This window comes from Delphinus delphis, chromosome 8 (genome assembly GCF_949987515.2).
Source record: "Delphinus delphis chromosome 8, mDelDel1.2, whole genome shotgun sequence".
NCBI lineage: Eukaryota > Metazoa > Chordata > Mammalia > Artiodactyla > Delphinidae > Delphinus > Delphinus delphis.
Window position 1 is genome coordinate 100,053,603 of NC_082690.1, and position 65,527 is coordinate 100,119,129.

At 49.9% G+C, this 65,527-nt stretch overlaps 4 protein-coding genes across 4 annotated transcripts in view; 3 read left to right on the forward strand and 1 right to left on the reverse strand.

Annotated features, from left to right (window-relative positions):
• MS4A13 (membrane spanning 4-domains A13) overlaps nt 1-2,810 on the forward strand; it is a 10,408-nt gene extending 7,598 nt beyond the window's left edge. Inside the window, exons 2-3 of the mRNA XM_060019713.1 lie at nt 523-618; nt 2,697-2,810. Coding sequence (XP_059875696.1) covers nt 523-618; nt 2,697-2,810 — 210 coding nt within the window. The remainder of the gene's footprint in view (nt 1-522; nt 619-2,696) is intronic.
• A 23,868-nt stretch (nt 2,811-26,678) lies between these two features.
• On the forward strand, nt 26,679-34,643 carry CCDC86 (coiled-coil domain containing 86). The gene is made up of 4 exons (XM_060018974.1): nt 26,679-27,475; nt 31,647-31,776; nt 33,533-33,607; nt 33,796-34,643. Exons 1-4 carry the CDS (start codon nt 26,718-26,720, stop codon nt 33,913-33,915), a joined length of 1,083 nt encoding a protein of 360 aa, XP_059874957.1. The 5' UTR covers nt 26,679-26,717; the 3' UTR covers nt 33,916-34,643.
• Nucleotides 34,644-36,075: 1,432 nt separating this feature from the next.
• Nucleotides 36,076-37,297, reverse strand: PTGDR2 (prostaglandin D2 receptor 2). The gene has a single exon (XM_060017439.1). It carries the CDS (start codon nt 37,294-37,296, stop codon nt 36,076-36,078), a length of 1,221 nt encoding a protein of 406 aa, XP_059873422.1. The 5' UTR covers nt 37,297.
• A 1,624-nt stretch (nt 37,298-38,921) lies between these two features.
• ZP1 (zona pellucida glycoprotein 1) lies at nt 38,922-57,565 on the forward strand. The gene is given in 20 exon segments (XM_060019714.1): nt 38,922-39,055; nt 40,410-40,593; nt 50,091-50,109; nt 50,891-51,012; nt 51,218-51,276; nt 51,278-51,361; nt 51,678-51,754; nt 51,757-51,816; nt 52,296-52,483; nt 52,973-53,071; nt 54,218-54,351; nt 54,353-54,420; nt 54,500-54,689; nt 54,749-54,765; nt 54,768-54,796; nt 54,799-54,895; nt 56,776-56,948; nt 57,037-57,073; nt 57,076-57,147; nt 57,411-57,565. Coding segments are annotated over 20 exon segments (1,998 nt in total).
• The last annotated feature ends 7,962 nt before the right edge of the window (nt 57,566-65,527 follow it).

A 65,527-nucleotide genomic window follows, 5' to 3' on the forward strand; every position in this document is an offset into this window, starting at 1 on the left:
TATCCCAGGGATACAGGATTTTTCAATATCCACAAATCAATCAGTGTGATACATTATATTAACAAAGAGTAAAAACTATACGATCATCTCAATAGATACAAATGAACTTATTTACAAAACAGAAATAAACTCACAGACAGAGAAAACAAACTTATGGTACCAAAGGGGAAAGGGAGGGGGTGAAGGATAAATTAGGAGTTTGGGATTGATGTGTACACACTACTAAATATAAAGTAGATAACCAACAGGGACCTACTGTGTAGCATGGGTAACTGTACTCAATATTCTGTAGTAACCTATAAGGGAAAAGAATCTGCAAAAGAATATATATATATATATATATATATATACACACACACACACATACATATACATATATGCACATATGTGCATATATAACTGAAGCACTGTGCTGTACACGTGAAACTAACACAACATTGTAAGTTATACTTCAATAAAAAAATTGTTCTAATTTTTACGAAAGATGATAATGCAAGATGTCTCCCTATTTTCTGGTTTCAGAAACTTGGGAGAGAAATTTCACGTGTTCTACTGGGCCTCTACCCCTTGGAATTGTGTATCGCTTTCACATACACGATCTTCGGCTGTGTTGGTTTGGTAAGTGTTGATGTAACCCTCTGGCAAATCTAGACATGTAGATTTCTAGTAAGCACACTCTAGGAGGAGATGAAGTGTTCTGATGCAATATGTTTGGAACTAATAAAAATAGAATTTGTGATACTATCTACTTTTTAAATTTTTTCTTTTTTGTTTATAAAATTACAAAAGTAATATGTGAAACTGAATATTAAAATGTAAAAAAATTGTAGAGTAAAATGTTATTCGCCTCTTAATACAGTCCCCATCATGCTCACATATCAAAATCTATACAAAAAGGCATGCACACACATACACACACTTTTCTTTCTTACTAATTGTGTGATCATCTTATTTTGTTACATGCTTTTTTTCCTCAGCTATCATAAACATCTTTCCATTGTAAGCATATGTAAACAGTGCCTTTTAATAGCATCATAGTTTTCCTTAGTATTTATTTTAACATTTCCTTTATTGCTGCTGCATATTTAACCTCTTTCCAGTTTAAGTTATAAACAATGATGCAGTGAACATCCCACTACATATATCTTTGCATACAAGGCTAGTATGTCTGTAGGTGGTTGCTTCCTAGAAGTGTAATTGCAAGTTTAATAACATCCCAAAATGCTGTATTAATTCACAATCCCACAAGAGTTGATGAGACGTTTCCTCTCAACCTTAAAAAAACGAGATATCTAACACTCATTCATTCTTTCACAAATACTTATGGAGGGCCTGTTATTTACTAGGCAGTGTAATAGGCACTCAGGTTGCAGTGATTAGCAAAACAACATCCCAGCCATCAAGCAGCCTGCACTGCAATGGGAGAGAAAGACAATAAACAAACAAATATATAATAATTTCAGGAAGTGGAAAAGTGTTATAGAGTAAAACAAAACACAGTAAGGAGGTAAGGCAAAGATTATTTTACATAGGATGGTAAGGGAAGACCCTCTGAGCAGAGACTAACTGAAGTGCATAAGTAACTATGAGACTACATGAAAAAGGATTTTCTAAGAAAAGGGAATGGTGGGGCTTCCAGAATGGCTGGGTGAGGACATGGCAGATTTCCCTAAAAAGAAATTATAAAACTGGACAGGGCTTCCCTGGTGGCGCAGTGGTTGAGAGTCCGCCTGCCGATGCAGGGGACACGGGTTCGTGCCCCGGTCCGGGAAGATCCCATATGCCGCGGAGCGGCTGGGCCCGTGAGCCATGGCCGCTGAGCCTGTGCGTCCGGAGCCTGTGCACCGCAACGGCAGAGGCCACGACAGTGAGAGGCCCGCGTACAGCAAAAAAAAAAAAAAAAAAAACCACTCCAGAGGGAAGCTGAGGCAATCAGAATCCAGTCACTAAAATATGTTATCTAAAATATTCATTTTTCAACAACAACATTTGACATGCAAAGGACAGGCAATAGTATCCCGTACACTTGAAAAAACGTCATCAATAGATACAGTTTTTTTGAGGGGACAGGAGAACAAATGTTGGACTTCACAAAGAAAGACTTCAAAGAATTAAAGGAAAACATGTTTAAAGAATTAATGGATGACGCAATGACTCATCAAATAAGAGAATCAATGTCTATTACCTTGATTGTGGCAATGGTATCACTATGTTTGTATATATCAAATAGTACACATGAAATATAGGCAGTTCTTTGTATATCAATTATGCCTCAACGAAGCTGTTAATCTTTTAATAAATAAGAATATCAATAAAAGAGAGTGAAATTATTTAGAAGCACCAAATGGAAATTCTGGAATTTAAAAATACAGTTACTGAAACGAAACACCCACTAGAGGAGCTCAAGAGCAAACCTGAGATGACAGAAAGCAAAATCAGCAAACATGATAGACCAATATAGATCATCCAGTCTGAAGAACAGAAAACAAAAATGGGCAGAGCCTCTGAGATTTGGGGGACACCGTCTAGTGCACCAACACATGCATAATGAGAATACCAGAAGGTGGGGGGACAAGAAAAAAACTTGAAGAAGTAATGGCCCAAAATTTCCCAAATTTGAAGAAAAATTCTGTTCTATCCATCTAAGAAGCTCAGTGAGCTCCAGTTAGAATAAACACAAAACGATTCACTCCTAGATGCCTCAGAGCCAAATGGATAAAAGAAAATCTCGAAAGCAGCAGGAGAAAAATGACTTCATGTGCAGTGTCACCACAATAACAGCTGACTCATCAGAAACAATGGAGGCCTAAAGGTAGGAGGATGGCATGTTCAAGTGCTAGAGGAAAAAAACAGTCAAGCATGAATTCTATATCCTTTAAAACTATCCTTCAAAAGTGAAGGTGAAATAAAGACATACACAAAGATTACAAAGGCACAGAGGAAGGGGAAGGAATGCAGCTACATGTGAACAAAGTGTCTGTGTTTTACTGGAATTAAATTAGCATTCCTCTGAAGCAGATTGTGGTAAGTTAAAATGCATATTGTAATCCCTGACCAGTGACTAAGAAAATTCCCAAAATTATAGCAAAATAAAATTAACAAAGAAGTTAAGATAATACACAGAAAGTATTTAATTTTAAAAAAAACAAGGAAGAACATAAAACACAGACGTACAGAAAATAGCAAAGCATCAGACGTAAATCCAGCCATTTCAAAAATAACACTAAAATAAAACTACAATGAGATGTTAAGTACCTAACAGAATGACTAAATTTCAAAGTACAGTTCTGAGTGATGGTAATGACTATGGATAAAAGAAATTTCTCACACACTCCTAATTGGCATATACATTACTGCAACAACTTTGAAAATCTTTGGGGCATTATTTACTGAAGGTTAAGCTGTGCATACCCGATCAGTAATTTCAGTCCTTGTTATATACCCAACAGAAATGTGTGTACACATGTAGCAAGATATACTTCCAGGGAAAAAAATAAACATATATATCAGTATTATTCATAATGGTCCCAAAGTGGAAATGCATTCAGTGAGAGGTGAATATATTGAGAAAAAAATTCTACATAGAAATTAAAATGAGCAATAACTACACTTAACAGCATAGATCAATCTCATATATATAATGTTGAATATTGAAAGGCAAATTCAAAAGAATGCATACTTTTTTATTCCATTCATAGGAAGTGTGAAATCAGGCAAAACTAAAGCTAAACTATAATGTTTAGGGAGGGATGGAAGGTGTTGGTAAAATTAGAAAGAAAAGACAGGATTGATTACCTAAAAGTCAAAACGGCATTACTTTCAAGGGAAGGAATGGGTAATAATTGGGAATGTCACGACAAGGTGACTTTTGGGGTGCCGGCATCTGTTCATGTTGCAGAAGACCATAAATATTTTATTATAAAAGTCTGGGAGGGGGCTTCCCTGGTGGTGCAGTGGTTGAGAGTCCACCTGCCGATGCAGGGGACACGGGTTCGTGCCCCGGTCCGGGAAGATCCCACATGCCACGGAGCGGCTGGGCCCGTGAGCCATGGCCGCTGAGCCTGCGCGTCCGGAGCCTGTGCTCCACAACGGGAGAGGCCACAGCAGTGACAGGCCCACGTACCGCCAAAAAAAAAAAAAATTAAGAGCCAGCCTCTGAAATTGAATGAAAAAGGAAAATAGATTAATGCTACACACACACACACACACACACACACACACGCGCACACACACACACACACACACACACACACACACACAAGTTCTAATGTCTGATAATGGTATCTCCCTACTTACCAGACAATGAGACTCATTCAAAAATAGAGATTTAGGCAAAATGACTTCATATTGCAATGGCAACTTGACCTGTGCTAACCAAAGGAAGAAAGCATGGCATATTTGTAGGACAGCAAATAGTTTGATGAAGATGAACCATGGTGTCTGTTGGAGAGAAGGTGGGAAGCAAGGCTACACAGTAGACAAGGGGAGAATATGATACAATTTGAATGACACGCTAAGGCATTGGAATTTCAGCCTGTCCGTGGTGGCCCACTGTGGAAACACAGTAAGAAGCATCATCAGGCTTTTGGTTAGTTCCTTGTAGCTGGAATGTGGAGGATCTGAGGTGGCTGTTACTCTAAACATGGGTTATCTAGGTTAGACAATAACTGCAGTTTTCTAGAGGAGAGATGATGCATATTACAACTCGAACAGTGGGAGATGAAGACAAGGAGGAAACGCTGGACATGTACGTGGAAGAGAAAATCAACAGGATTTGGAGATTGGTTATATTTGCAAGTGACACCAGTGCTGGGGTTTGGGAGTTAGCTGGAATAGAGGGAAAAGAAAAGCTTTACAGGAAAATGATGAATTTACATTGGATTGTTCTTTATCTGAGGTGCTTTTGGACAATCTACGTAGAAACATTTATTAGGAAGTTGGAAGTATGAGACTAGGAATTTAGTAGAGAATTCTAACCTGGTAATTCAGCTTTTATTTTTATTTTTATTTTTCTATTTTTTTAACATCTTTATTGGGGTATAATTGCTTTACAATGGTGTGTTAGTTTCTGCTTTATAACAAAGTGAATCAGTTATACATATACATATGATCCCATATCTCTTCCCTCTTGCAGTAATTCAGCTTTGAAGGTAGTGCACTCCATATATACAAATGGCATTTCCAGTCCAAAAAGCTCAGATCCAGCAATCAAATGTCCACCAGAAACCAGGTATAAAATATTACAAAGGAATGGCCAGATGGTGTCTTAGAGAACCCAGGCCCCATCTAATGGCCTTAAAATCAGAGTTAAAAAAAAACAAATCACAATACTAGTCAAATAACAAAACCTCTTAAAGTTTGTAAACTAAATTGTTTAGTCCAAGGGTCTTTCTAATTGTGATTTCTTACAAGAGGGAAAATAGAAGGGACCCTAGGGAAGAATATCATTTAAGACCAAAATATAAGGCCATGGAAAGGAGTCCACAAGGAGTCCACAGAGAACTAGGAGAGAGTCAAATGTTGGAAACTAAAGGAAAAGACAGACATGGTGAAAAAGCAAGTTGTTTTAGCCATAATTACTTAAATGAGCTTTAATCGTTTATTTTTAATTTCTATAATTTACAGTAACACTTAAGCATAGATTCTAATACTACCCAGCCACATATGTTCTAAATTTGACTAAAAAAGTAAATATTCCTCTATTATCATATATATAATCAATCTTTATTGCTTGCGCTCATTTAGCACCTATGTAGGCATCCACCCTTGTTTTAGACCCTGGGTGTAAACAAAGACAGACAAGACCCCGACTCTAACGGAGCTGAAGGAGAGGATAAATGATACATACGTTTGTTTGTTCTTTAATGAGTTGGCAAGAGAATTTTGGAAGGGTGGCATTAGAAAATGCATCTTGGGAAATGAACAGGATGATGGGAAGAGAGGTGGGGTGGGCAGTTGGCACTATTTTAGATAGGAAACAAATGCTTTTCTAAGAAGGTGATTCTTCAAGCCATTTTCCGAGTCAGAAGACAAGTGCTCCGAGCAGAGGAAATAGAACAAAATCCTGAGAAGGGAAAAGGATTGGCTGGTTTGAGAGGATGGTGTGTCTAGAAATCATTGATTAAAAAGGAAGGTGATTAAGGATGAAGCTGGAAAGATAGGCAGAACCAGCTCACATAGTGCCTTTGTGGCCTTGTTGTTAAGATTTTATGTAAGTGTAGAGAAAAGGCATCAAGAAAATGAGCTGAAAGAGGGAAGAGGTTTACAGGAGAGTGAAAAGACCTAGAATAGCTCTAGCCAAAAGAAATATAATATGAGCTATGTGTGTAATTTAAAATTTTCTAGTAGCCACACAAGAAAGCAAACAAACAGGTGAAATTAATTTTAATAATATATTTCCTTAACCAAATATCTCAAAACTATTTAGATATTTTACATTCTTTTTATATCAAGTCTTGAAAATCTGGTGTGCATTTTACACTTAAATGCACGCCATTTCACACTTAAAATACATGTCAGTTCAGACGAACTACATTTCAGAGGCTTAACTGCCACATGTGGCTAGTGGCTGCTGGTTTGGGCAGTATGGGTCTTGAAGTTTCAGCAGAATTCAAAGAAAATGCATTCAGCATTCACCCTACCCGAGGACTCTTGGTTCCAGAGGGTGAGCAAGTGCTTAGAAAAGTATTGCCCTCAAAACAAAGCAAGGTTTTTCAGGCCAAGGAGGCACAGAATGTTTCTTGTGAAGAGGTTAAAGACGTAAAGGCGACTGTGCCCAATAAAAGGCAGATTCCAGGGGACACAGTCCCACTGTATCCTCACTTCCGTTGATGACTTCAGTTTTTCCCTCTCTTCTGGATCACTCCCACAAGTGTGTAAAGCATGTTAATATTTCTCCTGTTTAAAACAAAACAAAAACCTCTTGACTACTTCTCCCTCTACCTATGACTCCATTTCTTTCCTTTCCTTAAAAACAAAACTCAAAAATAACTTTCCATATTGACTATTCGCAGATTATCTCCTCTCATTCTCTCTGAAATGCATTCCAAGTTAGGGTTTGGCCTCTACCTTGCCCCTAAAACTATTCTTGTCAGTGACAGCAGTGACCTCCGTATTGCAAAATCTAATGAGCAATGCTCAGTCCTCATCTTTTTTTTTTTTTTTTTTGCGGTATGCGGGCCTCTCACTGCTGTGGCCTCTCCCGTTACGGAGCACAGGCTCCGGACACGCAGGCTCAGCGGCCATGGCTCACGGGCCCAGCTGCTCCGCGGCATGTGGGATCCTCCCGGACCAGGGCACGAACCCGTGTCCCCTGCATTGGCAGGCGGACTCTCAACCACTGCGCCACCAGGGGAGCCCAGTCCTCATCTTAATTGACCATCCAGGAGGCTTTTAGCATAATTTTAGCATAATTTTCTTAGATTCCAGGGCTCTTCAGGTACCTTTCTGGCCACTCTTTACCTCCTACGCTGGATCCTGTTCATCTCCCTGACCTCCTAACACTAATACTCATCACTTCCCTTCACCCTGAACCTTCCCACAAGGTACGCTCCATGAGGTACAGAAATATATATTTTTTCTTCACTGCTTTTATCCCCAATATGTCAGACCAGTACCTGACACACATTGATGCTTAACAGATAATTTGTTCAATAAATTATACAATATGTAAAAGACCAAGCACCTAAAGCCTCAACAAACGCTAATTACATTCCCTTACCATAATGTTGTCTTTAGTTAGCCATCAAAGCAAATCATTTACACTCTTAAGCTGGGACTCAGTATAAACGAGGGAGTTTGAATAGAAAACATTTTGTTCATTTATTCACTTCTACTATGTGTCAGACACAGACACAGTGCCTTTACAGGCTATTGAGTTGTTTTTTAAAAAAAAAAGTTCTCCACGGGACCTGGTATCATGGAATCATGGACATGGCTCTCAAGTTAGGATTCTAATATATTCGGTTTGGGGACCTGATTACAGCATATTTTAAACTTGTATAACCCGATTTCAGTTCTCAGAGTGTGAACTTAGTGTGAACTTAGTTCACACTAACTTAACTTAGTGTGAACATGGGAGATACACAGAAAATATATTATCTCATCGTACAGAAAAACAACCTAAGGAACAGGGAAGATAAATATTTTGCCCAAGCAGTTATGCACCTAATAAAAAGGAGAGTTAAGGACTAGAGCCCAGGTTTGCTGAGCAGTACTCTTCCCTCTACACCTTGTGAAGATTAAAGGTAGAAAGACTTTCGCTGATACAAACCTAGCAGAAAAGTGGAGAGGAGGGGGCTTCCCTGGTGGCGCAGTGGTTGAGAGTCCGCCTGCCGATGCAGGGAACATGGGTTCGTGCCCCGGTCCGGGAAGATCTCACATGCCGCGGAGCGGCTGGGCCCGTGAGCCATGGCCGCTGAGCCTGCGCGTCCGGAGCCTGTGCTCCGCAACGGGAGAGGCCACAACAGTGAGAGGCCCTCGTACCGCAAAAAAAAAAAAAAAAAAAAAAAAGTGGAGAGGAGGGCATGTGTTTGATGGACGTCCCTGCAGAGGCAGCCAGGGAAATCAGGCATGGCCCAGATGGTGATGCTAATACAGGCAGCAAAGGGTTTTGTCTATGTTAACTCCCTCCCCCAACATCTCATTCCCTATCCGTGTCCTGGGAACCTGCAGATCCATCAGAGCTCCAAGGCCCCCACCGCGCAGGTGTCCCCGCGGGGCTCCTCGCGCAACCACGCCCGGAAGCCGAGCTCTTGGTCACAACTGCGGCGTTGGAACCGCGCGGGGGGCGATGAGGGGCACAACCGAGGAAGCAGGACCCACTCGGCAAGTGCTACCGCCAGGACTTACGGAGCCGAAAAGTGCGGAACTGAGGGCATCACCTGCAAGATCACGCCCCTCTAGCTAGCCCTGTGATGAAGTGAATGCAGGGATCCGTGGTCGGTGTAGACCGCCCTGAGGGCAGGCATTCCCAACGCAAGTTCTTCTTGAGCTTCAGTTTTGCACCAGTTTCTCTTATTTGCTCCCGAACACAATCCTACAGGGTTTTTTGGCCGCTGAGGAAACACCCTTTGAAAGAATAAATGATATGGGTAAGGACAAGATTTGAACTCAGATTTGACCCTTTCCACTATACCTTTCTACCTCTTCTCAGTTTCAAGCGTCGACAGGCCTGCTTAGAGAACTCAAACCTTAAGAGTTCCAGTAAATGGAAGGAAAAGTTTATTCGTGAAGAATTTAAAGACAAAGTCTTAAATTTCAGATATGGCTATAAAGAAGAGGCTGGGAAAACATAAAAAGAGGCAGACATTGGAGATTCAGGAGAGGAGATTGTGAGAGTGGACTCCATGCGAGAAAAGTTAGAAGACAAAGCGAATTTTTTGAAGACGTTTTGGTTGCGAGAAACAGAAGCTATCTCTTACTAGTTTTAGCAAAATGAAGGTATATTTGTTGTAATATATGAACAGATATGATCATATAATGTAAGGGCAAGAAGTTAGCCAGGTTTCCAAAAGAAATTGGAACTAGAACATTGAAAGCCATCCGAAACTCAGCAAGGTCTGCTACTTCTCATCTCTTCTTTTCTCTGGGTGTCCTCTCTATTTCTCTCACTGTCCAAACTCACTGTCTCTACAACTCTGTCCGTTAGGGTAGAGCACGGCAGCACCACTGCTCCCAGGGTTTTACGTCTTTCCACCAAGAAATCGGCCTAAACAACCTGAGAAAGAGTATATTATGATCCCACTTTGAGTCAGATGTTCACCTTTGGCCCAGCTAGCTAGGACCAAGGAAAAATTCTCATGGATATTAAATATGGAGTCTAAGGATAACTGAAATGAGTTATACAGAAATCCCAGAGGTTGTCCACAGCTTTAATGATAGCTGTCTGTGAGCTTCAAGTGTCTTATCTATTGAATACCTTTCCTACATTTTCATAGGTTCCCCAGCTTGGGAAGCCCACCTTTACAAAGTAGAATATATAGCACTTTACTTTTTAGCCTCCTGTGCAGCTGATGTAGACATACGTGTTCTGCCAGTCAGGCGTCCCTGCACCAGACTTTAGTTGGAAGGAGACAATCTGGTGTAAGAGAATAAACCATAGCAAGAAAAAGTCCAAGTTTTCTGCATGTGGGTAATTTCTAGAGGGACTGACGGATGGGAGCAGCCACCATATGCTACAGTCCAATGTAAGGTTGTCACATGAACAAAACTACATGAGAACTAATTGTTGGATTTTTCAAGATAGTAATATTGATGGTTTGATGAAAAACATCTCTCAGTGAAGCTGTGAAAAATTAGCAGCTCTAGGATTAGATTTCCCTCAATTTTAAGTATCTTACCCAAGAACATAATTAATATTTATTTGTTTCCATATTTTCCTATAGAAAAGAAACATTTATCTTTTCATTTCTCTATTGTATCTTAGTGAAAAATGCCATGAAATCGTGTGTGGATAAGAGAGGAAACAAGAATGTTGGGGGTAAGAACTAAAGGCTACTTGAGTGAATAAATGACTATAGTGTTGCAATTTCTAAATATAAAAAGGAGAAGACTTTAACCACCTCTATTATGAACTCCCCAAATTAAAGAGATGTAATTAAAGTGTCCTGAAATGGTTACGTAATAATATCTGCATTCTCTACATGCTGCCTGAAAGTATCAACTATATATTAGGGTAAAGTTAAATAAAGCAAAAATTATCAATCTATCAGCTACATTTAAATACCCCCAAACCACTACAACCTAGTAGTACTCCCAGCAAATATACTGAGTCTGGAAATGGGTATAAAATCCCTTTTTGGCATCTATAAATTATCGTAAGCTGAGCTGATGATGACATGGTCCCAAAGGAGGTGGTCAAGATTGTGGGAACTATATTCAGGACAAGCTGCAGGCCACAGAGCTTTGTGGACGATAATCATAATGGCACTATGTTCTTGACATCATCCCCCAGACATGGCACTGTTTTCCCAGTCAACTCCCATCACATCTAGCAGGTTATATCCTTTTGCATTAGCCACCCATATTGTTGGATGATGGAGCCAGACTAGGAATTAAACCAGCAGGAGTAAAGCTTGGTCCAGGAATATTCCCAGCATCTCAAGTCTATTATTGCCTTCCCTGATTTAAGATCTACCTGATCCTCTACAAGAATTGTACTAAGAGCCTTATGTAAAGCAAGCAGTGAACCCAAAGTTTCCTCTCCTCACTCCCAGTTTTATGGTGTTAAAGACTTGGATTCCTAACCCGCTTCTCCACTAATCTGATCTGGGTATTGAGAAGGAATAAAGTGTTTCTGAGAATATGTCTGTTACTGGCCACATTACTGTCCTTCTAATGATACCGACCATTATCCAAGGGTTTAGGTCTCATTTCAGCCAAGAAAACATTCTACTTTGCAATTTTGGACAAGATAAGGTAGATACATTTCTCCCTATTCCTACCACTAATTACAGCTAAAACTTTGGATAAATATAAGGAAACTGCAAGGTACAGAGGAGGCAGAAGAGCTAGGGACCTTGGCATCCAAAGAATGACCTGGTGGTGAGTTTCCTGAGGTTTTTGTTTGTTTGTTTGTTTGTTTGTTTTTCTTCAAATATCCTGAACTGGGTGCTTAAGAAGCCTATAACCCAAAAATACTATTAAGCACAGACAAAAAAATAAAAACAAAACCAAGAAAACCCTATTTTCTCAGCCATAGATCGAGGAAGACTTTCAGACAATAACTGACCCACTCTACCCAAACACCACAGGAAAATCTATGGCCCCCACCTCCATAAACAAAGGCCATGTAGGAACCTAGACTTCCACCATTACCTGGCTATAAACAAGACACCCCTCCCCTTCCCCAGGATGGTGCCAGAGACAGCCAAGTGGGAGGCTGAGACTTTCATCATCTCTCAGCAGAAATGAGCACCCTTCCCAGCCTCCCCAGTGTCAGTATAGGCTACATGGGGGAGCAGTAATGTGGTGATCCTATCCCAAAGAGCCATGGGGGTGTCACCTAGTGGTGAACCCTAAGTAAGGTGCCCCTCTTCCTACCCCCACCCACCAGTGTCAATGGAGGCTGAGTGAGGAATCTACCCCACCCAGCAGTATCAAGGCAGCCCCCGTGCCCTTGCCAGCAGAGTATCAGAGAAGATTTGCTGAAAAAGAAGATTTAAGTAATACATATTTTTAATTGTACTAAAATACACATAACATAAAATTTACCATCAAAAATGATTTTTAAGTGTACAGTCCAGGGGCATTAAGTACATCCACATTGTTACGCTATCATCACCACCATCCATCCGCAGAATTCTTTCCATCTTAGAAGCTAAAACTCTATACCTAGTAAACAATAACTCCCCCATTCCCCCGTCCCCGCAGCCCCTAGCAACCACCATTCTCTCTGTTTCTATAAATTTGACTAGTGCCTAGATAAGTGGAATCGTGCAACACTTGCCCTTTTGTGATTAGCTCAGGGAACACAATGTCTTCAAGGTTCCACCATGTTGTAGTAGATGTCAGAATGTCCTTCCTTTTCCAGGTTGAGAAATACTCCATTGTGTATATAACCACATTTTATTTATCCATTCATCCGTCAGTGGACGCTTGGGTTGCTTCCACATTTGGCTATGGTAGATAATGCTGCTGTGGACAGAGGGATACAAGTACCTCTTCAGGTCCCTGCTTTCAGTTCTTTCATACATATACCGAGGAATGGAACCGTTTGGTCGATTGGTAGTTCTATGTTTAACCTTGGAGAAACTGCTAAACTGTTTCCATAGCAGCAGTACCATCTTACAATCCCCCCAACAGTGCATGAATGGTCCAATTTCTTCACATCTTCTCTAACACTTGTTGTATTCTGCTTTTTTGATGGTAGTCATCCTAATAAGTGTAAAGTAATATCTCATTGTGGTTTTGACAAACATTTCCCTAATGATTAGTTATGTTGAGCATCACTTCATGTACTTATTGGCCGTTTGTATATCTTCATTAGACAAATGTCAAGTCCTTTGCCCATTTCTTAATTGGGTTGTATGTTTTTGTTGTCGTTGAATGCTAGAAGTTCTTTATGTTTTCCGGATAGTTACTCCTTATCAGATACATGATTTGAAAATTTTTATACAGTTCTGTGGGTTGCCTTTTACTCTATGTCCTCTGATGCACAGAAGTTTTACATTTTGATGTAGTTCAATTTATCGTCTTTTCTTTTGTTGCCTGTGTGTTTAATCTCATACGCAAAAAAGTCATTGCCAAATCTAGTATCATGAAACTTTTCTCCGGTATCTTCTACTAAGAATGTTGTGTTGTCCCAGCCTATCGATAGTTATATTCTTAGCTGGGAATATCTGAGACAATTTCTGGGCCCAGATGTACTCATAGTGAGCCCCACAAACATTCCCCACCCCACCCCCACTGGGGCCCATGTTGTAGCTGGACCACCCCTTGCGGTTCTTACGATCACAGGGCACACTTCAGCAAGAAACCATCAGGGAACTTTTAAGAACAAGATTTATTACTCACAGGTCCTGGAGGTTACAGAGCAAGCCTTGGAGCACACAGTGAAGTTGTGGGCGGAGACAGAGGAAGGGAGCCTGGACCTGGGGCTCTGCCTCATTAGAGCCCTGGGGTGGAATGTCTAGTGTTTCATGAGTTCACTACTACTGGTGAATTTAAAGCATAACAGCAGGAATTAGGGCATGAGAAGGGAGAAGAGGTGTCTCTCACGCAGTCAGTTTTCTAGGTTACCCAAGGCTTTCTAAAAGGAGAATTTCATAGGTGGAGGTGGCCTGGTTCCTAATCTGGTTGTTTTGTTAGATGCTATGTCAATACAGTTGCAATATGTTTATTTGAGAGGCATGTCTTTGAAATGGATACCTGAGCAATCAAAAGCTTAATGTCAAACATTTATATCATAATCAAAAAGCTTAATGTCAGGCATTTACACTACAGAGTTTTATAGTATTAGGTCCTACATTTAGGTCTTAGATCCATTTTGAGTTAATTTTAGCATATGATGTAAGATAAAGGTCTAACTTCATTGTTTGGTATGTGGATACTCAGTTTTCCCAGCATTATTTCTTGAAACGATTGTTTTTCCCCATTGAAGGGTCTTGGCACCCTTGACAAAAACCATTTAGCCATATATGTGAGGGTTTATCTCTGACGTCTCCTTCTATTCCATTGGCATATATGATCATCTTTATACCAGTACCACATTGGGCTTTTTGCTTGTTTCACTCTGTTTGGTTTTTTTTATTAAGACTTTAATTTCTTAAAAGTACTTTCAGGTGCACAGCAAAGTTGAAGGAAAGGTACAGATACTTCCCATATACACCCTGCCCCCAAAATGAATAGCCTTACTCATTATCAACATTCCTCACCAGGATGGTACATTTTTTATGATTGATGAACCTTACATTGGCACATTATAATCACCCAAAGTCCATAGTTTATATTGCGATTTACTCTTGGTGTTGTACATTCTATAGGTTTTGACAAATGTATAAGGACACGTATCCATCTCTATGATATCACACGTGGTATTTTTCACTCTCCTAAAAGTCCTCTGAGCATCACCTAGTCATCCTCCACCACCACCACCACCACCCAACCCCTGTCAATCACTGAAGTTTTTATTGTCTCGATAATTTTGCCATTTCTAGAATGTCATATACTTGTAATCAAACAGTATGTAGATTTTTCACACTGGCTTCTTTCACTTAATAATTTACATTTAAGTTTCCTCCATGTCTTTTCATGCCCTGATAGTTCATTTCTTTTTAGTGCTGAATAATATCCCATGGTCTGGATGTACCTCAGTTTATTTATCCATTCACCTACTGAAGGACACCGTGGTTGCTTCCAAGTTTGGGCAGTTATGAATAAAGCTGCTAAAAACATCTGTGTTTTTGTGTGGACATAAGGTTTCAACTCATTTGGATACATACCGAAAAATGCAATTGCTAGATCATATGGTAAGAGTGTGTTTCGTTTTATAAGAAACCACCAAACTGTCTTCCAGAGTGCCTGTACCATTCTGCATTCCCTCCAGCGATGAATGAGCGTTCCTGTTGCTCCACATCCTCATCAGCATTTGGTATTGTCAATGTTCTGGATTTTGGCCATTCTAACAGGTGTGTAGTTGTATCTCACTGTTGTGTTAATTTTTGTTTCCTTAAGACATACGATGTGGAGCATCTTTTCATATGCTTATTGACCATCCGTTTATCTTCTTTGGTGAGATGTCTCTTCAGATCTTCTGTTCATTTTTTCATTGGGTTGTTTGTTTTCTTACTGTTGAGCTCTAAGAATTCTTTGTGTATTTTGGATAACGGTCCTTTATCAGATGTGTCTTTTGCAAATGTTTACTCCTAGTCTGTGGCTTGTCTCTTCATCCTCTTGACATTGTCTTCTACAGAGCAGAAGTTTTAACTTTTAATGAAGTCCCACTTGTCAGTTATTTCTTTCATGTGTCATACCTTTGGTGTTGTATCTAAAAAGTCATCACCATGCCTAATTCATCTAGGTTTTTGCCTGTGTTATCTTCTAGGAGTTTTATAATTTGATGTTTTACACGTAGGTCTGTGATCCATTTTGAGTTAATTTTTGTGAAGGGTGTAAGTTCTGTGACTAGATTAATTTTTTTGCATGTGCATGTCCAGTTGTTCCAGCACCATTTGCTGAAAAGACTAACTTTGCTCTATTGAGTTGTCTTTGCTCCTTTGTGAAAGATCTGTTGACCATATTTGTGTGGGTCTATTTCTGGTTTCTCTGTTCTGTTCCATTGATTTATTTTCTATGCTTTGGCCAAAACCACACTGTCTTTATTACTATAGTTTTATACTAAGTCTTAAAGTCAAGTGCTGCCAGTCCTCTGAATATTCTACTCCTTCAATATTGTGTTACGGACTCTGGGGTATTAGCCTCTCCATGTAAACTTTAGAATCGGTTTGTTGATATTCACAAAATAACTTGCTGGGATTTTTATTGGAATTGCCTTGAATCTATAGATCAAGTTGTGAAGAACTGACATCTTGACAATATTGAATCTTCCTACCCATGAACATAGAATATCTCTCAGTTTATTTAGTTCTCATTTGATTTCATTTATCAGAGTTCCGTAGTTTTCCTCATATAGCTCTTGTTCATATTTTGTTAGATTTATACCTAAGTATTACATTTGTTTGAGTGCTAATGGAAGTAATATTGTGTTTTTAATTTCAAATTCCACTTGTTCATTGCCAGTGGAAAGAAATTGCCTTTCTCTTTTAACCTTGTGTCCTGCAATCTTGCTATAATCACTTATTAGCGTCCGTAGTTTTTCCGTCAATTCTTCTGGATTCTCTTGTCTTATTGCATTAGCTAAAGCTTCCAGTATAATGTTGTAACGAAGTGGTGAGAAGGGACCTCCTTGCCGTTTACCTGGTTTCAGTGGGAAAACTTTGAGTTTCTCACAATTAAGTATGATATTAGCTGTGGTTTTTTTGGTAGGTACTCTTTATCAAGTTGAGGAAGTTCCCCTCTATTCCTAGTTTACTAAGAGTTTTTATCATGAATGGTAATTGGATTTTGTCAAATTCCTTTTCTGCATCTATTTATATGACCATGTGATTCTTCTTTTTTAGCCTATTTATGTGATGAATCTCATTGAATGATTTTAGAATATTGAACCAGCCTTCCATACCTGGATAAATTCTACCTGGTTGTGGTGTATAATTCTTTTTACACATTTCTTATTCAATTTTATAATATTTTGTTGAGAATTTTTGCATCTGTGTTCATGGGAGATCTTGGTGCATAGTTTTCTTGTAATATCTTTCTCTGGCTTTGGTATTAGGGTAATGCTGGTCTTGCAGAATGAGTTAGGAAGTATTCCCTCTGCTTCTATGCTCTGAAAAAGATAACAGACAGTTGGTATAATTTCTTCCTTAAATGTTTACTAGAATTCACCAGTGAACCCATTTGGGCCTGGTGCTTTCTGTTTTGGAAGGTTATTAATTATTGATTAAAATTCTTTTATAGGCATTACCTTTTCATATTTTCTGTTTCTTCCTGGGTGAGTTTGGCAAATTGTGTCTTTCAAGGAGGTGGTCTATTCAATATGAGTTATCAAATTTGTGGGCCTAAAGTTGTTCATAGTATTTCTTTATTATCTTTTTAATGTTAATAATGTTTTGATTTTATAGCTCTGAGGTAAGTTTTGAAATCAGGAGGGGTGGGACTGCCAACTCTGTGCTTTTTCAAGATCGTTTTGATGATTCAGAGTCCCTTGAGATTTCACATGAATTTTAGGATTTATTTTACTGTTTCTGAAAAAATTTTTTTGAGATTTTGATAAGTGCTGCATTGACTTTGTAGATCACTTTGGGTAGTACTGACATCTTAGCAGGGTTAAGTCTTCCAATTTATGAACATGGGCTACTTTTCCATTTATTGGTATCTTCTTTAATTTTCTTTCAGCACTGTTGTGTAGTTTTCAGTGTACAAGTCTTTCACTTCCTTGGTTAAATTTATTTCCAAGTACTTTATTCTTTTTGATGCTATTATAAATGGAAATGCTTTATTAACTTCTTTTTCTGATTGGTAGTTACTAGTGCACAGAAACACAACTGATGATATTTATATGTTGACGTTGTATCCTGCAACTTTGCTGAATTCATTTGTAAGTTCTAACATTTTTTGTGGAATCTTTAGGTTTTTCTACATACACAGTCACATAATTCCTCACACAGTTACAAACTGCAGAGGTGACTTGCTGGGGGATCATAACAAATCCTTTTCCAGTTACAGTGACCAGGTGTTTCCACATGTTCTGTAGCTGTTATTCTCTCTGTAGTTTTCTTTTGCAACCAAACAGCGTTTTAGGAGACGTTTTAAAGGCTTGCAGATACGTTCTTGGTAAACAGCCCTTTGCTGTGCCTTATTTGGTTTCAAAATCTGAGCTGCCTGGTATTGCCCACTCCAGGGGCTGTCAGCTGGCTGGTCTCAGGGCCGGACAGGCCTGTAGGCACAGAATCTTGCAAGGTGCATCACAAAAAAGACCCTATGGAGGTTGGCTGGTGCTAGGGAGGAGAAGTTTTTCTTCCTACTTAAGGGTATTATCTACTTAGGTACTTACCTAATTATCTACATAAGGGTATTAGGGTAAAAGGAACACTAACTTCCTTTCCACCAGCTATGTGAGGATTTACAGATAGAAACCCAAGTTAACGGAATGCTGATCTCTGATGACCCCCTGTGAAGTTTCAGTGTTCCTCTGAGTCAGCTGGGGAAGCTGCCCACCTGGCCAGTCTTTCAATCCCCCCTGGACCTGCCTCCTCCAGGAAGTCCTCCTAGGCATTCCCTCACCCTCAGAAGCCTCAGCAGGTAAAACCCTACAGGTTTACCACTGGGCCTAGCTTGCCTTGCTGGGCTGGTGGTCTCACAGACTTCAGTCTTACCTCTCCAGCTGGACTCAACATAACTTGAGGACAGCATCCCCACCTCATACTTATTTGTGGTTCCCCTGACACTCAGCACACACCAGGCAACAAAGATCATCTGAATCGATTCTTGTTTGATGATTGATCCTAAACCACTTTAGAGAGTGTCCAGGAACAAATTCCTTGAACAGACTGCTTAGCACAGACCTGAAATCCAACTGCTCATCATACATTTAATGATTCTTTTTTCCTTTATTTCAAGAAGAGGTTGGGACTCTTAACTATGAATTATTAATCCCTAACTCTTTTAACTATTCCATATTATTCTCGCCTCTTCTCTAGTCTATTCTCTACTATGATTCACAAGAAATTCCCACTACAATGTGAGCTTGCCATTATCCAAAAAATAATTTTCTATTATGATAATAACTAGAACCTGGTAATGTTAACTAAATTCTCTTGAGAAATCATTATCAAGAAGTGTGCTCACTGATGTTTCATCTGCATTCACTCATTCATTCAAAAATTACTTACTGAGCAACTGCTAAGTACCAAGTACTAGTCTGGGCTCTAAGAATGTAGTAACATACAGGGCTTCCCTGGTGGCGCAGTGGTTAAGAATCCGCCTGCCAATGCAGGGCACACGGGTTCGAGCCCTGGTCCAGGAAGATCCCACATGCCGTGGAGCAACTAAGTCCATGAGCCACAACTACTGAGCCTGTGTTCTAGAGCCCACGAGCCACAGCTACTGAAGCTCGCACACCTAGAGCCCGTGCTCCACAACAAGAGAAGCCATGGCAATGTGACGCCCGCGCACTGCAACAAAGAGTAGCCCCCGCTCACCACAACTACAGAAAGCCCGCGTGCAGCAATGAAGACCCAATGCAGCCAAAAATAAATAAATAAATTTATAAAAAAAAAAAAGAATGTAGTAACATACAAAACAGAAAAAAAAAATCCTGTCCATGGGGAACTAACATTCTAGTCGTGGGAAATAAGCAATAGACAAGTAAAATGTATTACTATGCTGAGACTAAAGAACAAGGAATCTGCTCTGCCATCAATCTGCCTCTAAGAAAGTCATGGGGCTACGACTGGGTGTCGTCCTTGCCAATCACACCTGCCCCAGGAGAAGGTGCAGAAGAGGCCACCTTGAGGTAGACTCCTGATTATGAGAAAATATCTCCTGGTTCCAGTTACTATTGCTGTGTAAGAAACACCCCAAAACGTAATGGTGTAAAACAACCATTTCATTATGCTCACAGACTCTGTGGCACAGAACTTGGACATGGCATAGTGGAGAGAGGTTGTCTCTGCTCCATGATTTCTGGGACCTCTCCTAAGAAGACTCAAAGTTGGCAGTGGTCTGACAGGTGGAAGCTAGAATCATCTGGAAGTATCTTTGCTCATGCCTGTCAGACAATGTGGGTTGTCAGCTGGGACATCAGTTGGGCTGTCAGCTGGAACACCTTCACTGGACTCGCTGTGTGGTCTCTCCACATGGGATGATTTGGGCTTCCTCACTGCATGGCAATTAAGCTCCAAGAGTGAGCACCCCATCATAGCCAGGCAGAAGCACGTGGCATTCTTATGATCTAGGCTTAGAAGTCCCAGGGCACCAGTTCTGCCGTACTCTTCTGGCCAAGGCAATCACAAAGGTCCTACTACTCAAGGGAAACGGTGTCAAGGTCACACTGGAAGAAGAACACATGTATGGGAGATACCATTGCAGCCAACTTTTTTTTTTTAATATTTATTTATTTGGCTGCACCGGGTCTTAGTTGTGGCTCGAGGGATCTTTGTTGCCACGTGCAGAATCTTTAGTTGCGGCATGCAGAATCTTTTAGTTGTGGCTGTGGGATCTGGTTCCCTGACAAGGGATCAAACCCGGGCCGCCTGCGTTGGGAGCATGGAGTCTTAACTGCTGGACTACCAGGGAAGTCCCACAGCCAGCTTTTAAAAATGTAATCTCCTACACCTTCTGTGTCTGATTTCCAAGAACAAAAATGTGGGGTATCTAGATCTACCCACAGTCACCTCACAGGCAGAGAACTAAAACAAGCAGAGAGTGATAATATCTGAGTGTTGTGTAATATGTTATTTTGAAGAGAAAGGAGCAGCAGAATAACCAAGTAAGCAAAGTTATAATCAAAAATTTTGATTGATAAGTCCTGCTCTGTGTGGAGGGCATACAGTTTCTTAACAACATGAAATTTCTGCCTCGGGACTTATTTTTAAAGAATAAAAAATTAGGCCTAGGCTAAAGAAGGGATTTCTTTTTTATTTAGGTCAAATGCCTAAAACACAGAGGCAGAGTGGTATAGGTGAAGGTATACCTGCTTTGGAGGCAGAGTCGTGGATTTGAATTCTCTCTCTGCCTGTCTCCAACTACCCGTCCCTGAACGCTTTCCTTCACCTCTAAAAACCAGGGCAGTAGGATTAATTTCCTCATAAGGTTGCCTGAGATTAAATGAGATAATACCTGCAAACGCCCTCCATGCTTGGTAGCCACTGTGGACAGAATCTCTATCATTTAAACTGCCAGTGGAATTGGTATATTTTTGTGTTTCTCTAATCCACAGCAATAAAATGTCTTCTCATCAAATTTGCTATAATTTTTATGTCCTTAAAATTTACCAGAGACACTATGCTTTTAAATCTGTAAGCATATGAAGGGGTCTTTAGGGGGAAATGATCTGTTCCTTTCTATAACGATCCTTCGGTAGAGCAAGCCTTAGGGTGTGGGGTCCAGAAGAATGAGCCTGGCTGATCCACTGGGCTCCAGGAGCATGAGGTTTTTTTGTTTTTTTTCCCTTTGCGGTACGCAGGCCTCCTGCTGCCGTGGCCTCTTCCCCCGCGGAGCACAGGTTCCGGACGCACAGGCTCAGCGGCCATGGCTCACGGGCCTAGCCGCTCCGCGGCATGTGGAATCCTCCTGGACCGGGGCAGGAACCCGCGTCTCCTGCATCGGCAGGCGGACTCTCAACCACTGCGCCACCAGGGGAGCCCGGAGCATGAGGTTTTGGACGCAGCGTGAGAGGTATGGAGAAGCAAGACTACTGACTGAAGGGAAACCTCAACTTACCAGCTCAGTCTGATACAGGGCTGGTTTTTGTTCACTGCTAGAGTGTGCAGAGGGGGAGAGAGAGCAGAGATTCCCTTGCCAGAGGGCCAGCAGATTCCCATCCTCAAATCAGGGGCCTCGTTGGTCTGTGCTTCAGAAAAGGGGCCTCATAATTTGCGCCTTGGTCACCAAGGCAAGGTCTCCAGGGGTTGCCATGGAGATGAGGCTGCCATATTGGATGGAGGAGACCACCCTCGCTGGAGCAGATATGGCACCGAGGAGGGGCCAGAGCTGCAGAGGAACCAGATGTTAGAGGAAATGAGAGGAGAGGGGTAAGTGAACAGCAAAGAAGGGAGGGGAAGCGAGTCACCGTGAAACTCCGCAGTTATCCTGTGTGTGTGGGTGTGTGTCAAGCTCACCTTCCATCCATAAGAATGAAGCCCCCAGCTGTCACCCACGGACACGGGGTGACAGTCCAGGGTCTGTATCTCTGCCATCGAAATCCAGCCCCATGAAAACTGAGATGTTTCACAGCCAGGGATGGTGGCCAGATTTTGAGTTGAGAAGTCCTGAGTTCAGGCCCTGCCACTTAACATTAACGTGACTCTCAGCAAGGCACGTAACCTCTCTGTGATGCTATTTCCTCACCTGTGAAATAGGGATGATGATTCTTGCTCAGCTTCCTTCAAAGGGTAGTTCTGAGATTCAAGTGTTTCACACAAGTGCCCCAAGACAATGTAAGTGCCATGGAGGCAGGGACCACAACTGCCCTGTCCCCTGCTCTACTCCTAGTGCCTCTCAGAGTAAATATTCAGTCAGTATTTGGTGAATGAGTAAGCGGTAGGATGATGGGGAACTCAGCCCCAGCCCCGTCCACGAAGGTGAGACAGGAAATCTCTCACTCCCTCCAGCAGGACACAGCTCCCCTAAGTGTGGTCCATGTACCAACAGCAGCATCACTGGGGAGCTTGTAGAAATGCAGAATCCCAGGCCCACCCCAGACCTACTGAATCATCATGTCTGGGGTTTGGGTCCAGAAATCTGGCTTTTAACATGTCTTCTATGTGATTCTGATGCCCACCCAAGTTTGAGAAGCATTGCTATTGGACACATTGGGGTGAGGGTGAGATGCGGCATGAGTTGCCATGCCCCGCTTCTTGGGGTATCTTCCTTCCACCTGGCACAGGTGTTTATTCCCCAGCCCACCCCTGCGCTCCCTTCCTGGGCAGCGGACCGGACTGTGGACTCTGGCGAGGGCCCGGGGGTGTGGGAGGGCAGTGGGAGGTCTTGTCGCACCGGCAGCAGCACATCCACCCCTTCCTGTTTCAGCAAAACCTGCAGATGCTGCGAGGGGATCAGGAGATAAGCTTTGCGGGTTCATGAGAGCTTTGCAAAGGGGTCCCTTCGCAATCAAGTCAGCTTCTCTGCACCCTGGCAACGCCCAGGGGTCCCAGGTGCCACTCCTGCCCGTCCTTCCCCCTGGCCCCTCCGCTGAGGTCTCCGCCCCCTCCTCTTGAGGATCTGAAACTCCTTGCGAGCTGCTGGGAATGCGCAGAAAAGATGAACCTCCAAGATAAGAAAGAGCCCATGATAAGAACAGACATGATAACCTCGCTGTTTTGCAGGTTCTCAGGAAAGCCTGATTCACGGTGCCCAGAGCAGCTGTTCACATGCCCACAGGAGGAGGGGGCAGCAAAGATTGAAGGAGGAGAACTGGGTCTCCAGAGAGGTCAAAGCAAAATGTAGCACAGCCAAATGACACATTCCGCACTTGTCTAGAAAAGCCAACAGCTCACGTCCAGGATCCCGGGATCAGCAGCTGGAACCAGACAGTGTTTCAATTGGCAGCTCACTGTTGAGAAGAGAGGGTGGGTGCTTGGCCATACTGAGAGGGACCATGGAGCAGGGAGGTGACAAATCCACTCGGCTCTCTGTGGGACAGTCAACCCTGGGTGCCTGCAGGAGCTCTGGACACCGCAGTCTGAAGGCTGTAGAGAACCAGTGTCTTCCCCAGAGACTGACCGCTGTGGGAGAGACAGCTGGAGGAGCAGATGTTCAGCCAGGATAAAAGACAATTCTGGGGAAGCTACAGGAAAACTGTCTTCGAATACTTGAGAACCCTGAGTGGAACAGACAGCAGCCTGGACCCACGTGACCCAGTGAAGGGCAGGCATGGGCAGGTCAAGTGCAGTGACGCCTCCGCCTCGTCGGGGCCTCATCGGGGCCGTGCTCTCACACCAGCCACACTCAGCGATGTCCCAGTCTCCAGATCCACCCTCCCAGACCGAGGAAGTCCTTACACATCCTCAGTCCCCGTCTCCTAGTCCTGAGCACAGTGCACGTGAGAGTGAGCGCTTGGGTTTAGAGTCAGGAAGCCCCGAGCTCCAGCCCTGACCTTGCACCTGCACCCTCTCCTTGGGTCACCCTGTGCCAGAGCACAGCCTGTCCCAGCCTTGGATTTCCTTGTTTGTGAACCGCAGATGTTCCTCTCGGCCCGTTCACTTATACAGCAAACACTCATCCGGCATGTGCTGCAACCCCCCTCCTGCACCGACGTCCCAGGGGATTAATGAGCACCCAGGGGAGGCCCGGCACTGAGCAAGTGCTCAAGGAGTGCGTCTGGTGACTGCCAGGACCCATTCCCCAGCCATCCCTGATCTTGGTGCTGAGCAGAGGATACAGGGATACAGGTGCCTGACATCTCAAACCTGATAATGTCAAACCCTCAACCACAGCACCTGTGGCTGGATGGAGGCTCAGTGGCTCTGAGAAGAACACCTGAACTGTATCTTCCATCATCTGTGGGCACACAGTTTCCTTCAGTCAGCAGATCTCAGGTTACATAAACAAGCCCGGTATTGCTGATTCAGCACACTCCGCCCCGCGCGTGCGCACACAGAGCCTCGGCAGGCCCCTGAGGCGACCTGGCACCGAGCATCTCCCAGTGCGCAGACCAAGATCGGCGTGAGGAACGGTTGAGGGAGGCCCACGGGAGGGACAGTTGCAAGGCAACTAAGCTTGTCAGCACCGGAAATGTAGTCCTTGTTCGTCGATGTAGAGCTGTGTGACTTTAGGCAAACAGCTTAGCTTTCCTGTGCCTTGGTTTTCTTACACGGATAACAGGGAGATTTACTCTTAAGTGTTGTGGCTCTGCAGTCAGAAGCCCACATGTGGATCCCGCCTCCACCATTTCTCTGCTGTGTGATCTTTACACGTGTCCCAGCCTCTCTGTGCCTCAGTTTTCTTTATCTGTGAAATGGGAGTAATAACAACAGCACCTGCCACACAGGGTGGCTGTGAGGATTAAGTGGGTTTGTACATATAGAGCACTTGAAAGAATGCCTGGTCCAATAACTGCTTGTCCCAGTGTTTTTGGCTGGGTTCCTCCACAGCTGACTCTGAGACAAGGATTTAAATGCAAATAGTCTATTCAGAAAATGACCCCAGCAAGGGGACTTCCCTGGCGGTCCAGTGGTTAAGACTCCTCACTCCCAATGCAGGGGGCACGGGTTCCATTGCCTGGTCGGGGAACTAAGATCCCACACGCCACACGGCGCCGCCAAAAAAGAAAGAAAGAAAATGAGCCCAGCAAGCACCTATAAGGGAGTGGGAAGCTGAGACAGGAACAGGGGAGAAGCCGAAAGGAGGTGCATGAATGACCAGGTTGCCTTCGTAGAAACTGGGGCTCAATCCTGCTGGGGCCTCTGGGAGACTGTAGAAGACCCACCCCCCTCAGCATCCTTTCCCCCGAGGGCAGGAGGCTGGGATGCCTGCAGTAGAAAGACAAAGAGCATATGAGAACAGAGTTCCAATAGCAACCGTCACACCAACCTTTTCTGGAAAATTCAGGAATGTCCCCTGGGCCCCTGCTCACCATTTATAATGACAATGACAAACTGAGCCTGGGTGGAAGCGATGGTTCTGGGCCAGAGATCGCTTGATGCCTCCACTGACTAGGGGTCTCCTCACCTGATCTGAAGGATGTCTGTAAAGCATCCCCTGCTCTTATATCACCTGGCAGGGACCTGAGATCACCCTCTGAAGTATTTTAAGCGGAACCAGGATACGATCCAATTGGCATTAGAGAGTGATCCCTCCAGCTGAGGACGGGTGCTCAGGAAGCCAGGAGAGCTGAGGGGACCCAGGGTAGGGCAGGGCAGTGAGGTGGTGCGCCGTCTCCACAGCCCTGGTAATGCATGCCAGGTGTGGATCTGAGTGGCAGGCCATTTAGGCGTCCAGGCTGGGGCAGGGGATTTAAGGAACTGAAAATTGGGGGGTTGGAAGAGCTGGCCAAGGAGGGGTCTGAGCTGCTTCTGCAGCGGGGAGCTGCACTGCTGCGCTGGGGCACTGAGACAAAGCCTCACTGCAAGGATTTCCTTGGTCCAGGAGCAAGCGGCCCAAGGCCGCTGAGCCTGAAGATGGAGTCTCTGAGAGCGGCCAGGAAGGCAGGGACTGACACAGGATTACAGCACAAGGGTGCAACTAATTCTGACAACCTCTGAGGTTATTGAAGAAGCCTGCCATCGCCTCACCCTTGGGGAGGTGATTTCAACAGGCTAAACTCATCGGGGTGCATTTTGGATGCTGTGTGGCACCAGCCAAGGGGTGAGAGGTGTTAAGGAATCCTCAATCCACTTTTCCGTCCTCCAGGAACCTTGCCTGGGTTTTCCTCCTCCTCACCTCCTCTTGATCAGCAGTTAGGACACCCTGGGGCCCATCTGATACGCTGATACTCTCACTCCTGCTGCTGTGTCCTGTCCGCAGTGACTCAGCAGGTGGGGCTGTGCTCAGCGCTGAAACTGAGTTGGCAGTAAAGAAGTGAGTTAGCAGCAAAGTTTCCATCCAGCCTTGCCTACAGGCTCCCTGGATCTTTTTCCAATCCTCTTCTCTCCCGAAAATGGGACCCCTTCTTCCTTTTTCCGCCTGCACACTCTCTTCCCCCCCCCCCCGCCCCCGGGAGACGGGGCTCGCAGGCAAGGTGAATACGGATCTCGAGCAGGGACTCATTCTTCAATCACAGGTAAATGCGCCAAAGCTCTTTGCGCATGCGCCTAGTAAACCCAACGCCCGCGCTCCCCGGACTCCTCCCTGAGCCTCTTCGCCCATCACCAACATGGCCTCCGAGGCAACAGCCCCTCCTGCCCGGCGCAGACGTAGCGGGGTTATAACGTCATAGGACGGCGCCGGTAGTCCCAGAGACTGCACGTGGGCTCGCGTTTAGAAAGTCTGCCCGGGACATGGATACGCCGCTGAGGCGCAGCCGGCGGCTGGAAGGACTAAAGCCTGAATCCCCCGAGAACCCCACCTCAGTTCTGCGGGCGAGACGGGCCCTTGTGGAGTTCGAGTCGAACCCAGAAGAAAGGAGGGAGCCCGGGTCTCCTCGGAGTGTGCGGCCGCCTGGCCTGGAGTCTCCCAGACATCAGCCGGAGACAAGCCCTGAATCACCCAGTTTACGGGAGGGGGCAGGCTTGGGGTCCCCCCGAGAGCAGCCAGAGCCGGGCCCAGGGTCGCCCCAGCGTCAGCGAGACCCAGGCCTGGAGTCGCCCCAAAGACAGCCGGAATCGAGTCCTGAATTCTCCCGACTTCAGCCACAGCCAAGTGGGGAGTCACCAAAGTTTTCCCAGGACCGAGAAGAAGCGGATTCGGAGTCGCCCAAGAGTAAGGAGGAGCCGACCCCGGGGTCCCCCCGACATCAGTTGCAGCCGAGCCCAGGGTCACTAGAGCCTTACCCCGGTCGGCAAGCGCCGGGTCCCGAGCCCTCTCAGCCCCTGCAGGAGCTGACACCCCAGTCGCCCGGCTCCCCACGGGATCAGCGTGAGCCGAGCAAGCCACCGCCGCCCGGGCAGCCGGAGAGAGACGGCCTCGGGCCAAAGAAGCGAGAAGGTTCTTCAGCCCAGGCCGCAGCGTCCAAGAAACCGAAGAAGGAGGAGATTCCTAAGATCCCGAAGGGGAAGCCCAAGTCTGGGCGGGTGTGGAAGGACCGCTCAAAGAAGAGGTGAGGTGGGGGACAGCTGGGCAGGGGTGGGGTTCTGTGTGGTGCTGGAGCCGGGGTGCAGCCAGGAGATAGCCCGTAGGTTGGAGAGATCTCACATCACTGGGGGAGTCACACAAAGAGGTAATTATAACCAGAATGTGGTGAAATGCACTGGGATCTCAGGGAGGGGTGCCCTTAAAGGACCCCTGGATAGCACCTCATCTGTGTGTTCATTCAACACGCATTTATCCTTGTCTCTGCCCTCTCTGGGAAGGGGGCAGAAGCAAGTACACCAGCAGTGAGGTCTTCATCCACCATTATCTGTTACAGTTGTTTGCCTTTTTGATAAAAGGCACTACCAGGCGCTGAGTATACAGGACGCTGCTAAGCACTGTGGTGCGGATTGGCCCGGGGAAGGGCCTTTCAAGCAGGGAGCAGCCTGCCTCTTGGCATTTAATCAGCCATCAGCTCAGTGAAGCAGCAGGCACGGGGATTATCCTCATTTCACATATGAGGGCACTGAGGCTCAGGGCGGCTAAATGTGTGATGAGGCAGGACCTGAACACAGATCCGATTCCAGAGTCTGCGTGAAAGCCCTTTACCCGTGCTCTGTAGAACCGCCTTGCATTGAATTGCAACCTCTTTTTTTTTTTAACTTTTATTTTATATTGGAGCATGGTTGATTAACAATGTTGTGTTAGTTTCAGGTGCAAAGTGATTCAGTTATACATATACATGTATCTGTTCTTTTTCAAATTCTTTTCCCATTTAGGTTGTTACATACTATTGAGCAGAGTTCCCTGTGCTCTACAGTAGGTCCTTGTTGGTTATCTGTTTTAAATACAGCAGTGTGTACGTGTCCATCCCAAACTCCCTAACTATCCCTTCTAAAGGGTAGGCGTGAGGTCTTGTCTTTCTGTGCCGCGGGCAGTAAGTGCTCAATTAAATGCTTGTTGAGTGAAGGAACAAAGAGGCGCAACTGAAGAAGGAAATGTTTAGGCTGCCAGGAAGGAGAGGTGGGGTCCAGTTCGTGTTTTAGCTACTGGGAACCACTGGGCAGACAGGAATTCGTGCCTGTGAGGGCCCATAGGGGAAGGCAGTGATTTTTACGGAAGAAGCGGACACTTACTAAGGGATGACTGTGCTTTGTGCTAGGCCTTTTGCAGATGTCATTTTGCTGACCCCCTAAACCCCAAGGCGGTGGGCATTATGCCCCTCCCCCAAGCCCCTCCCCCCTTAAACAGAGAAGAAACTGAAACTGAGGGAGTGATTTCCTACAAGTCACCAATCAGAGACTTTGAAGATGGAGCGACTGTTGGACTTGGAGAAGTGGGTGGTGGCGCTGCCCCTCCACCTCGGTCCCAGCAGGTCCCAGAGAATGGTGGGGCCACTGATGGCCATGTGGGACCAGATGAAGAGGTTGGTTCCGGTGGGGAGAGGATGGTGAGCAAGTTGAGTATGGGAGCCTGGAGTCCTGGTACTCGGGAGGTGGACGGCGGGGAGAGGAGCTCACTGAGCGTGAGGAGGCTGCTCCGACACACAGGCCAGGAGAAGAGAGGGTCAGCAGAGGATACCAAGAAGCAAGAGAAAGGGCGTTTTGTCCCAGCTTCCTGCCCGAGCTGAAACGCTTCCCAGCTTCCTGGTGTTTGCTTGGAGCTGCGCTCCAGACGTCTTCCTCTCCCCTGCCATCTCTGCCATCACTAAGAGTCTCCCACACTGACCTCCCCTCTGTGTGCCCCCTGTAGGTGATGCTCCCTCCCAGCTCAGGGCCTTTGCACATGCTGTTCCTTCTGTCGAAAGGCTCCTCCCCTGGCCATTCCCTGCTCGTCTTCCAGGGCTCCACTTAAACATGCACCCCCTGGGAAAAGCCCTCTTTGTGCAACCCAACCAGGGTTAAGTCCTCAAGCCATGTGTTGTCATTGTACCTTGTATCTTTTGTAACACACCCATTTGCACAAATGCTTGTTTACTTGTGTGATTCTTGTCGGCTGCCAGCTTCCCCTCTAGACCAGAGGCTCCAGGAGAGTGAGGATTTACCTACAATGGCTAGATTCTCCCCAGAGCCCAGCACATGGTAGGCACTGAGTCAAACAAGTAGATGAATGAGAACAGAAGGTAGTTCATTCGTTCAACCAGTTTATATTTCATTGAGCTAGGATCTGGGGGTAAACATGGCTATAAACAAAACATTCTAGTTGTGAGAAATGGGTAACCAACACGTAATATATACATATATCAGTAATTAGGGCAATACAGGAAAATAACAAAGCAAGAGGTGCAGGGCGTTGCCGCAGTGATTACAGATGGCTTCACTGCCACAGGGATGTGAGCAGAGGCCTGAATGAACATACTGGGAAAGAGTACCCAGGCAAGGGGAACAGAAAGTCCAGAGGCCTCGTCACTGGGCACAAGGGGAGCAGTAGGAGGTGAGTGAGGTCAGAGTGGTCACAGGGCCAGGTCACGTGGACCCACGTGGGCCCTTGCAGGGACCTGAGTGAGCGTGAGAGCCATGGGAGGTGTTGAGCAAAAGAGTGATGCGATCTGACCTCTGCAAGGACCGGTCTGGCCTGTGGAGAACAGACCTTTAGAAGGGCAGAGGGGAGACCAGGGAGACCAGTAAGGAAGCTGCTGCAGTAGAATTAAAGCACCTTCAGAAGCGGCACCAGGCCCGTGGATAAGGGCCAGAGGGGCTGTTGAATGGATGTTTGGGACCTTTGAGGAAGCAGCTTCAGCAGTTGGTGAGTGAGGCCCGAGAAGGCAGGGGCAGCACCTGCTGCACGAGGTGCCCCAGCAAAGGGGGGATGCAGGGGGAGGGAGCCGAGGCTGGGAAGCACATGCCCACCCACCCACGCCGCCCCACCCCCCATGCCCAGGCCTAATGCCACCTTCTGCCCAGTGCTCCCTGGGTGCACCGTCTCCCTTCTCTGAAGGGTGGATTTACTGAGCACCTACTATATGCAGAGCACTGTGCTGAGCGCTTCTCGGGCCGTGAGCCATTAATCCTCCCACCACCCTTTGTGATGGGAACGGTTCTTGTCTCCACATAAGGGGAGGGGGAGAAGAAGCAGTGGGGTGTGTGGTGGGGGCAGGCAGGCAGAACTGGGGAGCGGGGGCGGGGGGTAGGCAGAACCAGACTGAGGACGGACAGGCGTGGGGTCAGGGTCCAGGCTGTATGTGCAGACTCCTGTGGAGCAAGAAAGGGGAAAGATGAGCCAGAAGAGCCGTATTGACCTTCCCCAGGGGCGGGAGTGGGCTCGGCCTGGTGCCCACTGCAGCCCACTGCTGTGACCGCTTGGGGCATGGTAGAGTGGACGTGGGTAAACAGGAGCTCTTTTGAAAGTCAAGAAATTATCGAGGGAGGCGGAAAGGCCACTACGAAAGGAAGCGCTGAGGGGGAAAGAAGGCCCGTGGGACACCCGAACAGGCTTCAAATCGTTCAAGGAGAAAGCTTCCGGAAAAGGGGCGGCACGGCTGCATGAACCCCCAAGCCCTCATCACCCGTCTCAGCAGCCCTCAGCCTTTTCCTGGTCTAGTGTCCTCTTGCTCCTTGACGTCTTTCCATCTTCCCGGAATGTTTTACAACACGTTCTAGATTTATCATCCACCCCTAGCTCCTAGCGGTGTGCGTTCTTACAGAGGTAACCTCGCTTCTGTGACCGTGTCACTATCACTCTTTAGAAAATCAAGACTTCCCTGTTGTTCCCTAGCACCCACTCCATTTTCACATTTCCCCTGCTGGGACAGAGGTTCTGAATCACTGCAGGGGACCGTGACCATCTGCGCGGTTCTGAGATGAAATGGGCGCCCCAGTGGGGAGTGAGCCCCCTCTCCAGAGGCGTCCACGCCCAGCCCTCTGCGCTCGGCTGGAGCAGCGGAGCTTGGCGCTGGAGGCCGTGCAGCCCGGACTCTGGTCACAGACCGCTGCTCAGGAGCAAGGCGACCTTGGGCAATTACTTAACCTCTCTGAGTCTTTGCTCCTCTATAAACTGGAGGGAACAGGAGTTCCCACCTCAGGTACGTAACCAGGGCTTAAGAAATGGCAGTGGGCGTGATCAGGACCCTTTCCTGCTCCAAGTTTCTACAGACCCGGAGGGTCGACTGCCGGGCAAGCAGGCAGGTAGGGAAGGAGGCCCAGAGGGAGGGCACCGGGGCATCCCGCGGACTCCAAGAGCACCCAGTCTCCCCCATTCAGGTTCTCCCAGATGGTTCAGGACAAGCCCCTGCGCACATCCTGGCAGCAGAAGATGAAGGACCGGCAGGAGAGAAAGCAGGCCAAGGACTTCGCCCGGCACCTGCAGGAGGAGAAGGAGCGGCGCCGGCAGGTGAGGGGTCGGCCAGGCAGGGGTGGGAGGGGCCGGCCAGGCCGGGGTGGGAGGGGCTTGGTCAAGAGCCGTTGTCCAGGGCTTCCCTGGTGGCGCAGTGGTTGAGAGTCCGCCTGCCGATGCCCGGGTCCCAGAGGATCCCACATGCTGCGGAGTGGCTGGGCCTGTGAGCCATGGCCGCTGAGCCTGCACGTCGGGAGCCTGTGCTCCGCGACGGGAGAGGCCGCAACAGTGAGAGGCCCACGTATTGCAAAAAAAAAAAGCCGTTCTCCAGCCTCGGGGCCCCGGGGAAGGGTGGGAAGGGCATACAGATTGGAGGCCTCATCCGGGTGTTGCCGGCATTCCCTAAGACACAGCTGCTACACATCAGCGGAGTGGACGGCCTGCGCGTTCCTCCTGCTCTCCCTCACGCTTGTCCCAGGGACACAGGTGCCCTGTTAGAGGTTCACGCCCAACCTCTCTAGCCTCCAGGAAGCCCCAGCAGGCAGACAGGGAGGTGGCGGTGGAGATCCACCAGGAGCGGACTTCTCAGTGGGACGTCACTCGCCTTGTGGTCCTCAGGCCACCGGAGGAGTCAGACACCTTGCCCCCAGCCTGCAGTCCCTGCCTGGCCATGGTGGGGGGGGCAGTCAGCCACTTGGTCATCTGTCCCCTGCTTTGAGTTGCCCCAGCTCAGCCTATGGCCGAGGCCCTGCAGACTGTGTGGCCTCCGCCTCATGCTGAGGCCTTATCTAGCTTCCTGTGTGGCCGTGGCTCCCTCTTGGGAAAGAGAGAGCCTTCTTGTCACCGTCCCCTTTAGAGGTGCCCCTGCCCAGCCCCCAGTCCAGACCTTCCCCTGCACCTCCGGGAGCTCAAGTGTCACTTCTCCTTTCTCCCTCCGGGCCCAAGCCACCTCTACCCTGTGTTGCCAGAGACGAGGGAGGCCCCTGGCCATGCACAGCCTTGGGGCCACCGTCCCTGCCCTGCCCCACCAGGGACAGCAGTCAGCGTCGCCATTCCCAAGGAAGACTCCGTCTACACTCATCTTCTAAGTGTTCCCAGTGGGCCGGTACTATTCCAAGCCCTGTATGTGTGTTCATTCGTTTAGTCCTCAAAAGAATCTTATGTAATTATCTTCACTTTAAAGATGGGAGGTTGAGGCACAGAGCTTAAACCACTTGGCCACGGTCACACGTTTAGGAAGTAGCAGAGTCAGGATTCAAACCGGGACCAGACGCTCCGGAGCCTCTTCTCTGCAGCCTCCGCCCTTCCCAGCCCTACGCCAGGGTGAACCTAGGAGGCCAGCCCTCACCCCAGCCCTTCATTCTAGGGGCTCGTGGGCTTCAGGGGGAGAGGGGAGACTCTGAGAGGACGGGAATGAGGGAAAGGGCCAGCCACCCCTTCTCCCCGGGCAGTTGATGAGGGGCGTGGTAAGAGGAACCACTGTCTACATGGGCCTGAGTTTCCAGGTGGGGTGCGACCTGTGTCTTACCCCGCCCCTCCCCCTCCAACCGCAGTGTCCTCAGCCGCCTGACCAGGCGCCCCCCTTCTCAGGTGAAGTCAGGAACTTCCGACCGGAGTGGGCCTTTGGGTGCTGGTCCCAGGGGCACAGGGATGGTTCCTTGCTGCCTCTCCACGCCCCAGCACCAGGAACAACCCGGAGCCGGGATAAGTGGGCCTTTTGCCCTCCTCCCTGGGAATTCTGTCAGCTCTCACTGCCTGGGAGACCAGGGCCGCCTCGGCTCCCAGACCCAATCCCCTTCCCCTGTGTGTCCAGGAGAAGAAGCAGCGCCGCGCCGAGAACCTGAAACGCCGCCTGGAGAACGAGCGGAAGGCGGAGATCGTCCAAGTGGTGAGCGTTGCCCTGCTTGCGGGACGGGACGCGGCCAGCCTGAATGTCGTGTTCCAGACACCCCGGCACCCCTGCTTCACGGTCCCCGCTCGTGCCGCAGTCCCAGGCCCCCGCGGTGGCCTCCCTTTCCCCGGGGAGCAGGGCGGAGACTCCAGCCATAATAACGCCCTCCCTTCAACCTCCCCCAGATCCGAAACCCCGCCAAGCTCAGGCGAGCGAAGAAGCAGCAGCTGCGCTCCATTGAGAAGCGCGACACGCTGGCCCAGCTGCAGGAGCAGCCGCCACGGCGGCCGGCGGCCAAGGTCTGAGCTCAGCGTGGCCGGGGCCTCCTGTGGCCGAGCACCGTGTCACACGTGGCGGCCACGCGCCTCCGCGGACCCAGCACTCCAGCTCCATGGCTCCACCCGAGACGGGGCTCTGAGCCTTCAAAAGGGCTCCCAGGCAGGGCTTTGTGGCACAGAGACCCAGAGGTAGCCTGGGACCTGGCAGAGACTGGAGGAGGGAGGAGGGTCAGCTCGCTCCTCCGCCCCTCCCCTCCCCCTCCCCCCTCCTCTCCAAGTGCCTTCAAACCACGAAGAGTAATTTCTGGTTCCTCAGGGAGCTGGTGACTGGCGGGTGACTCCCCAAAATATGTATGTTCTGTCTCAGAGTCCTGGGTCTAACCCGGGCCAGGAGGCCGGAAGTCAGGAATCCACCTCCCCCCTGACACCTCCCCAAAGGCTGCTCTGGCTCCCTCTGCACCCCACTGACCCTGCCACCCAGCAGACGGAATCCAGCTCCGCCCCACTTTTCAACACTTAAGGTTAAAATGGGGAGGTTGCAGGGGGCAGGGTCTCTCTAGCTCCCCCTTTCCTGTACCAGACTCTGCAGAAGCCCGAGAGATCTGATTAACTCATGCCATCCAGTCTACAGCAGAAATATTTATTGAAGGCCTGCTGTGTACAGGCACAATTCTAGGTGCCAGGGAATAGAGACAAAAGTCCCTGCCCTCAAGGATCTTTCATTCTGGTGGAGAAAACATAATAAACAAGTAAAGTGTACTGTGTGTCGGTTGGCGCCGAGTGCTCTGTGAAGCAGGGGAGCAGGTGGGAGGGGGCACGGGCGAGGTCGAGACAGGATGTCCGCTCAGCCAGCTGTCTGTCGACCGCTCCGTTTGCCAAGCGCTTGCTGTGGGCCGGGCCCTGCCTGGCACTGAGAGTAAACGCTGGGAGCCCAGCTGCGAGTGGTGGCACAGGGAACACTGGACCAAGATCCCAGGAGAGTTTCTCCCCTGGCTCGTCCACTGACGTTCCATCCACCAAACGTGTACCGCGCCAACTGCACCAGGCCCCGGGGTGCTGAGCTAAACAGACATGGTAGAGTGGAGATGCTACGGTAAGTTACCCCTCACGCCTACGAATTGGGGGTCAGTGCTGCAGCCCTGTGCGGTCGGGAGGGAGGTGGGTGGTGCACAGATCTAGGGATTACCAGCATTGCTCAGAAGGCGTCCCAGGGAACTGTAGGCTGGCACATGTGTCAGATGAGCGAGGAAATATCACCGGCTGTGGTCACGGAGGTTGCAGGGTTCATCCAAACACTAAAGACCTTCAATAAGGATGTCCATTGCACTCTGATTAGCACAGGTTTCCCAAACTTTTGACCATAGCACCCCTTGTTTTTTCCACTTCGGGCAATGCTGGGTCGGACAGGTAGAGCTGGGGGCTCCCATGCAGCTGCTATCTGAAGGACCTTAGGTATGTGGGGGGTGCCTTTTCACGTACTAATAGTAATTGAACAGGTAATGCCTAATGGCTGGTATGCAGTCCCTGCACCTTGGGCAGGTTACCTAACCTCCCTGCACCTCAGTTTGCACATGGTAAAAAGTGGGGCTAATAGAACCTGCCCCTGGAGATTGTGGGATAAAGCGTGTAGTTAAGTAATGCGCAACTAAATGACCAAAGCGAGAAGGTTAGACTGGAAGTGCTTCCCAAACTTTTCCTCTCTCGCTTTCTACTCCAAAACGACGCCACTGGTTTAATGTAAAAATCCACCCCACCCATCATCTGCTAAAAACAGCTTCAGGGAGATGCGTCCTGTGTACCTTGGGCCGTCCACTACCCTAGTCTGAGATGTCAGCGTTTTAACCTCGCATTACTCAGAGTGTGGTCCCATCGCCTCCTGGGAGCTTGTTAGAAATGCAGATCGTCCGCACACCCGCCCGGCGGCCCGTTCAAGCAGACAGGATCCCTGGGTGACTCTCGCATAAGAAAGTTTGAGAAGCACGGCTTTAGCTCACTTCGTTTCTGAAAAGGATACACTGAGTCACGTGGGGCGCTTTAACATGCAGATTCCTTAGCCTCCGACTAAACGTCCGGGTCCTGGGGAAGCCGCTGCGCGCGATCGCTCCCTGCTCTTGCTTCCCGGGGGCGGGGGGGCGGGGGGGGTGGGGGGAGAATGGTCCGAGCCTGGCGATCCCCGGCCCGTGCCTCCTACGCCGAGGTGGTGCGCGGCGCCCGGTTCAGGGGGCCCCGCTCGTCCTGGGATTGGGCCCGGTCCCTCTGCGGGGGCGCCGCGCGGCTACCCCGCAGCCAGTCGAGCAGGCCTGCGGGTCCGAGCGGGGACAGGCCGCGGCCGCGCAGCGAGAAGGAGGAGGCCGAGGTGTTGGTGGAGGAGGTGCGGCGGCGGCGGCGGCTGCTGCCGCCCCCGCCGCCCAGCTCGCTGTCGTCCACCAGCACGCTCTCCAGCACGCTCCGCAGCGAGCGCCGCAGCTTGCGCAGCACGTCGGGGCAGGTGAACACGTAGAGCAGCGGGTTGACCACGCTGTTGACGAAGGCCAGGCTGCTGACGAACGGCAGCCCGCGCCACACGAGCGGCCGCAGTGCGGGGTCCGCGTGCGCCCGCGCCTCCAGCACGCTGAACACGTGGTAGGGCCCCCAGCAGAGCGCAAAGGCCGCCACCACGGCCGCCACCAGGCGCACGAAGCGGCCGGGCCGCCGGCGGCTGCGGTGGCGCAAATGCGCGCTCACGGCCACGTGGCTCGAGGCGATGATGGCCAGCGGCACAGCGAAGGCCAGCAGGAACTTGCTGACGGCCAGGGCCGTCTGGCGCGAGTTGCACGTGGCATCGCGGTCGGGCCCGGGATTCAGGAGCAGCACGTTGTAGTAGCACATGATGCGCCCGTCCACCCGCGGGATGGTGTCCCGGAAGATGAAGTAGGGCACGGTGTTGAGCACGGCCAGGGCCCAGAGCGCCAGGCATACCCTGTGAGCCACGGCCACCGTGCGGTGGTTCTGCGCCCACACGGGCCGCAGCACCTGCAGGCAGCGGTCCAGACTGATGGCGCTGAGCAGGAAGCCGCTGGCGAACATGTTGAGGAAGAAGATGGAGGAGTGCAGCTTGCAGAAGGTGGTGCCCAGCTCCCAGGAGTGGCCCACGGCCAGGAAGTAGGTGAAGAAAGGCAGGGAGGCGGTGGCCAGCAGGTCGGACAGTGCCAGGTGCAGCACCCAGGTGGTGACCACGGTCTGGCGCATGCAGCAGCCCACCACGAAGAGGATGAGCCCGTTCTCCACGAGGCCCAGCAGCGAGGCCAGCCCGTGCAGCAGCACCGACACGTGGTCCATGTAGCGGATGCTGGAGTTGCTGTGGCTTTGGAGGTGACTCATCTGCTCCAGGAGGGGACAGAGGGGTTTCATCGTGACGTTGGCCGACATCGTGGGCTCTGCGGCGGAGAGAAAGAGGCACTGCGGTGAGCAATGCCAGGAAACGGGCAACCCTGGCCAGGAGATGGGACTCTGACCCATGACAGGTATAGGTGAGGCCCCTGGGGATCAATGAAGTTGAGCAAGGGCAGTAAGGTGGGGGATGACATCCCAGCCCCACCACCTGCTCGCTGTGCAACCTTGGGCAATACACTTAACCTTTCTGAGCCTGTTTGCTCCTCGTAACATGGATGGCTGTCATACAGGGTCTAGGTCATAGGGTTGTTGGTTGTTGAATTAAATGAATGAATAATATATATAAGCATTTCAAGCAAGAGTAAGCGTGCAGGAAGCACTGCATCAGTGGCGCCGTGATTATCATTAAGCAGATGGCCTCAGATCACTTGGAGAAATAGGAACCAAGGTCAGGCCACGAAGGGCTCCTTTTCCCAATCCCCAGAGCACTGGGGTGTGAGCGAGGCCCCCCTGAAGGGCAGGAGGATTCAGCTGGGCTGGAGGATGGGAATGGAAGGCGGAGTCCGTGCATTTAAGGGATGACCCACCCACACACCCGCCCACGGCACCCCCGGACCTTGCCTCTCTGCAGATCGTCCTGTGGCCCTTCGCTCCCAGAGCGGTGGCTGCTTGCGAGTGTTGACTGCAAGCAGTGGAGCCAGCCCCTCCTTTGGTAGTTTAAGAGGAAATAAGATAAGAGCAGGGAGAGAGCTGGGCAGAAGGAACTACCAGATTTGGGCTCTGGAGTCCCAGTAGGGCCAAAAGACCTCTCCCCTGCTCCGGGGCAGCCACAGGCGCTCGGCCAGCCCCAGGAAACCCAGCCCTGTTCATACTCATTCAACAGCTATTTATTGAACGACTACTCAGCTAAGCGCTGGAGAAGCCAGCCCCTGGCCAGATGTGCAGACCCACAGCCTCATCAAGAACCTGAGGCTGGAACTTGCCTGGTGGCGCAGTGGTTAAGAATCCGCCTGCCAATGCAGGGGACACGGGTTCGAGCCCTGGTCCGGGAAGATCCCACACTCCGCAGAGCAACTAAACCCATGCGCCACAGCTACTGAGCCTGCGCACCACAACTACTGAAGCCCGCGCACCTAGAGTCTGTGCTGCGCAACAAGAGAAGCCACCGCAATGAGAAGCCCGTGCACCGCAATGAAGAGTAGCCCCGGCTCGCCGCAACTAGAGGAAGCCCGCACGCAGCAACGAAGACCCAACGCAGCCCAAAATAAATAAATAAATTTATTTTTTAAAAAAATAATAAATAACCTGAGACCATCTGATGTGGAGCCAGTGGAGATCAGTGAGGGCAGAGGAGGTCAGGGTGGGAGGCTGCCTGCAGGAGGTGGGGACTGACAGATAGCAGGGGGTGGGAACTCGGATTGTCCTGGGCCCCCCATGACATGCCAGGGACTGTGGTAGATCCTTTACGTAGGTACTCTCTTGCTACAGCTCTAGAAGAAAACTGCTGGTACTTCTCTCCATCCCGTTTTGCAGATGAGGAAACTGAAACTCAAGTGTTTAAATCACTTACCCAAAGCTTCCCGAACAACACAGGCATGTGGAGGAAGGACAGTTTAGCACTCAGCCTGTTCTCTTTCCTCTACCTCTGCTCTAAGCACGAGATGACGGAGAAAGAAGAGAAGGAAAGTGGGGTGGGGGGGGAGGTGTTCTTCAGTATTCGTCTTTCCACGGGAGGCACTGTTGGCCAGGATGAGAAAATCCACACCCTTCTCCAGGGACCGCGGTCCTTCGTAGGGTGAGGGTGCCGGATATCAAACTAGAATTTCCTTGACAAGTGAGCTGCTTGGAGCTGGGGACATGCAGGTGGGGGGAGGGGAGCTGTTGTCCCCGTGCTCCCTGAAAATGCTCGTATTTCCCAAGCTCTAGAGTCTGCAGAGTGATTACATTCACAATGACCCTGTGAGACCGCATTTTTTAGAAGAGGAAACAAAGGTTCAGAGAAGCACAGCAACTTGCCCAGGGTCCCTCAGCTGCAAACACACACAGGAGCCATCCCCTCTCTGTGCTGAAACATTCCCTTTAGCCCCATCTAAGTCCCATGGGGATGCTCAGACTGTGCCCTGGGGGCTGAGTATGCTGCCCGCATACCCAGCTGGGAGGTAAGCTACTTCCCCTTGCCGGCCCCCACTTGGCCGTCTGTGCCCAGAGCCACAGTGTCACCTCCCCGGCTGAGTGAGGTGTCCTCATTCACAAAGCACCCAGTATGGGCTTCCTGGCTGACAGAGTCCGGCCTCCAGCCTCCCCGCGTTCTCAGGGAGCCCAGCAGCGAAGGTCCTGCTTTGACAGAGGGCTGGGGTCAGAGAATACCAGCTTTTGGTGTCAGAGACCTGGCTTCGAATCCCAGCTCCTCGGCTTCCTGGCTGGGTGCACCTGGGTCGTTTACCTGAAGGCTGCTCGTGTAACCCTCCCCCCAGACCGCTCCTGAGTCTGGAAAGAGAAGCTTTAATGGTTGACCACTGCACCTGGCATCTAGTTACTCCCTAGGAAAATGTAGTCCTTTCCTCCTCAGAGCAGCAAGTCCCCTGCAGTCTTTGGTAAACCCAACCCTCTGCCATCCTAGCTGGTAACAGCCCTCTCCTTTGATAAAACTGTGCCTTCTCTTCCGGGTCCAGAGAGGGCACTGAGGCTGCCCAGCCCTGGGGCCACCGTCTCCTTACCTGGGCACAGAGGGAGCACAGGATTCCAGCCCCAGAGGCAGTCAGCTTCTGCAGGCAGCGGGCAGGCAGAGGCAGGGGAGGGAGGCTGAGGGAGGAAATAGATGTCAGCCCCAGAGTGTGTGTGTGTGTGTATTTAGGGGTGGGGTGGGGGGAGGCGGGGACAGCTAGAGAGTGAGTTGTCACACTGGTGTTCAAGTAACATCCATCTCCATTGATGCGGACTGGATGTAACTGCCGGCAGCCCAGCTCATCCTACCTCCCTTTACGAAGGAGATTTTGCAAAAGCCCAAGGTCAAGTACGAGTGCACATGGGGACATAGGTGTGAGCCAGAAAGTGTGAGCCCTAGTGTGCATGGGGGGTGCTTTTGAGAGCGACAGGTGTGTAGGAGAAGTGAGGAGGAGGGCGTCCTGTCCGTCTGTCCACTGTCCTAGACTGCCCACCCCTGACCCCATCACCCTCAGGAAAGAAACTGGTGCGGCTCCTCCCATGTGCCCGGGCAGCATGGGGGGCCCGTCTGCGAGGGCCCCCAGGGGCTCTATGGCCAGGAAGGCAGGGCGGGGCCGTGGTAAGAACACAGGCCTGGCTGTCCATGCTGCCCGCATGCCCAGCTGGGAGGTAAGCCACTTCCCCTTGCCGGGCCCCACTTGGCCATCTGTGACCAGAGCGACAGTGTCACCTCCCAGGCTGAGTGAGGTGTCCTCATTCACAAAGCATCCAGCACACAGTAGGTACTCATAAAAATCAGGTTTCTTCCCTCTTGGGGAAAAATGGGTATAGGCTGCAGGGCAAAGGCAATACAGCTTTTATTTTAAATGGGCTGCGAATTGCCTGGAAGTCCAGTGGTTAGAGCTCCACGAGCTCACTGCCAAGGGCCCAGGTTTGATCCCTGGTCAGAGAACTAAAAACCCCACAAGCCATGTGGTGCAGCCAATAATAATAATAATAATAATAATGAAATGGGCTGGGCTCGGAGCCCATGGATGAGATGATTGAACTGGACACATTTGCGTTGACCTGTTGCCTAAGTCTTCACTCCTGTTCGCTGACCAAGATTCCTGGGACCTTTCCTCCAACCTCAGCATCCCAGCCACCAGGATACTCAAAACATGTTAAGAACTCAGTACCCCCAGATCAGGGCCAGGGCACCCCCATAGGATTGACTCCACAAAACTCTTCCATTTTGGTACAGACTTAATTCAGGGCCTGGCACTGGATACATTTGCTGACAGACTGCAATCCTGAGTGAAGAATGTGACGGGGAAACTATTGCTCGCTGTCGTCCAAGACGGAGGATCAGTAAGAGCCTTGATTAAACAAATCAGTAGCACTAGGGCAACGTCCCCTTTCCTCTTAGTGACAGAGGGTCTCCGTCTTCTGAAGACACGTGCCTACAGCCCTCCCTAGATAGATGTTTCCGTTCCACTCGGGGGAAAGTACCTTCATCCCCATCTACCCCCCTCCACACCCAACCTGCTGAGCCATAGACATCCTCTAAGGCCATGCAGGCAGCGGAGTGTGGCAGGTGACCTTGGGCAAGTAACTTCACAGCAATAAAATATGAATTTTTTTAAAGGTGCTCCTTCTGCACGGTCCCTGCCCCAAAGTGGTGCACAGACTGCTCTTTGGGCTTAGAAGGAATCCCCGCTTGGGAATTCCCTGGCAGTCCAGTGGTTAAGACTCCATGTTCCCAACGCACGGGGCATGGGTTTGATCCCTGGTCGGGGAACAAAGATCCCGCATGCCACGTGGTGCGGCCAAAAAAAAAACAACAAGAAGAATCCCTCCTTTCCTCCTATAACATACCTTAGCTCTAGGGCATCAGGCTTGGGGTGGGGTCCAGCCCTCCTCCTGGCTCTCAGCCCTCCCTCACCCCCTCCACCAGGTACCCTTGAGCAGTGAACAGTCTGCACAAGCCCTGATGGCAGCCCTGCTCACCTGCAACGCTCACTCCTCTGCCCCTTCCCCCAACCCTCATTTCCAATCCTGTAATCACTGTGGTGACTGTCTCCCAACCATCCCCAAGGACAATTTATGAAAAGTTACTAAAACAAAGGAAGAAAGTACTCCAGACCAGCAGCGCCCTAAGGCATTTTCTAAACAAGGAGGCAGGGATGTTGTTCCTGTGGGGCCCTTGGCTGCACTCCCACGGTGTAAACTGCTTCCCACACAAGTCCCTCAGGCTCCACACAGAGGTGGCCTGGGCGGGAAGGAGTTGGAGTTGGGGTAGGAGGTGGCACGGGGAGGATGTTCCGCACCAGACACTCGAGAGAAAAAGTCTCGTGAGCCGTGGGGACTCTGAGCTGGGGCTCCCTGGCTGAAAGCAGAGGACAGGCGCCTCCAGGAGAAGATGCGATCAGAGAACCCTGCAGAGCCCTTCGCAGTGTCGGGCGGGCACTGTAGGCAGGAGGACAGCCAGGCTGCCAAATGGGCCCGTGTGGCGCTCGGAGTCCGGAGGAGAGTGACGTGATCAGGGCCTTGGCAAATAGACCAGCCAGTCCCACTTTGAATGTGCCTCAGAATCTACTGGAGGGCTTGTGACGTCCAGACTGCTGGGTCCCCCACCCCTAGTGCGTGCGATCCAGAGGGTCTGGGGGTGCGGCCTGGGCATCTGCATTCCTGGCAAGTTCCCCAGAGCATGCTGATGCTGCTGGTTTGGTTGGGATGGAGAACTCGGGTTCCTTGCATCTGGTGCACTCGGAGCGGGGAGTGGCAGCTGGGTCCTGGTGGCACTGGGGGGGGGAGGGAGGGCTGTCCAGTGACCCCCCCCCCCCCAGGACCTGGAGAAAGATGCAGCCACCCCAGAGCACAGGCCATAGGCCCTGAAGCACAGCCTTCTCCATGGCTTGCAACTTGACATCAGAGCCTGAAAGAGCCAAAGTCAGGTCTGTCTCCCCATCAACCACACGTACTGCCCTGGAGGAGACGAACCAGGGTTCTGCTGCCTGTGGGAACTGTCCAGGTTCTCAAAGAGCCTTCAAGTCCTCTCGGGATCCAGCACACCGCCCACCAGTCCCTGCCCCATTCCTCTCGGCTCACCTCCAAGCCTCTGCACTCGCGGCTGCTGCTGCCTGGAATGCCTCTTCCCTCCCCCACTCATCTTGCAAGACCCCTTTCTTTCTTTTTTTTTTTCCTAACATCTTTATTGGAGTAGAATTGCTTTACGATGGTGTGTTAGTTTCTGCTTTATAACAGAGTGAATCAGCTATACATATACATGTATCCCCCTATCTCCTCCCTCTTGCATCTCCCTCCCTATCCCACCCCTCTAGGTGGTCACAGAGCACGGAGCTGACCTCCCTGTGCTATGTGGCTGCTTCCCACTAGCTATCTGTTTTACGTTTGGTAGTGTATATATGTCCATGCCACTCTCTCACTTCACCCCAGCTTACCCTTCCCCCACCCCGTGTCCTCAAGTCCATTCTCTATGGCAAGACCCCTTTCTGTGATCATCAGTGTCTCTGGGCTCCCAAGAGAATGATCATGGCATCAAGTGTGTTTAACGAACAGTCAAGGGAATGGGCCAACTACTCCCCAGCCATGGCGCCAAGCCCAGGAGGGCTTTCTCCCTCCGGCCCTGCCTTAGGAAGCAGGCTTTCATGTTCATTTCTGTCCTCTTTAAATAGTCAATAAAACAGGAAGTGAGATGCACAACAGGAAGCAGGTGAGGCATGCCCTGGAACCCTCCAGCTTCCCGTACGTGGGAGGCCCTGGAGTTGGCCACACACGGCAGAGGGGCAGGACCCCACATGACACCTTGCACCGGGTGGAGCACCCTAATGCCACCATCACCCACAGGTGGAGGCTTAGCTCCTCACATGGCCAATAAGCCCCTCAGTGATCTGGCCCTGCCTGTGCCTCCACCTTCATTTCTGCTTCTCCCTAGTCACCTCCTATCATCAGTCAGCATTCGTCACTGCAGCCCCACACCCTGTACATACCAGGCTGTTTCTGTTCCCTTGTGCTGTTTGCTCCCTGCTCTAGAATACCACTTCCTCCCTTGGCCTCTCTGTGAACTCCTATTCATCCTTCAAAATGCTGCTCAGAGGTTACCTCCTCTGGGAAGACTTTGCTGAGCCTTTCAGACCCTACCTCCCACACCCCTGCCTCTGCACCTCTGCCCTCCATGGTAACTTTCACACAACTGTTCCCCACCCTTATCACGAGCAACTGGAGGACAGAGACAGTTCCTATTTTATCTCCTCATCACCAAAGCCAAGCAGAGGGCCTGACATGTGGGAGGGCTCTCAGTGAACGTTTGCTGCACAGTGTGAGTCTCTAGTATTGGAGATTAGACCCAAAAAGAACCCCCAGTTCCTCACGGTGACCAATCCGGGTCCACTGTTACTCATGGCCTGATGCAATTCTCCCAGACTCTGTTTTCACCTGTGGTGGGTACAACCCTGGGGACTAGTAACTCTCTGTTATTATTAACTAATAACTTTTCTCAGACCCACATGTATACCAGTTAATCCTCACCAAAAAATATATACATATATATTTTTTATATGCATTACATATATATGCTGCACCCAGATAATCCAGGATGGTAGGGACTGTTATCTTACTCCCAGAGAAGAAAACAGAGAGGTTGAGTGGCCCAGGCAAGGCCACTCAGCCAGTGGGCAGAAGAGCTGGAACTCAGAAGCACGTACTCCAGGGACTTCCCTGGCAGTCCAGTGGTTAGGACTCCATGCTTCCACTGCAGGGGGCATGGGTTTGATACCTGGTCAGGGAACTAAGATCCCGCATGCCACGTGGTGCAGCCTAAACAAATAAATAAATAAGTAAAAAATAAATAAACCAGGAAAAAAAAAGAAGAAGAAGAAGGTGCTCCAGCACCAGAACCCAGCACTTCCCAGATGACTGGACTCTCTGAGGTTCATTGTCATCAGCTCTGCAGGATAAGTAGGGCTGACTTTCTGCTGTTAAACATGCTCCACGAGCTCCGGGAAGCATCTCTGCAGCCAGCAGGATCCACAGGTGTTACCAAGTCCAAGTTCGTACTGTTTGCCACGGGACAGGCCAGTAAACTGAGAGACCAATTGTTGGGGCAAGGCCTAGCGACTTATTCAGAAAGCCAGGAGACCAAGAAGATGGTGGACTTGTGTCCCAAAGGATCATCTTGCCTGAGTTAGAACTCAGGCTTCTTTTATACCAAAAGGTGTGTGTGTGGGGGGTGTGTGTAAAGTCGAACACTTCCTGGTTCCAGCCAGACTCCAGAGGGGATGTGTTAATTTCTTCTTTCCTACAGCCATTCACAGGTGGGCTCGGTCAGGATGTTTCCTGTGGGCTAAACAAAGGGATTTTAGCTTAACACTCATTACCTGGGTGGCAGGGTTCCCAGAGATGGGCCATTATGTATAATTGAAGCTTATAGGCAAAATCCCTTTAGTGATTAACTTGTAGCAAAAGCAATAGAATACAAAGGTTAAAGTAGAAGAAACAGATCCAATATGGAGTCAGATTTGTTCTTCCCCATGACACAGGGACCATGGCTAGGGCTTCCCCTGGGTCTGTCTGCAAGCCCCTGGGGTGAGGTGACCTGCTTCCTGCTGGGTCCCGTACATGCTTTGGTCCCTATGATTTTGTGTGGGGTTTTTTCCCCATGACACCAGCTGGGTGGCCTGCAATTCAATTCTGACACTATCTCCACGGAGATATAACATCAGATTCCACAGGGTAAGGACTCAGTCCTATAAGACTGTCCCCTCCCCCTACTCAGACACCAATCACAAGTCCAGGTGTCACCTCTTCTGATCTGAACTGGCTATCCGTCTGAGGTTCCAACGACCCTCTCCTTGGGTTTGATTAATTTGTTAGAACAGCTCACAGATCTCAGAGAAACGTTTTTCAGGAACAGCCAGATGGAAGAGATGCCCAGGGTAAGGTGTACGGGAGGGGCGCAGAGCCTCCGTGCTCTCTCGGTGCTACTCTTCCCATATCTCCACATGTTCACCAAAGTGGAAGCTCTGAACGTCGTCCTTTGAGGGTTTTATGGTGGCTTCACTACATAGACATGATTGATTGAATCATTGGCTGTTGGTGATTGACCTCAGTCTCCAGCCCCTCTTCCCTCCCAAGAGGTGGGGAAGGGGGGATGCGTTCTAATCCTCTAACCATGTGGTTGGTTCCCTTGGCAGCAAGCCCCCGTCGCTAGGTGCCTTCCTAAAGGAACCTCAACAACATTACAAAAGACACCTTTGTTTTGCTCTCCTCCCAGGAAATTCCAAGTGTGTTTAGGAGCTCTGCCAGGATGGGGACAAAAACCAAATATATATTTCTTATCATAAATCACAGTATCCCATTCCCCGGCAGCCTTGTCTTTCCAGCCTAGAAAGGCCCCTTCCTCCACTGGCACCCTCCCTCCATCCCTGGCTTTTGTTAGCAGAACAGATTGGGTGAGAACTTCCCTGATGGTCCAGTGGTTAAGACTCCGCACTTCCACTGCAGGGGGCACAGGCTTGATCTGTGATCCCTGGTCTGGGGATTTCCACCGCCTTCTGGTGCAACCAAAAATAAACAAAAAACAAAAAAACAGATGGGGTGGAGAACTGACATGGAATTCTCAGAACCTCAGTGACTTTGACCTTATTTTTTTTTAATATTTATTTATTTATTTCATTGCACTAGGTCTTAGTTGCAGCAGGCAGGCTCCTTAGTTGTGGCATGTAAACACTTAGTTGCATCATGCATGTGGGATCTATTTCCCTGACCAGGGAACAAACCTGGGCCCCCTGCCTTGGGAGCGTGGAGTCTTAACCACTGCACCACCAGGACAGACCCTTGACCTTATTTTTAATCCCACTTTACAGATTCAGAAACTCAAGTCCAATTTTCAAAAATAAAAAGGACTAAGTTTAAAAAGGTGAGAAAGAGATAAACAAACTGAGGTTTAGAAAGAGGCCAAGAGGGAAGCCAAGGTTCTAGGTCAAGTCACCCTGATCTGACCCTCTGTCCTCAACCATAAAAAATTATGGTGGTTCTCATCACTATCACGTTCAAATGATTACCACATGCAGATTGTTCTCATTGCTTTACATGGGTTATTTATTTAATCCTCAGAGCAACCCTACAAGTTCTGTGCCCTTATTAGCCCCATTATACAGATGAGGAAATGGAGTCACCAAGCCGGTAGGTGACTTTCCCAAGGTCTCTAATGGGTGAGCATTGGAGCTTCAGGCTTGAGGCAGGAGATAGATGGGCCCCAGGCTGAGCAGCCAGAGTCTGTTGCCTGCAACAGATACTCCAAGATGAGGAGCAAAAGAATAGCCCTTAGCTATAGCCCTGGTGGCGCAGTGGTTGAGAGTCCGCCTGCCGATGCAGGGGATGCGGGTTCGTGCCCCGGTCCAGGAAGATCCCACGTGCCGCGGAGCGGCTGGGCCCGTGAGCCATGGCTGCTGAGCCTGCGCATCCGGATCCTGTGCTCCGCAACGGGAGAGGCCACAGCAGTGAGAGGCCCGCGTACCGCAAAAAAAAAAAAAAAAAAAAAAAAGAATAGCTGAGCCGTGCCCAGAAAAGAGATAAAAGACCAAATATTCCTCATTCTTGAAGTCAAGGAGTCCTTCCCAACTCTACATGTGCAGAAAGGCTCCTCAGAGGTCAAAAGGGAGGGGGCATCATCTCATAGTAAGTGATGTCAACCTACCCATAGCTCTCTTCGCTAGAATCCATCTTGGCTAAGAGATGCGTGTGCACACGTGGGAGGACTCTGAGATAAACTAAATACAGCCTCAGAACCAGGCAAAGCAAGATGATTGGTCAAAGGAAACCGGGAAGGAATGCCCCATATAAGTGATTCAAACTATCACAAGGGCATGCATGACTCTCTCTCTCTCTCTCAGCCCGCCCGTGTGTTTATCCACACGTAACCCTTTTCCTCCTAATAAACACTTTACTTGTTTCACTACTTTCCATCTCTATATGGAAATTCGTCTCTACACAGCTGATGGGCCAGGGCTTTGTAACTGGCCACTTGTCCCTTGTGGTCTAGTGACTAGGATTCAGCGCTCTCACTGCCGTGACCTGACCTCAATCCCTGGCTGGGAACTGAAACCCTGCTTCAAACCGCTGCAGGCTGAGGCCACCCAGCATCGGGCAGATGAGCTCTGGTGCCCGTGAGTCTTTGCGAGAATGTAGAGTCATGACCAAGGTCTCAGGGCCCTCTCTCTCCAGGACAGCTCAGCACCACTTTTCTCGAAGGCATCCTTCTGCCCTTGGCCATGAGGAAGATCCCCTGCTCTTTCTCTGCCTTTCCAGGGACTTGGGAGAGACGCCTTCCTCATGAGTAAGGTCCGTGATCCGTTAGAAAACACCTCTCTGAGTATTATCTAATTCCATGCCTATTTTACAGATGGGGAAGGTCCCTTGGCTCCTGAGAGGTGAATGCAGGATAGAATCCAGGTCTCTCAACTCCTCTGTCTGGTGTTCTCCCTGGCACCTAAAATCCCCCATCAGGGAAAGCTCTCTGTTACAACAGAATGCGAAGCAATGTATTGACAGAAGGAATGATGGATTGGAGAACCAGCACACCAGTGGGTGAATGTTTGCTGAGAGGCGGGATAATTAAGTAGTCTCAAAATATCTCCCCATAATATACTTTCTATTTCCAAAGAGAAACACGGTAGCTGTAGAGTGGAGAAACCTGGCCAGCCCCATCTCACCCAGTGATCAAAGATCTATCAGCAGTAATAGGACAAGCCTATGATGAGCCTCTGGTTTGAATGCAATTAGAAGGACACAACATCACCTCTGGGGTGTTGCTGCCTGTTATGGGTTGAACTGTGCCTCTATTCATATATTGAAGCCCTAATCCCCAGTGCCTCAGAATGTGACTGTATTTGGAGATGGGGTCTTTAAGAAGTTATGAAGTTAACATGGGGCCATTAGGGTGGGTCCTAATCCAATCAGACTGGTGTCCTTAGAAGGAGAAGAATTTTGGACCCATAAAGAGACACCAGGAGTGTATGCGCACATGTGAGGGCTTAGCGAGAAGGCAGTCACCTGCAAGCCAAGGGGAGAGAAGCCTCAGAAGAAGCCGAACTTCTGACACCGTGATCTTGGACTTGCAACTTCCAGAACTGTGAGAAAATACATTTCTATTGTTTCAGCCCCCAAGTCTATGGTATTTTGTTTTGGTGGCCCTAGCAACCCATACACCACCAAAAATGCATGAACTGCGTCTAAGCAGGGGGAAACACGAGACAAACCCAAATGAGGGCCATGCTGCAAAATAACTGGCCTGTACTCCTCAAAAGTATTCACGCTATGAAAGACACAGACAGAGGGATTGTCCCAGATTGGAAGAGGCCCAGGGAACATGACCCTGACCTTGGACTGGACCTGGCCTGGGAAAAAATCTTTCTCCTTTGCTGTAAAAGCATGAGGACAATAGGTGAATTGAATAAGGTTCATAGCTTAGACAGTTGTGTCATACCAATGTTGAATCCCTGATTTTGATCTTTTAACTGTGGTTGCTTGTTTTTTAACAAATACACACAGCAGTGTTCAGAGTCAGTCACGTCTGCAACCAGCTCTCTCACGCTATAATGGAAGAAATTGCGTGTGTATGTGTGTGCGTGCGTACATACAATCGGAGAGAAGGTGAGCGCTGAAACAAATGTAAAAAGAAGTTAACAGTGAACGTTTGAGGAATCTGGGTGAAGGATATATGGAACTTCTTTTCAGTAAGAATGGAAGTATTTCAAAATAAAAAGTTGAAAACCTCCCATCGTCCCGCAGGAAGGTCACCTCACCAGCCCCTGCCCCCCTCCAGCCACATCTCCTCCCCTTCCCAGCCCAGCTTAAGTCCGATGTTTCCCCACCTCTCTATGCCCTGTCCTCCCCACCCCCCAAATCCCCTCCGCTTCGGCACAATACCGCTCTCCCCGACGGCACCCCCTGTGCCCACTGGCGCCTCTGCTTCTGCTCAGGCAGCCTTCCCTCCAGAAACTGCCCTGCCTCTGGGTTCGCAGGCTCTACCTGCTCTGCTCCCAGGGCCCTTAACACACAGAGCTTCCCCCACCTCGGCACTAACCGCAGTAAAAGTTGATCACTACCAAGTGTTCAGTCATTGTCACAAATGACTTATCACCGCCAGTATTTGTCTCTTTCAGTCTCCCGTCACCCTGCGAGGTAAGCAATATCAACCCCAATCCACAAACGGGAAACCGAAGCTCAGAAAAATGATGTGTCCCAGGTCACAGCCAGAAAGTGACCAGGGGGCTGGGCTGGAACCAGATTCTACCTACCAGGCCACATGCTCTCCCTGCTGCTATGAATTATAACGACCTGTGGGGACTAACGCTAGCCGAGCTGGGCTCCTCCAGACCCTGCGGTAAGGCTTCCAGGAGATGAGGACTGAGGACGGGGCCAGCCCCTCCCTCGGAGGACGGCCCCTGATGAGCTAATACAAGCAAGGCTTGGGACCCTGCTGGGCGCGTGCGAAGCGCCCCTGTCTGTGAACCAGGCTGGTTGATGTTAATAGACTTTATTTCTTAGAACTGTCCCAGATTTACAGAAAACCTGAGAAGATAGCACAGAGAGTTCCCATATACCCCACACAGCTCCCCCTGTAATTAACATCTCACATTAGGATGGTACATTTATTACAATTAATGAACCAATGTTAACACATTGTTACAACTAAAGTCCATTTCCTTAGCTTTCACCTAAGGTCCTTTTCTGTTTTAGGATCCCAGCCAGGAGGCCACAGTATCTAATTGTCTGTTCTCGTTGTTTGTTATGGGTGACAGCCACGGCGGTATTAATGGCCTTAATCCCCCAGGAGACCTCTAGGAGGTACTTCTTCTCCTGAGTGGGGAGTCTTCTCAGCAGAGTCCAACAGCCTCTGGCTTCCCCCTTCAGCATCCGTGACTCCTTCCCTCCATCCCTGTCTCCCCTCTCCCCATCCCAGATGAATTTGGGAACCCGTCTGAGGTGAACAGCTGCTCCATCTGTCATCACGGGTGACCGCCGAGCCCCAGGGGCCCGCGGTCTTTTTCTGCCAGTTACAAAGACTGCCATGTGCTGGAGAAGGTAGGGCTCTCACTGCTCTGGGGGAGACCCCACGGCTGGGAACCAGCTTGCCCTAACACAGTGTCAGGCTAGAGAGGCCCCTCCAGGACCAGGGACACATCAGAAGCCAAGGCCACTCCGCGGGCTGGTGGGTGAGGAAGGCTAAGTCCTGGGCACTGATCCTTCCTCTGCCCGGATGCTGCTCCCGTCGCCCTCTCTCCTGTAGGATGGGCGCTCCCACCTGAGGGTGTTCATGGAAGCTGTGCAGCCCAGTGGTCACTCTGATCATCTGTCCCAAACCTGATCACACCTGGACTCCAGACTCCCACCTGGCACCACCCACCACATTCTCACTTCCTGCCCCTCATCCGCATCCCCTCCGCCTACTCCAGAGGACAGCTTAGCCCATTTAACCCCTGCCTCACGGTCCCTGGACCCATCCACCCCACCCTAGCTCGACCCCAGCGGGGCACCTTGGAACACGGTGGGGAGCCGCTGACAAGCCAGCTTACGGAGGTACGGAGGAGTCCTCCATGTGCGCACACTCTGTCGGGAGACCTCCTGAGGATCGGGGGACCTGACAGCCCTTTGCTGGGCTCTACGAGGCCACTGCCCTCCATTCTCTGGAGGTCTGCAGCCCACATGGCTCCTTCTCATGTCCTCACCACGCTTGTCCCCAGCCCTAGGTACCCTCTGACTCAGGAACAGTGCCAGGTGGCCTCCAGGCACATCTCCCGCAGAGTGAGAAGAAGTTCAAAGGAAGCCCGTCAGCTGGCTGCTGTCTTGACAACACCAGAGAGGGTCCCTGTTACTATGGCAACACAGGTGCCACTTTCCAAACCAAGCAAGGCCCTTGTCCCCTGAATGCTGAAGGAATAGGAGGGCTTCCTCCCCGACCCCACTCACCAGTGATGAAACTGCTCCTCGCCCCGTTCCCAGGAGAGCCTGGCCCCCAGAATGGACCGCAGAAGAGATCTTTAGACGTGGTGACCACCTGCCCCAGCCTGATAACAGTTAATCTGTCTTTACATGTCCCCCTACCCGTAGATCTAGAACATTCCAGCGTGGAGGATAAATTAAATGGTGACCCTACTTTTAGAGTGTAGTTTGCCTGTCTGTTGCCTGCATGAGAAAGTCTGGTCTGTGAAGGCTTTGCTGGAGTTACCACTGCAAGAAAGGGCAGTGAGAGGAGCCAGGTCAGCCCTCAAATGCTGACGGTCGCCCAGGCCCTCCCCACACCGTGTTTATGATGGACCCTGAACCCCAAGGCACTGACCCTCCTCTTTGATCTGCCTTCGTCCCAGTGACTGTCCAGTGCTTCAGAAACAGTCACTTCGTCCTGGTGGTGTCCCGCGAAACAGCCTTGGTGTGCAGGACGCCAATCAATGTCCAACTGGTCTGCACCGCCCCCCAGCTGCTCCCCAACCAGGAGGCGGGATCCTCCGTGGTGTCCACGGCTGGCCCTCTCACCTGCTGTGACACCACAGTCCAGGTAGAGTGGGGGCCACACTGGTGCCCATGACCACCCCCTGGGAGGGCCTCGCCCAGCTGTCTCTTCCTACAGGTGGACAGCATCCAGCAGAACCAGTTGGTGTCCCACATCGGCATCTGGATGGGGCCACACGGTTCCATCATGTGGGACGGCGCCTTCCTCACACAGGCTGGGCCGCGGGCTTGGGTGTGAAGGGAGCACAGGCTTTGGAGCCATCTGGGGTCACGGCCAAGCTCTGCCATCACCCACGGTGTGACCTCGGATGACTACTTACCTCTTCCCAGCACCACCGGCCCCCCAGGCCGGGGCAACGCCTCTCAACCAGAGCTGATGTGAGCATTAGATCAGGCCTGCCCACGCCTGGCAGGCGGAAGCCACAGCCGGGCCTGAGAGGGCCGGAGTCCTCAAGAGCCCTCACCTTTATCCCTCCAGGAACTGAGCTGAGAAACCAAGCCTCAAGAAGCTGAAAAGTCCCCTTCCAGGTCCCAGGAAGAAGCCAAGGCTGTGCCTGACCGTCGCCACCTCCTGATCTCGGAGGTTACAAAGCCGCAGATGAGGCAGGAGATGGCTGGGGCTGAAGCCCTGAGGGTACGGGGTGGGGTGGGGGGGAGCTGAGGGAGAACCCCTCACTGAAAGGGGCCACCGGCACCTGCTGACTCAGGTGGCAAAACGAGCCAGGAGCCCAGGATGCCAAGGGGTAACCCCTGAGGACATCTGAGCTTGTCACACCTGTCTCTGAACCCCAGGCGCCAGGCGCCAACCTCAGCCTGAACTAATATGGTAACCACGGGGTGTAGGAATTCTGTGCTTGGCACTGAGTGGGTTTCCAGATGTCTTTTTTTCCCACCCTTCCTGCCATGAGGGCTGGGGCAGGCTGCTGGCGTCAGGATTCAAATGTCTTTTCCTTTAAAATGTTATGTATTCCCAGGGGGACCGGGGACAAATCTGTCACGTTTTGGACATCAGGATTTAACAGCTACGGGAGCTAGCCAGAATTCATCACAGAAGGGGAGCGTAAGGGGAAACAGCTGTAGGCCATCAGGAATGAGCTGGAGGGCCCTGCAGAGGAAAGGCCTTCCGGTCAGGGTGGAACCACTCGTGTGTACTGACACCTTCTTTGTGCCAGGCCCTGGTCTCCATTGGTAGGACGTCCTCCCCAAGGGCACCGGCCCAGGCCTGAACCCAGGGCTCTGCCACAAGTAGAAGTGAAGGTCGAGCGCTCAGGAGCTGGGGTAGGGTGGGTCAGCTCTTCTTACAGAACATCCCCGGGTGCCGGCCTGCCCCTACCCCCACCGGGTGTGTGCAGTGCCACGCAGGCCAGCCAGGCGCACGGGACCCAGTGGCAGACCAGCCACAACTGCAAGGACAAGGATGACCCCAGCGCGCTATCTCGTGACCTCACTTGATCCTTAAGCACAGCCTTTGGAGGGAGGGGGTCAGCGCCATTGTGCAAATGAAGAAATTGAGGCTTAGGTTAACCGGCCAGTAAATGCTGATAAGATTCAAACCCGGGTCTGTGAGATGACAGAGCTTTCCGAACAGGGTGGGCATCTGTCAGCCCCATGGGGCTCCAGCCTTTCCATCTAGAAGATGGCCTGGCACAGCAGGCTCGAACTGTCCCGAGAAGACAAGACGTGGTGGGCAGAGGACGGGCAACGATGCACATCACCCAGGTGATTGCAGGTAGCGTCCATCCGCCCCCTGGACAAAGCCTCGTATGTCGCATCCACACAGTACAGTGATCTGCATGCGCTGATTCTGTGTCTTCTCTCCTCCATCCTCTCCAACTGGGACTTCAGGCTTCACATCCACTGTGTCTTCAATGCCAGTGACTTCCTGCCCCTCCAGGCGTCCCGCTTTCCTCCCCCATCCAGCCACTGTGACCCAGTACAGCCCCCTGAGGCTTCAGCTGCAGATCGACAAGGGAAAAGGGTACGGTGTCCCTGTGCTTTCTCTACCCACCCCCACTTCCCAGACATACAGCCAAACGAAGTTCATGAGCCCCTCTCCCTGCAGACAAGGCTTCTAGTTCCTACCACAGGGAGAGGGACCACCCCATTGTGGGGCTGCTTCAAGAGTCTGACCCCATGGAGGTCTGGCTCCTGCAGAGGACAGACCCCATGCTGGTCTTGGTGCTGCATAAGCACTGGGCCGCTCCCAGCGCCAACCCCTTCCAGTATCCTCAGTGGCCCATCCAGTCGGGTGAGTGGCGGTGGTGCTGGATCTGCCCCTCCCCTCCCCCTCCTTGACTTCTCTCCTCCCCAGGTGTCCTTTCGGTGACAGCTCAGGACCTGAATGATGGCCTTGGAAGGGTAGCTTTGCCCTGCCACTCTCACTACCAGTGCTTCACTGTTGCCGCCTTCGCCCCCCTGGACACTGGCTCCTGGAGGGGCTGCGGGGGACCACTCAGAAGCATGTGTTCTTCCTGCCTGCTCCCCATCTGCTAAGCTGGGATGAGCGGGTCACCGAATCCCTCCAGCCCCCTGCGAGCTAATGCGGACAAAGGTCTCCGGACGGGGCTTGGTCTTCCTGAGTGCTGTGCAGGGCAGTGAGCCCCGACCTGCAAACCACTCCAGAGGGAGGAAGGAAAATGCCGGATCGTGAAGGCAATCAACCCTAACCTGAGCCGGGCATGGTGCTCCAGAGTGGCCTCACTTCTGACTCTAGAAATGATGTGTTCAGCATAATTCTGCTTTGAATTTTATTTTAATTCATTAGTTTTATTTTTGGCCGCGTTGGCTCTTCGTTGCTGCGTGCGGGCCTCTCACTGCGGTGGCTTCTCTTGTTGCGGAGCTTGGGCTCTAGGCACGTGGGCTTCAGTAGTTGTGGCATGCAGTCTCAGCAGTTGTGGCTCGCGGGCTCTAGAGCACAGGCTCAGTTGTGGTGCACGGGCTTAGTTGCTCCGCGACATGTGGGATCTTCCCGGACCAGGGCTCGAACCCATGTCCCCTGCACTGGCAGGCGGATTCTCAGCCACTGCACTACCAGGGAAGTCCCTCTGCTTTGAATTTTTATAACTCAGCTTCTGCGGAAGGTAAGTATGGATACATTTAGGATCTTCTACATATTCTATAAATGGCACCACAGGCCACACACTACTGTTTAACTGTCGTTCTACTGAACAATATAAATCTTTCACCTTAATATAGACAGATCTCTCTCTCTATATATATATTTTAAAAATATTTCCCAGTCTTTTTTTTAAAATTTATTTTTATATTTATTTTTTGACTGTGTTGGGTCTTCGTTTCTGTGCGAGGGCTTTCTCTAGTTGAGGCAAGCGGGGTCCACTCTTCATTGCGGTGCGCGGGCCTCTCACTATCGCGGCCTCTCTTGTTGCGGAGCACAGGCTCCAGACGCGCAGGCTCAGTAGTTGTGACTCACGGGCCCAGTTGGTCCGCAGCAAGTGGGATCTTCCCAGACCAGGGCTCGAACCCGTGTCCCCTGCATTGGCAGGCAGATTCTCAACCACTGCGCCACCAGGGAAGCCCTCTATATATTCTAAATAGAGGCATGACATTCCATCAGATGTAGACAGATGTCACTGGTTAGCACCTGGGAGGGTAGCTGACTAACCTGCTCAGCTGCGTGCCTCTTCCTGAGCCAAGAGACCCCCGCCTGCTGGATGAAGGGGTGCCTGCTGGTTACGCTGCTGGGTGCCGGTTCAGGTCAGTTCCTCCTGCTTCTACTCCTTTATTTATTTATTTATTGTGGCTGCGCCAGGCCTTAGTTGCGGCACGCAGGATCTTCACTGCGGCACGCATGCAGGATCTATTTCCCCGACCAGGGATCAAACCCGGCCCCCCTGCACTGGGAGTGTGGAGTCTTACCCACTGGACCACCAGGGAAGTCGCTGCTTCTACACCTTTTGGGAGCTGCCCGTGGCTTTGTGTTTCTGGAAGCCATGGTAACCCGCCCCCCCCAACCCTGCCCCCCAGTCATTGGTCATTGAGGGCCAGGAAGAGAGGGCGCCAGACATCTGCTCTCCTGCTGCCCAGTTAACACCACGTCCTCGGAATCCCCTCTCCCCATCTGTCGGGTGGCAAAGGGAGCAAGTCGGCCCTCCCAGGGGGACTCTGAAGGCCGGGGCCAGGGCTCTACACGGCAGAGCGGTTCCCTCCCGCAGGGTCCACTACTGCAGACGTGAGCCATCCAGAACGAGGGAGGCACAGATTCCAAGTTGGGAAGCAGCACCTATGACTCTGTAACTCGTGGGACTTGGGCTGGTCAGCATGCCCAGATCTCTTGCCTCCTGCCTGGCCGGCAGCAGTGTGGACCTGGCTGGGTTCCAGACGCCATGTCCCTGCCTCAGTGCTTCGTGCCCAGGGCTCTAAGCCAGCCCCATGCCTTGATCTTATCCTCATCCCGCCAGGTTTACTTCCTTTGCGGCACCTCTGCCTGCTGCCCCTCAGGGCTAAAGACTTACTCGACCACATGTAGCTCTGGGGCTGCAGGTGAGTCCAGGGTGGAGGACAAAATAGGGGGGTTCTTTGTTCTTTCGTGTCTGCAGGCCTGTTCCTGGCTTCTGAGCCACGTGGGGAGCAGGATGGCAGTGAGCCTCAGGTCACCACAATGACATTGCCAGGCCCAGAGCATGGTGAGCTCTCCTGGGCCACTGGGCTTTGAGGATTCCTACAGGTGGGAGTCTACGCTGGGGCCTGCAGGTATGAGGCTGTGGGCAGGCCCCTCAGGCCTTGGCCCTCCAGGGTGCGCTGACAAAATGGGGAAGCTCTGGCTATCGTGAGGGCAGGAGATGGTGTAACTGAATTCATTGGGGAACTAAGCGAAGCTAGCCGGGGTCCACCTCATCTGCAAAAGGGCAGCTTCAGCTCTGCCCAGTGTGATTCCCAAGGGCTGGGGTTTGGGGAGAGAGTTGGAGGGGCCCTTGCCCAGCCCTGCCATCCTTCAGATCCCTTTTGTCTGGCAGGTTCCACCATGAGCTGCAACCCAAGACCTCGCCTCTGGGGAATTCTTTTGCTGTTGGCTGTTGCCCTGGTCCGAGGGGTTGGCGTCTTTGTGGACCTGAACCAGGCCAAGCCCAGAAGCTCCTGGAAGGCAACAGAAGGTGAACAGGCTGAATAGACCCTTGTTTCAAGCCTAGTGAAAGCAGGTGTGGAAAAGCTACTTGTGGTGACTAGACAGAATTATTCTCAGCTTAGACACTTGCGCTTCAGAGGCAGCTCTGTCCTTCCAGAATTGCGGCCTCTATTATTGGGTACCGTCCAATGCCTTGCAGGACTGAATTTAGGAGACTTCGCCTCTCCGCAAGGACAGGCAGCGTTCCAGGCAGAGAAAGCAGGACGAGAAGGTAGGGGGAGGTCAACTCACGGCAGAGTCAGAGAACAGCAGTAGCTGGGAATCGGGAGCCTGGCGGGGCTAATGGCCTGTGAGGGCTTGTCACCTTCTCACAGCCACAGGAGTTCTGACTGGGCGTCCTCGAAGCATGCCACCATGCCATCATGGATGAGGGAATCCAGAGCTCCCGGGGCCGAAAGAACTAACCTTGACTTGAACAAGCTCCTCCCAGGCCCCCTCGAGCCTCCCAGCCTCCCATAGAGGACGCTGGCTACTCCTCCCCTCACCAGCCCCCCTTCCCACTCACTTGGCCCCTGGGACTGGTCCACACGGGGATGGTCGGCACAGGCTGAACGGCAGCCTGTTGGCCCTGATGCTGCCTGATGCCATAGTGGCAGACAGGTCAGTACCAGTGCTGGCTGTGCTGCCGACCGTCTGCTCGTGTATGACACGGACCTTCATCTCTGACTTGTTGGTCTGGAAAGCTCTTTGCTGCCATGTAGAGCTTCTAGGGTGGGAAAGGTAACCCAACCTAGGCGGAATGGGCTGGGTTCAGCTGGCTGCTGGAGAATCTGGTGGGGAAGTGAAACTTGGTTTCAGATACCTCTCTGGCCTTTGGTAGGGCGTGAGTTAGAGAAGTGGCGTAAAGGGAACCACAGTGCTTGAGTCAGGCCCGTGGCCTTGACACCATGCAGGCACTCTCCAGCCCTGGCCAGCTCCATCTTTTCTGTTTTCAGGATACTGGTCGAATACAAGCCAGGCTATTTGATTATAACCCTGGCTCTGCCTCTTACTAGCTGTGTGATATGGAGTTATTGAACTCTTCTGGACCCCGGTTTCCTCATCTGTAAAATGGGAATAATACCTATCCCCATAGGGGTGTTGGATAAAATGAATTAATAGATAAGAATCCTTAGAATAGTACATAACAGCCAACATTTACTGAGTACTATTAACTACCAGAATTTCTCCTCCTCCTGCCCCAAAATTAATGCTTACCTAAATTTTTTTTTTCTTCCCCATATGAGGACAAGCTTATAGCTCAGGATGAGGAGGGGCTAGGGGAAGCAGCTGCCTTAGGCTCTTCTAGCAGAATAGAGCACTTAGGCAGGAAGATCCAGACACCTGCTATGGAAGTTAGTTAAGGAACTCCCCTTAGCTGGGACTGTTTCCCCATCTGTGACTAGGGATGACTTGTTCTGTCCAACCTCCTGGCTTGTACAGGGCCTACGGGATATACTTTTCAGGGTTAGTGTGAAATAAGTGAGGATTCTCAGCTTGGATGTTATTTGGAGGAGCCAGGCTGACAGGCTCTGAGGGGTCAGGGATTCAGTTCCATCCAGGGCCAACTCTTCTTACCATTGCCTTCATTGCACGAGCTCATTGTGAGCGTTTAAACAGCACGGAAGGGTGGTTCTGGGAACGGCATCGATGCTGTGTTTAAACCAAGCATGAGTCTATAGATGCCAACTGGAATCACATCACGTAATCAACTTTTCTCTTTAACTTTTTTTTTCATGCGAAGGTAGACATCTTGTGTCCTTACCTATTACTTGTAACAGCTGCATTCTCCTTCATATCATGGTTGAACTATATATTTGATCTCCTTTTTTAAAAACAATGTTTTTTTATTAAAAACAATTAAAAAAATTTTTTTGACCGGGCCACATAGCTTGCAGGATCTTAGTTCCCTGACCAGGCATTGAACCTGCGCCACGGCAGTGAAAGCAGCAAATCCTATGCACTAGACCACCAGGGAACTTCCTGATCTTCGAATACAATTATGTAAGCATGTAATTCTTCGTATACCATTTTCTCAGAAGAAATTCTTAGAACTGCTGGGCTGAAAGCTACGCCCCTCTTGACCGTAGGGCTCTGGGAACGTACGGGTGCCTGTTCCCCACACTCTTGCCACCACAGGTCAGTAGCGTTCTACGGCTTTGCCTATCGGAGCATCATTGGGTCAACAGCATTGCTGATTTAACATGGACCTCTTTGATTAGACGCCAAGCATCTTTATAGCCGCTTATATCTTATAAATTGCCTCTTTGTGTCTCTTATCTATTCTCCTGAGTTTGTTTCCTTGCCTGTAAAGAGCTTTCATACGTCAAGGGGTGGATATCCTCATGTTTCAAGTTTCCCACTGAGTTGGCCATTGGTTTTTTTTTTTTTTTTTTTTTTTTTTTTTGCGGTACTCGGGCCTCTCACTGCTGTGGCCTCTCCTGCCGCGGGGCAACAGGCTCCGGACGCGCAGGCTCAGCGGCCATAGCTCACTGGGCGCAGCCGCTCCGCGGCATGTGGGATCTTCCTGGACCAGGGCACGAACCCGTGTACCCCGCATAGGCAGGCAGACTCCCAACCACTGCGCCACCAGGGAAGCCCTGGCCATTGGTTTTTCTTCATGGGGTCCTTCCATCCTGCTGTTTGAAAGGATTGTGTAATGATGAATATTATTTCCGTCCTATTTTTATCTTTAAATGTAGCAAAGACCTTCCCTACCCTATATGCTCATAAAAGTATCCATTAACTTTTTGTAAAAAGTTAATGCAGGTGTTTTTCTCCTGCTGTTGCATGTATACAGGCTCATGATTTTGATAGGTAACTTCGGCAAACGCTATTTCCATTGTACATAGATTTCTGTCAACACTTCCACGTCAAAGGGTCCTGTTTACAGAAACAAATGTACAAAGTATGTGAACAATGAAGGTCCTTGCAGCACTAAGCTCCCTGTGCTTTCCCTGGAGGGAAGCAATCTAAGTTTTGACTTTCCTGGATATCAAAATCCAGTCCAAATTTGCCCAATTTAAAACTTCTTCCCTCACCTGAAACCACCTCCTGGTATAAGAAGGCAGCTGAGCCTTGAGAACAGTTGAGTCAGACTTGATGGGGATAATTAACAAACCACTTTTGCTGACTTGTGGCAGGAAGCAGAGCTGCTCGGCTCCTGTCACGTTTTCTCTCTTCCTGCCTTTTGGGGACAGGGACAGGGGCCGTGACTGCAGCTAGGGGATACTCAAGGGGGATCTCCTCCCTCTCCATCTACCCCTGGCTCCCTCATCTTTACACTGAGATCATGGCGCTTTGCCTTAAATAAAAAGGAGAATACTTCACAGCCTGTTTCTTCAACTTAAGCAAAATTCAACTCTGTAAAGTGTGACTCCATGCCCAGACATTTCTGTAAGGGTGTTTTACATAAAAGTGCCACTCTGGGGCTTCCCTGGTGGATCAGTGGTTAAGAATCCGCCTGCCAGTGCAGGGGACCCGGGTTCGAGCCCTGGTCCGGGAAGATCCCACATGCCGCGGAGCAACTAAGCCTGTGCGCCACAACTACGGAGCCTGCGCTCTACAGCCTATGAGCCACAACTAGTGAGCCCATGCGCCACAACTACTGAAGCCCGTGCGCCTAGAGCCCGTGCTCTACAACAAGAGAGGCCACGGCAATGAGAAGCCCGCATGCCACAATGAAGAGTAGCCCCCCGCTCGCTGCAACTAGAGAAAGCCTGCACGCAGCAACGAAGACTGCACGCAGCAACGAAGACCCAACGCAGCTAAAATTAAATATAAATAAAATAAATTTAAAAAAGAAAAACTACACTCTGTTCCAGCAGTAGGAAGACCAGATACCCAGGTCAACTTTCAGAAGCAAACAACTAAAATCCCAGATTATTTGTGTGTGTTTTTAAAAACTTGTTTAAAACATTGCTGAGCTAATATTAAAAAAAAAAAAAAGGCATGCACAGAGGCCAAAAATAAAGCAAAAACAAAAACTCCGGGAAGTGAGCCCAGCTTCTATTCTGGGATTTCTGCAGAAGCCTGGAGGTCTTGACATTCTGCTTTGATGAGCACAGGGAACTGCAGATCAGCCCAGAGGCTGCCAGAGATGGGGAGCCTAGTGTAGGCCTCTGTCCAAGCTGGGACTCAGGGGGCTTCATCTTCAGGCCAGAGTGAAGGAGAAATAAACCACTGCATGGAAGCGGGCAGCAAGGGATCTTGCCTATCTTGACTATGGTGCTGGATGGATGAAAAAAAAAAATCTACCCTGAGGATTAAGAGTACAATTCCCTCTTCTCTGGTCCAGATTCTTAGTCTAGGGCAGGTGTGAGGACTCTTGAAAGTTCAGTTTGGAGAAAACCTCAAGGGCTGAATTTAATTTAAAGCGATCCCAGGGTAAGAATTAAAGTGGTCTGGGCTCAAGCAGAAGCAAATGCAAACCCTGACTGAAAAAAGAAGACACGATTTCAGCCAAAGTCTCAAAGAATTCTCCAAGTCACAGATAAAATGAGCATTTCACAAACCCCAAATCACAAGACACCATAAAAAAGAGTGAAAAGGGGCTTCCCTGGTGGCGCAGTGGTTAAGAGTCCGCCTGCCGATGCAGGGGACACGGGTTCGTGCCCCGGTCCGGGAGGATCCCACATGCCGCAGAGTGGCTGGGCCCGTGAGCCATGGCCACTGAGCCTGCGTGTCCGGAGCCTGTGCTCCGCAACGGGAGGGGTCGCAACAGTGAGAGGCCCACGTACCGAAAAAAAAAAAAAAAAGAGCGAAAAGACAAGGCTCCGACTGGGAAGATAGCTGCAACACAATAAGGGATTACTATCCAAACTATATATGCATTTTAAAATGGCCACAAATCAAAAGGAAAAAGACAACCCAAATAGGAACATAGGCAAAGGCACAAACAGGGCTTTCGCAAAAGATAAACTCAAATGGCCTGTAAGTGGATAAAAAGATGCTCAACCTTATTAGTAATCGTGGATGTGAAAATAAACTTCAAGATACTATAATATACCCCCCAGATGAGGAAAAATTTAAAAATCAGAAAATATTAAGGGTTGGCAAGGGTATGGAGACAGGTACACTCATCCATGGCTAATCAGAGTGTAAACTGGTACAACCATGTTGAAAAATAATTTGTCATTAGAAAACAGACTTGTGGTTGCCAAGAGGGAGGGAGGGTGAGGAAGGGATGGACTGGGAGTTTGGGATTAGCAGATGCAAACTATTATATACAGGATGGATAAACAACAAGGTCCTACTGTATAGCACAGGGAGCTCTATTCAATATCCTATAGTAAACCATAACGGAAAAGAATATGAAAAAGAATATCTATGTATAACTGAATTACTTTGCTGTACAGCAGAAATGAACACATTGGAAATCAATACTTGAATAAAATACATTTTTAAAAAGTTTGTCATTACCTATAATATGATCTATATAATAAATCCTCTCCTAGGTTAATATCCTAGGAAAAACCCTTGTACCAGAATGTTCACAGAAACACTGTTTATAATCGCAAAAAAATTGGAAACCCATATATCCATTACCAACAATAGGACATATAAGTGCAGTGCGGGGTATTCCTATAATGGGATTCTACAGTGAACGAGAAGTAAGGGTTAACCTGTCCAAGTTTATCCCTCTTATAAGGCTCCATGGGATCCAGCCACTGACTGCCAAGTGCCTAAGGCGCTGATCAGTTCCAAAGCTTGGACCCCAGCCCCTGAGTTATGTCAGAGGAGGGGCTGGTGCTTCTCCAACCGTGAATGCAATGCAGTGAGTCCTGCTGCCCACGAGCCACATCAAACAGCTGCAACGGCATCCTTTGGACCCTAGACCCAGGATCACGTCAAGGGAAAGAGCTGGTACAAACACCCACCCACCACAAAACATGGAGCTGGCAGGTTAGGGCCTGAAGCAAGGTTCTGCTCCATCATCCTGTTACTGTCTCCCTTCCCCTGAGGACAACAAAGGAGAAGCTGTGCTTCCCAATCGGGCAGCTCAAAAACACCTTAGCCCGATGGTGGGAATCGCCCCCCAGAGCGCCCTGCCCAGGATGAATGCGCGTGTGGGACCTGCACGTCTGTACGGCTGCCCCCCGTCTCTGGTGAGTGCTGTCCCAGCAACCTAGGGGGAGGTCTGCTTGGCCATTTGCCTTTGTTGGCACGATAGTGAAGAACTACAGCTATGTGTATCAATACAGCTAAGTCTTATGAACAATGCTGAGCAAATGAAGTCAAAGAAAGCAAGCTGAATGATTTCATTTATACAAAGTTCAAAGATAAAAAGAAAAAAAAAAAGGAAGAAGAATATATAGTGGGCTTCCCTGGTGGCGCAGCAGATGAGAGTCCGCCTGCCGATGCAGGGGACACGGGTTCGTGCCCCGGTCCGGGAAGATCCCACATGCCGCAGAGCGGCTGGGCCCGTGAGCCATGGCCGCTGAGCCTGCGCGTCCGGAGCCTGTGCTCCGCAATGGGAGAGGCCACAGCAGTGAGAGTCCCGCGTACGGCAAAAAAAAAAAAAAAAAAAAAAGGAAGAAAAATATATAGTGACAAAATTATAGAAGCAAAGGAATAATCAACCCCTATTTCAGGGTAGCAGTTTCCTCTGCGGGGGGGAGAAAGAGGGATGCATTCCTGGAAGGGCACACAGAGGGCCCCCAATGCTGTCTTTCTTAAGCTGAGTGGTGGATACAAGGGTGTTTATTATCCTTTAAGCTGAAAAGATATATTTTAGACACTTCTGAATGAATGTATCAAAATAAAAAACAAAAATACTTCTAAAATGTTGGTTAAAGACCTGTTCCAAATTCTGAAAAACTTCAGATGAGATCTTAGACTTCACGCTGCTGGTTTGAAACCAGCCACCTCCCAACCTGCCTTACGACGACCTGCTGGGCGTTATTCCACCATTCCTGCCCTCCACCCTCCACGCTGCCTGTCTTCCCCTTCTGGCTCTCTCCTCCCTCCTCACTTCAGCAAGGCAGTGGGTCTGCCAGAGCCTCTCCTTCCACAAGCCACCCCTACCCTGGGTCCACCTAGTGAATTTTTACTTCTCCAAAATGTGCCTATGTCGCCTCTCCCCAGATTTACCTTTCATAACAGCTGCACCCCACCCTCTGCATTGGCACCTCTATGAGAACTCTACAGCCCCACGGTTGTATCACCTGTGTGCTCTCACCTCCCTGCCTAATCACGTTCCACTTCGTGTTATCAGAGCCTTATAAACTAAGATTTATGAAGGAAGGCGGCCATGTCAGCCCTCACCTTTATAACGCAGGTGTGGAGGGTCAAGGGCCACCGGGACCCCAGCAATGTCAGTGGATGCCAGCGCAGACAGGAGCAGGGAAAAAGCACCCAGCTATGGAGTGCTTCCCATGCTCTCTGCACGCAACAGTCCTGTGCAGTAGGCAACATTAACTCAGTTTTACAGGTGCAGAAGCTGAGACACAAACACACAAGTCATAGAGAGCTGCAGCTCTGGGATTCAAACCTGGCTTCTGACTCCAGAGCCCACGCCTAACCATAGCACTACATCCTGGAACACCGTGGAGCTGCCCGCTCCTGTCTCAGCTGATGATGGAGCAGTCTCTGTAGCCAGACAGCTTAAAGTCCCAGCTCTACTACTTATGGTTTCCAGTCTGTGGAATGGGGAAAACAGGGCCCAGCCGTGGTGCTGAGAGCTCGGTCCTGGGGCCAGTGTTACTGGGGAGACTAGTGTAACTACAGTGCCCCCAGGTGGCCGCCTTGGTCAGTGCTCCAAGGCCAAGCAAGCTTCAACAGTGGACGGGACAAGGGTGGGTCTGGGGACTGGGTCCTCAGGCATGAACGATCCAGGAATGGATCGTCAAAGGGGTCAAGCTCATGTAGGATGCAATAAGTATTAATTACAAAACTTCATGAGCCTAATAAGGGTCCGGAATAGGTGAGCCCTTTAGAATCTACCAACTGAGCCCTACTTCCAAAAGG

Excerpts from the sequence above, each read along its gene's own strand:
- CCDC86 (XM_060018974.1), top strand. The coding sequence starts at position 26,718 with ATGGATACGCCGCTGAGGCGCAGCCGGCGGCTGGAAGGACTAAAGCCT. Across the intron at positions 31,777-33,532 it reads AGAAGGAGCGGCGCCGGCAG|GAGAAGAAGCAGCGCCGCGC; the intron begins GTGAGGGGTCGG and ends CTGTGTGTCCAG. Across the intron at positions 33,608-33,795 it reads AGGCGGAGATCGTCCAAGTG|ATCCGAAACCCCGCCAAGCT; the intron begins GTGAGCGTTGCC and ends AACCTCCCCCAG.
- PTGDR2 (XM_060017439.1), bottom strand. The coding sequence starts at position 37,296 with ATGTCGGCCAACGTCACGATGAAACCCCTCTGTCCCCTCCTGGAGCAG.